Here is a 72,089-nt window from a genome sequence, read left to right as displayed (position 1 = left end):
TTGTTGTATTTTTTGACAATATAATATATTTTATTGTTTTTGATAAAGTTTTGTCAATAACATGTTATGCTCTTAGTACAGATTGTTTTTGCTATATTTGTGGCAAATAAATATTTAAAAATTTATGTGTGTACATATATATATATATATATATATATATATATATATATATATATATATATATATATATATATATATATATATATAAATATATATATATATATATATATATATATATATATATATATATATATATATATATATATATATATATATATATATATATATATATATACTACCTCCTCTACTTCAACTATATAAAGAATTCGGTCGCTAAGAGTTTCACAATTAAAAAAGTCTTCAAATGATTCATCAGCAGGTACAGCCATGCCTCAGTGTAATTGTTGAATCAGGAATTCATTTATGACTATCAGAATTAAAAATACGCAATGTATGGAAGCTTAAGTTAATACTAAGTACTTCGATTATATTACTTTATGCTAATTTTGTTTACAATTTTATGCTAATACGTTAGTTCTTATTTGTCTTTCTGTATTGCGTATTTAATTGCGTTGTTTCGTTTTGATAAAACCCATAACATTTACCTGAGTATTATTTATTACGGAATTTGTGATGCGACGCATGTTAATAATAATATTACGACGGGTCTCTAATAAAAGATGAGTCCTAGCATCGCAAAAACGAAGAAGTAATTTCAAAGCTCTCGGAAATGTTTGGACCGATTAAGATCTGAAAAATGAAGGAATTTTTTTTGGTAAAATATTTTTTTCATAATTTTATTGAGATAAAAAAGGTCTACTTAAAAAGCATACTAATTAAATTATCGAGATCCATGATGAGTCATTCAAAAACCTAAACAATATATAAAAACATTATAGTTTAACAATCTGTTCCGATTGTTTATTGGCAATTTTTCTTAATTATAAGCTCTTTCTTGGTCGGAATTTGAGCATTTTTTGTGAAAATTGATAGAAATGTTGTGTTTTGACAACTATATATAGTTAATAACGTCAAAACCGATTAGAACTAGGATCAATAGTAAATTAAGGAACTTTTTCAAAAGTTTTAAACTAAATTCATGTTAACTCCGATGAGCGGAATTGATCTAAAGACTCCAAATTGGTGTTCTTTAGATTCACTATTATGGGAAGTAAAAAGGTTTTGAAAATTATATAAAAAGAAGACAAGCCTCTTTAAATATTAAAAAAACCTGAAGCAAAAAAAATTATACGATCTAAAGCTCTTGTTTGGACAATACACTGATAAAACCATGCTAATTCCAAAAAAAGAATTCGAATAATTTGTAAATCGCCTTAACTACACCGAGTAGTAAACATTATTTCTAAAAGTAACTAAACAAATAATTTAAAATACCATTAAAAGAAACGTTTTGTAAACACTTTATAAACATTTTTTAAACATTTTATAAATGCTTTATAAAACATTTAAAAGTTTCTTAATGAACTAGAACGCAAAAGTCTAAGAAATAAATTTGGGGCGACTGATTAAATGCGAATTTCATTTCAACAAATCTGCATAAGTGCTATTGTCGTAAGTGTGAATAGGCATAAGTGCAAAGCAGTTGCAAAAATTAGCATAAGTGTGAATGAGCATAAGTGCGCCGAAAGAATTTACAAACATTAGCATTAGCCTCTCAATAAAATTTGCGCCGTTTAATAGCAAAAAAACCGTGTTTATATGCATGTTTTTCTCATAAAATTTAATGTCGCTAATCTATGAAGCATACTTAATACAAAATTTATATTCAGTTGTGAAAGACTACTAGTGAAGACAGATATGTAATTTAGATAACCCCCTTTAATAAGTTTGTCAAATAGTTTTGTGCGAAACGAATTTTATTGAAAACCGTACCCTAACCAAATCCTTACCCCGTCCCAAAGGTTTAGGGTCAGATTTTTAATAAAATAAACATTATAGTTAGGTTCAAGTAAGGGTATTTCTTGAAAAATACTTGTTTTTTTGTTGTTATTTTTTTTTTATTTATTTAGGTGCCCCAAGAAGTCCCTACGGTCTTATTATAGAGATGAGCATTTGATTGGAAGTTCACGCCTCCTTCCTAAACGATGTCGCTAAACTTTCCCAGAGGTAGGGTTTGAAGAACAGATCCTTTATTGTGAGGCAAGTGCGCTAACACAGCGCCACGGCTGCTCGTTTTGTGTAAAACGTAAGACTCGTTTTTACGGACCTTCTAAAGAGGGTGCCTGAAATTCCCGTCCACCGTACTTTATGTCAAGAGTAATACTGTCAAGATGTCAAGATACTGTCAATATGTCAAGAGTAATAGCTGGTGCATGGGGTTGTAGGAAGAAGGTGTTGATGTAAACGCTTTGCTGCATCTTTATAACAATTTTTAAAAGTTTTTTTTATTGCAGATATTATTAATAAACTTAACGATCTAAACCCGTACAAATGTTTTGGGCCTAACAGCTTGCACCCTCTAATAATTTTAGATATGTGCTAAAAGCTTACTAATTCCGCTTGCAAAAATCTTCTATGAATCGTTTAATTCTGGAATAGTACCAATTAGCAAATATTAGTAAAAATTAGCAAATATTAGTCCGGTCTTTAAAAAAAAGGGTGAAATATTTCACTAACCTCGGTTGCGTGCAAAACCTTGGAAAAAGTTGTAAATAATAAAATCTTGAAGAACATCAACGATAACAATCTGCTCTCAACAAATCAATATTAATTTATTTAAGATTTATTCATCATAAATCATCTTTAATTTATCTAATAGAGACTTTTGATATTATTTCATCTTCCCTAGCATCGCACCAGCTTATTGATGTAATCTACCTCAACTTTGTTAAACCTTTTGATTCCGTACCTCACAACAGACTTTAGGTAAAATTATTTGGAATAAACGGCAAACTACTACAATGAATTAATTCAATTTTAGTAGGCAGAAAGCAACGCGTTAGAATCAACAATACTAGCTCTGTCTGGGTTGATGTTGTCAGTGGTGTTCTACAATGTTCTGCTCTCAGCCCGCTGCTTTTATTCTTTTCACAAACGATCTTGCCCAACTTACTAAAACTTCTGAAATATTTGCCAAAAATATTTGCTAAACTTTTTTTCTGAAACTTTATCGCAGACTAATTTCGTTGATCTGCAGGATCGTCTCGCTTAGTATACAAGTGGTCAAAGGCTTGGTTACTTAAATTAAACATTTCAAAATGCTGTGTTATCCATTATGGTAAAACCAGTTATTTTTTGCATGTACAGTTACTTTTTGCAAAATAACTAAGGTATAAATTGAAAGCCTTTTGAAGAGATTTTATTTTTCAACTTTAATTTTGAGAAGGCTAATCAGTAGTACATTAATATTTTTCATTACATAACTCTAGTAGTCCTTTTTTTATACATATTTATTAAACCCCATGGATGATAAGATTATTACCTAAATGTGTTCCGTAATACACTAAAGTTTTTACTTAAGAAGTTATTACTGCAAAATAAAAAAACTAAACGAAAAGAAAAATATGACTGGTAAAGATTGCTAAATAATAAATGTCATTTGAAAAGATGCAATTTTGTTTGCCGTTTAAACGAGGACATGTTGTTTAAGTCTTTTATACTAGTATTTTTCATTTGACTCCATAATAATGGGTCTAGAGTCATTATAGAAAATTTTAGACTTTTAAAATTTTTTGAATCTGAATTCTTCATTATTTAGATTCGATAAAATTTTTAAAAGTCTAAAATTTAGAATTTTTGTAAATCAGAATAGTTAAATTCTACTGAAACAGCTGTTAAGAAATGCGCATTTGACCGCAACCATACTAGAGTTAATTTGTTAAATTTGTCTTCTGTAAAAATTCCCACCCACCCTTTTCTCAAGACCCCCTCTCCCCCGTTTATTATAATTTTAAATCTAGTCTAAAATACCCATTCATTCCCACACCCATTCGTTAAGCACGCGAGAATATGGAATACTGTTGTCACATTTGGGCTTGTACTTCTGATGATGCTCTTTTTCTTTTAGACAAGATTCAAAAACGCATTTAAATTACACGACTAATGTTTTATTTTGATCACGAAAACTATTTTGTAATGCTCATAATGTTATTTTCTTGATTTTGTTTTATGGTTACATTGCTTTTTTGCTACCGAGACTTGTTTGGTATCTTTACGTGAACTACAATTTTGCACATTATTACTAAATGTCATTCCAAACTCATTAAAAAAATTATTTAAAAATTGTTGTCTATCATAAAATATAGAATAGTTGATCCTACTTCAATAGTTAGAACAGTTCTTTCAGCATGTATATAGTTAAGATATCTTGTATAATTTGATTTAGCGATTTATTGGAACTATGTTTTTTTCAATATTAATATTTTTGCGGAAAGTTATCAGAAGAAATAACTATAAATATTGGTTTGATAGTGTACACAACAGCTAGAATAAAAAGTTCAACTATGTCATTTTTCCACCCAATTTTTTAAACTCGAATTTGTACCATAAACCTTTTGGTGCGACCTAAATAAGACGTCTTTTGAACGTTCTAAAGACGTCCAAAACGTTCAAAAGACGTTTAAAAGACGTCTTTTTTACGTCCTGTGCCCACTGGGCAACTTTTTTCCCAATTCACGAAATGTTTCCAATTCACGAAATCTTTTTCCAATTCACGAAATCTTTTTTTTCATCTGCGGCATGGTAAGAACAATGCGTGTTTATCAAAAAAATTTACAATATGGAAGTTACAATGATAAATATTGAAAAACTAATAACCACCATACTGGAAAAACAAAAAAAAAGTATTCTCAGTGAAACTATCAACCTTTTAAAAAAACAGGAAAAGATATTTAGCGATATCATAAGTGCTAATCTAAAAATAATAACAGATCGGCTCAACAAACTTGAAAACGAATTCAATAAAAGCAAATCGAAGGTTATAATAATTGAAAAAGACATCAATGAAATAAAGGAAAGTATCAACTTTCAGGAAGAAAACTTCTTAAAAAAAATTTCGGAAACTAACAGTTTGATGACCATGGAAATTAACAATTAAAAAAAAAAAAAATATTGACCTTGAAAATCGTTCACGCCGTAATAATCTAAGGATTGATGGTTTAACTGAGCTGCCCATGGAATCTTGAAATGACTGTGCAAAGAAAGTTCTATTTAGAAACAAACTGGGAATCTCTGAAGACGTAATCATTGAAAGAGCTCACCGCATTGGGAAAACTAATGAAGATAAATCTCCAAGAACTATAATTATTAAACTACTAGACTTTCAAAACAAAAATAAAATCTTAACGCTATCAAAAAAACTCAAAAGAACCGGAATATTCATTAATGAAGACTATGCGAACGAAACGATGGAAATAAGAAAAAAGCTTTGGGAAGATGTAAAAAGATTTCGAAAGGAAGGTAAATTTGCTATTATCAAATATTGTAAAATATTCGTCAGAGATTTTCGTAAATAATTTTAATTTTTAACTAAGTCGAGATATGTGAAATAGTTCTGTACGTTTTTTATTATGCTAGCACGTTTTAATTTACCGCACTTTACACAATAACTAACAAAAACAAAAACAAAACAAAACAAAACGAAAGCAAAAATAAAACAAAAGATTTTGAAACGCTGCGTTGCAACGTTTTCGAAACTGCTAATAATAATTTACTAAATGATTTTTACGACTCTGATGCGCAAATTTTTCACAGAAATAATTTTGATTCGAAATACTTTGAAATAGAAACTTTTAAAACTGAACTTTAAAAAATAATTTTACTGCAATACACATAAATATAAGAAGTATAAATAAAAATTTTGATAAACTAAAACACTTTCTAATAGATTGCAATTCAGTATGATTTGCATAACTGAAATGTGGTGTTCTGCTGAATTATTTCAAACGAACACAAATTTTCAAATTCCAAATTATAAACTAATATCTTTTGAAAGAAAAACAAACAAAAGGGGAGGAGCGATCGCAACGTATGTCCGAGATAATCAAGTGTTTAAAGTAAGACAGACTCCATCTCAGGCACTGATAGCGAAGTCTTTACTATTGAGATAACGGGTAATAAATCAAAAAATATTATAATTTCCACTTGCTATAGACCTCCAGAAGGTGATATAACTAAATTTTCAAATTTTTAAAATGAAATCTTTCTTAAAATGAATGACAAGAGAAAAAATATTTTCTTTATAGGAGATTTAAATATTAACAGTCTAAACTACAAAGAAAACGCGGTTACTAAACTCTTTTTTGATAATCTGTTTCAATTATGTATCCTTCCAATCATCAACAAACCTACTCGGATAACCCCAACCTCCGTCTCTGCAATAGACAATATATTAACAAATACATTTCTTGAAACTTCTTTAAAAGCAGTAATTATCAAACCGATTTATCCGACCATTTTCCTATTTATTTTTCATTATCTCAAGATTTAAGAACCTACAACAATCCTAAAACTAAAGTATATAAAAGAAAAATCAATCAGTTCTCTATTAAAAATTTTAAAGACTCGCTATCGGTAATAAATTGGGATAAAGTGTATCAAGAATGTAACCTTGGTCACACAAATTCCGCATACAATTTATTTATAAATATTTTTCTAGATCACTACAATAAACATTTCTCTGTTGAAGAGAAAGAAATAAAGCTAAAGTATCTAAACTGCCCATGGATAACTAAGGGGATTAGAAAATCATCAAAAACAAAGCAAAAACTCTATATCAAGTATTTAAAAAACAGAAACGAAACTAACTTAACTACATACAAGGAATACAAAAATCTATTTGAAAAAATTAGAAAAAATTCAAAAAAAGTATATTATTCAAAACAACTACAAAAAAGCAAAAGTGATATTAAAAAAACCTGGAACATATTGAAAGAAATAATAGGTAAAAACTATACTAAATCAAATAATTTACCCGATAAAATTATCGTTAACGAAACTGAATATATCGACAAAACTTCTATCGCTGAAAACTTCAATAACTTTTTTGCAAACATAGACCCTAATATGGCTTCAAAAATTCAATGCCCTGATATCTCCTTCGAAACCTATATCACAAATCAACATTTCTGTTTAAATATTTTCTCTGGACTAAACCATGAAGAACTAGAAATTGCAAAAAACTCGCTCAAGACGAATAAGGCCCCTGGAATAGACGAAATTTGTAGCTATATAGTTGTAAATGTGTTTTCGGAGATAAAACAATCAATCTATGAAATATTTAGATCTCCAATTATTACAGGATCCGTACCGAATAAATTAAAAATAGCTAAGGTAATACCAACATTAAAAACCGGTGATGCATTTACACTAAATAACTACAGACCTATCTCAGTGCTACCTGTATTTTCAAAACTTTTGGAGAGAGTAATATACAATAAACTGTATAAATATCTAACAAATAACAAAATCCTAAATGAAAAACAGTTTGGCTTCCAAAAGCAACATTCAACCGAACACGCAATTCTTGATCTTATAAATAATATAAATGACTCCTTTGAAAACAAAAAATACGTCCTTGGAGTCTTTGTCGATTTATCTAAGGCATTTGACTCGGTAGATCTAAGGCATTTGACTCGGTAGATCACGCCGTATTTTTCCATTTTCCTAATCTCAATTAGGAAAATGGAAAAATATGGGATAAAAGGTGTTGCACTAAACTGGTTCAAAAATTTTTTACTAGACAGAAAACAATGCGTTATTGTTCATGGAAAAAAAATTTCAAAATTACTCAAAATAAAATGCGGTGTCCCCCAAGGTTCCATTCTTGCACCTCTTTTGTTTTTAATATACATAAACGATCTTCCTAAAGCCTCAAGTAAATTAGATTTCATAATGTTCGCGGACGACACCAATTTATTTTATGCATCCTCATCAATTACAGAACTTTATGAAACTACAAATACTGAACTTGAAAAAATAAACAGTTGGTTAAAATCTAACAAATTATCGCTAAACACAGAAAAAACCAAATACATTTTTTTTCATTCTAACCTTAAAAAAATACCACCCGATTTACCTTCGCTAAATATAGATACTAAAGAAAGAGAGAGAACCCAAGCAACTAAATTTCTTGGGATACTTATTGATGAGAACATCTCATGGAAATCACATATAGATATATTAAATACAAAAATATCAAAAAACATTGGTATCCTCTACAAAGCTAGTTCTATACTGTCTCCTAATAATTTAAAGTTTCTATACTTATCGTTTATACAAAGCTAATACATATACGCTAATGTTGCATGGGCGAACGCTCATAGATCCAAACTAACCACACTATATCGAAAACAAAAACATGCTGCAAGAATAGTTTTTAATAAGGATAGACTCTCGCATGCTGAGCCACTTTTAAAAAATTTGAAAGCATTAAATGTATATCAAATCAATATATTCCAAAATTTGTTATTTATGCTCAAATATAAACTTGGACTTGTTCCTTCTTACTTTTCAAATAATTTTTTCCAAAATAGCAAAAATAGATACCATACCAGAGGAACAGGAAACTTCAACGTACCTTTTAAAAAGACAAATCTCTCGCACTTTTCCATTTCGTACCGTGGTCCTTATCTATATAACAAATTAATATCAAAAAATACTCAACTGGAAAAATCGAATAACTTAAATACTCTGAAAACGTTATTAAAAGATCTCATTTTAAACACTAACAACTTTATGAAATTTTATTAACCCAAAAACATTTAAAACTATGTATAAAACTAACTTTGTTCCGAAACTAATGTAAACTCTAATAACTCAAAAAACTCTAAATAACTCAAAAACAACAGCAATAACAAAAACACAAAAGCAAATAATAGGCTTGTTTATCAACACTCGAACGACTATATATTACCTATTTAGCAAATCGTGTACCTACTTATATTAATGTGTATTGAAATAAAATTAAAAACTTCTTTTTGTCTGCATTCTTTGTTTTTTGCATTTTGGATTTTTATTCTCATTCTGCCGAAAACCGATACCGTAAACCGGGGTAAGTTTGTACCAATTTTGATAAAGAAGATAACTTTTTGAAAAAAGGGAATATTTTCCCAAAACTATTTTGATGCTAAAAGTTGTGCATTACTAATATCATTTAATTAGTAAAATGGCGTATTCATTGTATTCATCAAATCCAAGATTTTATGGAAAAAATGAGGTGGTCAATGTTACCCGCCAATGGGGTAACTTTGTCATAGTAAATTGTTTTTTAGCACCAGATGTAAATTAAGTGTTATTAATCATATTTAATGTAATTTAAACTTACATTTAGCATTTATTTCAAAAAGGGGTACCTAAAATATGTCAAGAAATTAAAGAAGGAACAATAAAAATAAATATAAACAGTATTAAAGAAACATATTAGCTAAAATAATTTGATTTTTTTTTTTTTTTTTTTTATTAAATGTCAGAAAAAGCAAAAAATAAGAGAGTACTAAAGAATAAACAAACAATTTGTAACATAAACTCTGTTTAAAAAAAAATATATCAGACCTGGGGAACAACTTAACCTGGCGGTCATTCTGGTCCACAGTGTGTGGAATTTGAAGATTTTGTAAATTTACATTTTAATTCTTCTAAAAAAGTAATCCTAAAAACATTGGACTAAAAACTTGTTGCAATGGTTATTAATGAGAAACTGTTTATTTACTTATCTACTATTATTGCTAAAAAGAACTCTGATGCAAAACAAAATGATCTAGTTAAACATAAGTGTTTGACATAAACCACTTGACAAAAACCCTAATGTAGCATTTTTTTTTTTTTTTTTAATTCAATTTTTTTGTTCTTTAATCCTTACAAATTCGTAAAATATAATAGAATCTTTACAGAGTAAGTAAAATTAAAAAAAAAAATTACAAAGTTACGTTATACAAAAAAATATATAAAGTAAAACTGTAAAGTATTAGAAATTACTTCAAAGAACGCGAAAAACTTGCAGAAGACCGACGGTCTTGTCATCAAGAAACCGCTATGCGTTACTAATATTTTTTTTGTCATCAAGAAACCGCTATGCGTTACTGATGCTTTTATTTAAAGGCAGTGTCTACGCGTCCGGCGACCGGACAAATATCTTTTGCACTATTTGTCCGGCGATGTATCACGTGACTAAACGGACATATAGCAACGGATATATTCGTCCGGCGAGCTTACCACGTGACCAACCGGACAAACAGTGATAGGGATATACGTCCGGCGAGTATTTACGTTAGGTTACGTCTAGCTACACTTGCCGGATTACAAACTTGACAGCTATTCTTCTGGCGGATATAACACTGTCGGGCAGATGCTGATATTATCCTGAATAAAAAATCTACTGAATATAAAGCTCAGAATATAAAGAGTTAATAAAAAAGCATTATTAAAAAAAAAAACACCTCAAATCTGAAATTGATTTGCCTTTTTTTCTTATTTATTGATTGCGTAAAGATTATTACACAACATAGCTTAAAATTGAATAATTTGAGGGAAAAAATAGCTCTGGAATAATGTCTCATACAATACGTATGTCTTGTCCATAAAACTGTATGTAACTAAAGTCCTTGGACTATGATCAAACATTAGTTTTGGCCTTACCTTTACAGCCTCAGGCGAAATTTTAAAAACAAATACCATATATAGGTGAAAATGATAGCCGATAAAGACTTAATTTGGTTCAGTTACTTAAATTTTCAGTATTTCGTTACGGAAGTTTTTATAACGATATGCGAGCAGACTACCAATAAATGATAGTCGGAAATTCAAATTGGAAAGTTCTCAAATTTCTTTCAAAGATCTTACGGAAGGTAATTATTGCTAAGCTATCTTTCTCGAAAGACAAGGGTAAGGGAACCTTTTTATTACTTGATGAGAATTTTATTTTAAAAATATTGTTATATCTTGCAACATAATTTGAAAATGCAATAGGCGAAAAGTATAAACAAGCGGCATAGCGCATCAAAAGAACTTGCAAACACTGGCAAAATAGCAAACGTAAAAAATATAATACATTCAGCAACTGATATGTATACACTCGCAGAATGATGTTCACTAATAGGTTTAGGACAGTTATAAACGTTTAACGCACTCAAAAAATACTAAAATTGATTTCTTTAACGATTGTTATATTGTACCTTATTGCAAATTTGTAATCTTAACTTATTGAGAAAAAGGATTTATTTGATCAAAAAGTAAAATAAATCAGCATGTGCAGACTTTAGCATTAGCTGTAATGAGCATAGTTTACATCAACACAATTACACACATAAAAACCATAACAAAAGCAACCCTTAGGATGTGTGTGTTCACATTGCCTAATTAATGGATCATACGGAATTTACACAATATGCCGTTCACCATGCAACTATGTTACAAGGGCTCTTGTCATGTTGTAGAGGGTGATTAAAGATCCAAAAGGTGTCATATATGTTTTTATAATTAAATTAAATTTCTTTATATCGATTTTCTTGAAAACTGTTAAAATTTTTTTAAATACCTCTTTCATATCATAAAAACTTAGATTATTAAATATTACGTACCAAACAGCCTTAGGACTTGTTTTGAAAATTCTGCTCTTAAGAGCAGAATTTTCAAAACATTAAAATACAAATATAAAAATGTAAGCAAATATAAAAATTTAATGCTGCTGCAATTCTAACAAATTCTAAACTCATATTCTAATGGATTCTAAACACATATTCTAATGGATTCTAAACGCATATTCCAATGCATTCTAAACTCATATTCCAATGAATTCTAAACTCATATTCTAATGGATTCTAAACGCATATTCTAATGGATTCTAAACTCATACTCCAATGCATTCTAAACTCATATTCTAATGAATTCTAAACTCATATTCTAATGGATTCTAAACTCATTCTAATGGATTCTAAACGCATATTCTAATGGATTAGAATATTCTAATGCGTTTAGAATCCATTAGAATTCTAAACACATATTTTAATGAGTTCTACACTAATAATCTAATCTTAGATAAATAATATTCTTAAATAATATTCTAATTCTAATCTTATTCAAATTGCAATTAGTTATATGAATATAATCATTTTTACAACTGTTACATTTATTTTATTTATTATTGTAATCAATATTTTATAAAACTTCAAGAAAATAAAATGTTAAAACACAAGAAGAATTATTAGATAATCATGTCAAATACTACAAAATTATTAATAGCAACTACAAATTGTACATTACTAAACATTCTGGACATGACCATTCAAAAATCTCATTTTCGGAAACATTTTCTAGCAGGCCTTGACAAATACCATGAAACCAATCTTCACAGTTGTTACACTGTACTATATCCCTAAATCTATTAATATCAGTTTTCTATTATAATCATTATTTCATATTTAAAATCAATCATGATAAATTTTAATTTAATAACTATTATATAGTTAGTTGTTAATGAGACAGTAATTTTTAAAAAAACATTAAACCATACATGAGACTTAAATGACTGATTAAATAGACTTTAGATTAATTACCAACTGACTTACCTTTTTTTGTCAAATTTGCCTAAAGGCATCCATAACTGCCTACAAATACAATGTAAAGAAAACACTTTTTCTTTGCAAAACTTTACTGATTTTGTAGTCTTAGGAAAATCATTTAAATGATTTTCTGTAATGCTTTTAAGTAAATGCTTTTTCATCATATATGAATCAAATGCAACAAAAGAAGGATTTGAGCTAGTGTAAGCAATGTACTGCGCAAAAGCTAATGCAAATAAACCACAATCGACACCATTTATTTGCTGCTGCACTGGCAAAACACGTATTGTTAAAATATCTTTGGAACAGTTCACAATTGAACAAATTTGTCTGATAACATGCTTTTTTATGTTTTCATGAAACATACTATCTAAAACACATACCTCATCTTTAGCACATTCAAAAGTGCTGATTGTCAGCCAGTGTAAAGCACCATCATGCAAAACTTGTATAAATGATTCATTAACAACTTTAAATAAGTAATTTTGTCCTAGAACTGGATCTTGTAACCCACAAACATTTCTTATCATTTTTTGAACTGTGTGAATCACATTGTCTGATAACATCTGTTTGGTTGAAATATCTTGCAAATCAGCTGCAGAAAGCTTAGATGTTAACAAGATGTCACAATTTTGTGTACAAAATTGATCCTCATTATTAGATGAAAGTTCAGCTGGATAGATAGTGCTAGATAAAAGAAAAAACTTTAAAAACTTTGAAAATACAAAAATGTAACACCAAATTATGCATGTAACACTTGCAAATAAACATTTAATTTCAAAATAGGAAACTTGTTGAAAAACAAATATCTAACCGCACATCATTAAACAGTTTTTTTACATAAAACTTGATTACCTTTTATTGGATGTTAAATACATAGACTTATTATTTAAACAGCTTTTGCAAAACCACGATTTGCTCTTAGGAGCAGCCTTTAAACCGACACATTTTTTGTCAAACCAACTTAGACAATGATCACAACATATCACAAATGTGTCACAGAGTTCGTTGTCACAAGCTTGGCACAGCCAAAGGTTCCTTTGCTTGATTATTTCAAGCTTACTTGTCAGATATGACCAAGAAACCGAAGAAAAATACTTTCTTACTCTTTTTATTTCAACTGGCTCATATGTCACTTTTGTTGGAATTTTTAGCCAAGGTAGAATATAAACAATCTCAACAAGTTGCTCACCACTGAGGACTGATACCAAGATATTTGGCTTTATTAACCACCCAAGCAGCACTGAAACAGAATTAAAAAATTATAAAAGCAATATATAAATAAGTATAACATATTTAGTTTATACACAATATTGAAAAAACTTTAAGGATTACGATATTTATGTAATATAAATCTTTTTATTAATTAGGTAATGTAAATCTTATAAGATTATCATATATTTTTTATTAGTACTTGTATCCTTATCTGTTGGGGACATCTTTAAAAATGACAACAACTTAAAAGTGGCTTCTCTCTTCCTTTTGGGTAATCCAATAATTGTTGTTTCTGATCCTTTTGGTCGACCACGCCTGGGTATATGTGATGGCATCTTAATTAGGTTGGGATCTGGCAGAAAAAAAAATCAATTCTAAAAAAATGAACAATTATAAATTTTAATAACGTAATGAGGAAAAATACTAACCTAGAATAGACTCATCAAGTGATAGTGAGTTAGCTGTAGTGTTGTTATTCAATAACGGAGTTTGTAAATGTAAATGAGGAAGCACATTTACTTTTGACTCATTGGCTGATAGGCTGATTTTTTTGCTTTGACTCACAGATGGAGATTGTGTATGAGGTTGAACCAAAAAATTGGAAATCAACTTATCACTAGAAACTATTGGATTTTGAAAGTCATCAGCTTCACCAATATCTAACACCATATCATTTACTTCTTTATTTAGAAAAACCTGTAAAAAAATTTCAAATTCTAATAATTTTGATAGCAAATTATCAAATTGCTTTCCCTGTGCTTCACTAACCAATGCAGCAATTCTCTGAGATATCAAGAACGCTTTTCTATATTTTGCCTGTTGTGACAGAGGCTTTCTACAATCTTGCTGAATAGATGAAACACTAATGAAATTTGACTGCAAATACTCAGTGGACTCGGTTAAATTTTGGGTCATTTGAAAAAAATCTAATCTCCACCTTTTTAAAACAAGGCACTCTTTAAATAAGCTCTCTCCACTATTCAATCGGAATCTAAAAATGTGTTTGCATGGCAAGCCTATTGAAGTAGCAAAACCACAGTTGCATGAAATACTGGTTGTTTCCTGCTGAATTAAATCAGACTCCTCTGCAGCTAACAACTGTGCATTTATGTGAGTCATTGCGAAAGGTGTTACTAAAGTGGCATACTCTTCCTGTGAACTGGACATTAAACTAGTGGATGATTTATGAAAAACACATATGGCTCTATGTCTGCGCTCATTTTCTAATACTCTTATGATAACAATCAAATCCGAAAAAAATGTAACCATCCCAGAGTGTTTGGATATGACACTTTTTAACTTCTGGTTTACATTATCAACACGGTTTGTTGTGCTGGTCATTAGATTCAACTTTTTCTTTTTTAAACCTTCAACCCACTGCATTCTTATGCCATGCCAATTTACATTAAAATAGTCTATGACAGGCTCCAATTTAAGAGCCTTAAGGTCATCATAATGCATATCATAGGCAACCTCATTATCAGAGTGAACTAATTGTTGCAGAATTTCTAAGACAAGAAGTCTCTGCTCTGCCTTTATACCCATTTTTTCAACAGTTATTTCCCTGCGAAATGTGCGCAAGGTGTGAAAAAGACATAATTGAAGAGAAGCATTTGGAATTTTGTCACTAATCATATCTCTCTCAACCATATCTTTGTCTGTCACAACAACTTGAACACCACTGGTATTGTTATATTTTTTAAATATGTTTGTTAACTCTTCTATGATTACTCTCTCCTCATTAGCAACAATCCAGAGTGCAACAATTACTCCTTCACCATTTCCATCAACACACATTAAAACATAAAGTGGCATACGCAAGTTGTTAAGCTTGTATGTTGCATCAAGGAGAAGCAGTTCAGGATAATATGCAAATAACTTCATCATCTTGTTTTCCTGATAATACAATGCCTGAAGTTGATTGTCATCATTAATAACAACCTCTGTCACAGAATCCTTCTGTTTAAGCATTTCACTTAACAAAGTTGTCAAATTGTTATCATCCTGATTTTTAAAAGCTTGATTTATATTTTGAATATCCTTAAGTGTAATAACTTTCCCAGTAGATTTCATCATATGTTGTTGTATCAACTTTTTGTTAGCTTTTGCAGCAAGCATATGAGTCATTTCATTTTTTTCACTTACATCCAATTGACGCTGATGTGGGAGATGCATAAATGATTCCTGCAACAAATTTATTTAAAATCATTTTGTAATACATTATATCACTATTTTATAAAATTATTACAAGTAAATTACCTCTGTGATACAATGAGAGTGCTCTTCAATCATTTTAACAACTTGAAGTTTCTTCCCATTATCACTCAGTTGAAAGTTAATGCATGCTTTGCAATTTTGTCGGAATGTTCTGGAAAAGTAAATAGTTTTTATGTTTGTTTTGTTTTTATCTAAGAATGTACCGAATCCAAGATTTTGCCAGCTGAAGCTATATTTACCAATAGTAACAAGGCTGTATACACTGACGATATATATATGACACATATTCTGAAGCACAAACCATTTTAGAATCCCAAAGAAATGTTATAGGCTTTTAGGCTGTAGATAAGCCTTTTGACCAGACTTTTTTTTATTAAAATAAAAACAGTTGCAAAAGCAGTTGTAAAATTCATTTATATTTTTAACAACTTTAAACTTTTTTCCCACCCATTTAACCTTGACTTTTTATTTCAACTTTTTTCGACAACTTCACTTTTTATTAACTTTGATTGTTTTTTATTGGTTAATTTCCAAAAATGCTAAAGGATCAATATATATATATATATATATATATATATATATATATATATATATATATATATATATATATATATATATATAAAATATAAATAAAATTAACTTTTAACTTTGACTACTGAAACTGACTAACTCTTTAACTTCGACTACTGAAACTAATTCTCTAAATTATGATAACCAATATCTATATCTTTTCACTCTACTTGCCTAAACCACCTTAATCTTTCCTGATGCATCCTATCAGATACACTTACTATTCTCATCCTATCAGATACACTTACTATTTCCAATATTTTTTTAGATCATCACTTCTTTTCTTATCATTTAGATTCACACCATAAATTTGACCATTAGCTTTGTTTGTTCCAGATACTATACAACATCAACCCTCGCGACCAGTGATTCACTATCACTTATCTTAATACTCTGGATTCATGTAGTATATAGCTTTCCTTTACTCTGCAATAATGCACCTCATACTGTAAGAAACATAGATAGTTTTGTAAACTTAGCCCATACTCTTGTCATAGAAACCATTTCTCCACCGGCTGATCCAATTTCATCTTTAAGATTAAAAAAACTTTATCTTTCCTTTACTATTTTTTTTCAATCTATTTTCTAACTTTCACGTTATGTTAAAATCCATTATAAATTGATAATAATACTAGGAGCAGATTGTGTTCTTAATATTAGGAAACAAAAAAGCATTCTTTACCACTCTTTCTACACACTTCATATGGTCACTCTTTAGTATTTTTTACTTGCTTATTCTTCACTTTACAACACATAAATTTCTCTTATTTATCTAATCTAAACCCTTAGCTCTCATTCTATCTTTGCAATAATGTAATCCCAGTATTAATTCTAATTTGCCTCTGAAATCAAACATAAATCATTTATGAAAAAATTTCATAATAATTTAAAGAAAAAATTTTAATTTAAGCAATTTATGTTTATATAATTGAGTATAAAACAAACTTTAATCAATAACGAGCTTTACTGTAAATAATTTATTATATTTAAGTAAACTTAGGTAATATTAATGATAAAATTATCACTGATGAAATTGTAATTTAATACATAAAAGTAGATATAAAATTAATTAAGTTAAGTTAGTACAACTTAACTTATTTAATTTTATATAAACTATATTAGGTCGTATATAGAAAAGTTTTATCGCTTTTAGTTGTAGTATAATCAATTGACTTACCTTGATAATCTTGATTACTTTTTAGACATCTGTCTAATTTTTTAATATTACCTTCTAAAACTCTATAGCTTTAATTTTATATTTCCTAGTTCATGTTGCATAAAGGTTAACAGAACTTTTCTGTTAATCGCCATATGAGAAGTATACAACCCTGTTATGGGGTAGGTAGATGCAACAGAACCAATAACTTTTTCTTACAAATTAAAATGACAAGTACAAACTTTTTAACAAAAAATATTGTTTGTCTCTTTATTTTCTCTTTAACTTTAACATAATTTTGATTTTCACATAATGACCAATCTTCTTACATAATAACCAATCTTATCAAATAAAATAACGAATTTTCTTACATAATAACCAATCTTAACCGTATTAGAATAACATATAGAAAGTTCAAATTTATGACCTGCTATGTTACATTACTGATTTACCAGAGTTCAATATTAGATTGTATTTTGAAAAAAGTTTTATTGTTTTTAGTTGTGACATAATCAATTGACTCACCTTTATAATATTGATTTCTTTCTAGACGTCTGTTTGTCTTCTTATACTTTTTAAAATCCTATTGCTTTAATTCTATTTTTCCTATTTTTCATCTGAGGCTGACGAGTTCGTGTTGAATGAAGGTAAACAGACTTTTTCTATTCATCGTCATTTATGAATTTAATACATAAAAGTAGATATAAAATTAAATAAGTTAGGCATACCTTTGCTTTAGTCTTGTAACAGCGGTTGATTTAAACTTCTTCCCACCGTGGATGCAGTTGAGTCCTAATTCTCCATATATAAGGCAGTCAGGAATATCAAGATGTTTCTTTGATGGAAAATGTTTTTTGAAACCAGATATAGTTCTTGTATTTCTTTTATAATATTGGACATGATATTTTTTCATGTAATTTTCTAAAGTATCCTGGATTTCTTTAAGTGAAGTAAATTGGTCACCCAAATGAAATTCTGATGCCATCTTTAGAATTACTAACGCTACGTATAAATTACACAAATTGCACTTTTTACGGCGATCACGTGGTACGATCGCCGGACAAATAGTGCTAAAGATATTTGTCCGGTCGCCGGACGTCCAGACACTTCGTTATTTAAAATAAGTTTATTTTTTTTTTTTTTTTTAAAAACAACAAAAAAATGTTACCGTAAACCGGGGTAACTTTGGCCAGCGGGGTAACTTTGGCCATTTTTAAAATTTTTAATTAAACATCTATAACTTTTTAACAGTTAAGTAACGTTTTACTATTTTTGTTTTATTTGTAAATGCAATCTTTCTTGCTTAAATTTTGATATGAAGTTTGTTGCAAATGCTCTTTACTATAAGTGAAAAAGAATGAAAACTACATCTTGGTAAAACACAATCAAAAACTGTAAAACAGAATGTTGTCTGGGCGAAGATAAAAATGATAGCAAACAGCTCAGTTTTACTTCTGTTTTAAAGACAAAGGTTCAGATAAAATTAAGTGAAAAGTTTTTGGCTCAAGTAACAACATTCTGGTTTTTTTACAGGGTGGTCAAAGTTACCCCGTAGGTTTATACTCTTTTGGGGTAACTTTGGCCATGTAAATAATATTCGTTTTAAAGAAGTTTGATCATTATTTATTATAACTAGAGTACTTTTTTGAAGCATGTTATCCGAACAATTTATTTTGAAAAACAGTTTTTAGCATGAATGTATTTTAGGATTTTTAAAAAAGTATATTTTCTTGTTAAACTATTTGTTGTTGTTGTTGCTAAATCATAATTGTATTAACTTTATTACAAAATTAAAATTTATAGACTCTTATTTTTAAATTTAGTTGCAATTTAATAAAATTATATAATAGTTTAATAAATTACTACATTGCAGTTTGCTTGTGTTGTTTATATTTACTTTTGTTTAAAGCATAATGCCTCTTAAATTCTGAGTTAAGGGTTCATTTGCAACAACATAAAGACAACTAACAATTATCTATACCAATATGTTGTCGTCAGGATAAGTGCAAAAGTTCGTTTTCAGTTTTGTTTAATTTTATAAGACATTAAAATTCGTATCACCAAATAAATACAGTGAGAGTTAGTGAAGCAGCTGCGTTAATAAAAGAAACACCAGAAAGTTTATTTGTATTTGATAACTACTCTCCTTCTATTAATCATATACAAGATTCATCTCCTAATCTAGATATTGTTTCGTCTGTAAATAATTTAGATTTTTTGCAGGATGTTGAAGCTGAAGGAGCATCACTTGTAACACAACTTCGTGCGAATAGTAGCATACCTTATGGTATCATACCGACAATTGTCCAGTCATATAATAATATGGCTGGATCACTCTCATGTTATTTTAAAGAAGAATTTAATAAAAGTTTATTATTAGCTGGTATTGGTCGTGCAGTTATTGACCAAATTTTACAAAAAATGCAACTGAAATTGGAACTATGCAATAATCCTCTTGATTTTTTATCAACACGTTATCCGTTGATTTTTATTTTGCAGGGCAACCTCTTATGATTCAACCTGAAGGTATTTGTTATATGCCACGATTAGAGTCTCATTGTGGGCATAGCAAATTTGCATATGATCAGTTCCAATATGTTTCTATCAAAAAAACTTTATTTAATTTATTACAGAATGAGGCTTATGTAAAAGCAATTCTCGAGAAAAAGTGTAGACCTGGTGTATTAACAGACTTCTCAGACGGAAGTCATTTTAAAGAACATTACCTCTTTAGTGATGTCTCCAAAATTTCCCTAATGATCCAATTGTTTTATGATGGTTTAGGTATAACCAATCCGTTGAGAAGCCAAAGGTCTGTTCATAACATTGGTGTTTTTTATTATACTATAAAAAATCTTCCACACGCATTTAACTCTTGTTTTGGCAATGTGCACTTGTTAGCAATGGGTTACACTCATGATATTACAATTTATGGTCATGGACCAATTTTAAGCAAATTTGTTGATGAGATACAGAAGTTAAGCACTCTTGGATTACAAGGAGTATTTCCAGTTTTAGGTAGTTGGACAAATTATGCAAGTCTTTGCCAAGTTACTTGTGATAACTTGGCTCTTAATGGCTTGCTTGGATAGCTTAAGTCTTTCTCCGGCAGTCATTTTTGTACAATATGCTATGCAACAAAAACTGATGTTCAAAATAAATTTGAAGATGAACTGTTTCAGATGCGTACTGTGCATAGCTACAAAACAGATCTGATTAATTTAGTAGCAAGTAGGGCAAGCAATAAGAACAATTCTAAATTGAAAAATCACTACAGAGGTGTAAAGGCTGAATGCCCACTCAATAAAATAAAAGGTTATCATGTGACAGATAATTGGTGTATAGATATTATGCATACTCTCTTGGAAGGAGTTGTGCTTGCAGAATTAGGTTGTATACTTTATGGTTTGGTCATATTAGATAAGTGCCTAACTCTATCAGATATTAATAAAGCTATTTGTTTACTATGGGGAAAAATAACTATTGAAAAGACTCATAAACCTGCTGAAATTTTCAAAATACAAGAACCAGGGCATGTACTTGCACCCTCTATGAAAGCAGTACAATGGTGGGCTCTGCTCAAGTATTTACCAATGGCTGTTGGAAAAATTGTCCCTTTAAAGAATAAAAACTGGAAATTTCTGCTTCACTTGTCTCATTTAATTGATTTGATTTTTGCACCATGTTTTACACATGAAATGATTGTTTATATGAAGCATGTTATTAGTGATCATTTATTTATGTTTAACAAGTTATACTGCAACAATGAAGTAAGGTTACATCCAAAGCATCATTTTCTTGTCCATTTGCCCAAAATTATAACAAAGTCCGGTCCACTTGTTGGTATGAGTTGTATGCCATACAAATTAAAAAATTCATTTTTCAAAAGGATTTCTCATATTGTATGCAATTTTACCAATATTTGTCACACTCTAGCACATAGACATCAGCAGCAAGCTTTGGAGTCACAACTCTCTAACAAACACATTCGCAAAATTATTACAGTGGTAAAATATAGTATTGAATCTACAAATTTGCTTCCTTTTTATAATGCTATACATAATTCACTGTGTTTTAAGTCATGTGAAGAAATTGCTATTGCAAAAACATTACATGCAGGAAGTGTTGAATACAAGCAAGGACATTTCATTGCAATTAATATAGATAAGGAGACTGGCATGCCAAACTTTGGAAAAATTATATGTTTTATTTCAACCACAAATAATAATCAAATTAATATGAACAGAGGAGAGGAGTGGTATTTTGTCTTAGAAATTGTGAAGACAAACAATTTTACTTATCACCTTCATTCTTATGAAGTAATATTTCAACTACTGCAAAGAAACACTTTGTTCGATTGCCCTATCATGTTTTTTTTATTTGTAATATCTTGTGTAAATAGTATAAACTTAAGTTGCTTTATATAGATTATTAAATAGCAAGGTTTTATTATTTGGGTTTTAGTTTTTTTAATAATATAAAGGTTAAAGTTTCTTCAATGTTTTCCTTATAGCAAATCTAAAAAAAATTGTAGAAAATATATTTCTATATTAGTTTATATATTTTTAAACCATGAGTTTATGCAACACACTTGCCACTGTATTGGAGTTATCCATTCTTCCTGATGAAATTCAACATGCTTTATTGGGTATGAGTTTCTCTCTTTTAATATGTGTATCTTTTAAAAGATGTTTAGTTTGTCTTGAAATAAACACATCTAATATAAATGATTTAGTCTAATTAAACTCTAAACAAAAACTATTTTGTAAAGAAAAATTAGAAAATTAATCAAATTTGAATTAATCAATACACATATAAAGATATTTTTATTTATTATTTTGTTTTATTTTAGAATCTGGTTTTACGCTAAGGTCATTTTTATTAACAAAAGAAGCGGACCTTATTCAATTAGGATTTAGAATGGCAGAAAGAAGGTTACTGCAGGAATGGATTAGGGCTCAAACGCTTGGTAATGTTCCGGTTGCTAATGCTACTCCGCAGTGTTTGCCGAGTATCGGTGAGTCAGTTAATGCCTCCCCCAGAATCAATAGCTGCAACACAACTAGTGTAATCAGTTTCAAGGTTAGTTTTCAAACACTTAAGAGATGATTGCTGAAATGGCAAACATGGCATAAATTATATAGACATGTCACAATAAAAAATAATTATAATATTAATAATAGTAATAATGATGACATGGTATATTTTGTATTGTACTTATATTCTAAAATGAAATAATATGAAATTGTGTTAGTTACATGCTGATTCCATTAATTTTATCAGAATCTGTGAATCGATAATATTATATCAGAGCAGAGGCAGCAGCATGGACCTATTTGTGGTCAGCGGTTAACACAAAAGTTGAAGTCAGGAGTGCCAATTGAAAAATCAGAAATGTTATTTCTAACAAAAGTTTGTGGGCGATATCTGATGAATAACTGTGCTCAGTAAGTATAAATATAATGAAAAATTTGATAGGATTTTAATTAGTTAGAATAATGTTTCTATTTCTTTATTTCAGAAAAGATAGGCCAAATGTTACTGAGAAGCAGGACTTATCAAAGTCAATTATTGACTGTTTTCCTATCTTACACGATGGACAGCGAGTGGCTATGTGAGTAATATATTTATTAATTAACTGCTATTTTAAACTTTGTGTGTTATTTTTTGTGTTCTCTTTAGGGATACTTCTTTGATAGAAAAACGTTTAGTGGAAAGTTGGAATACTTTGTTTGTAGCAGGCGTTCTGATTGCAGAGATATAGCTATGCCCTTTGTTTCAAATTTAAATAATGTTTTTTACGGATAGTCATGCTACTAATAGAATAGGTCTCACAACAAGTGATGATATTGAAAGTGCCATTCGATTTCTACGCGAACAACGACCAAATGCTCAAAACAAAGAAGAGTTAAATAAACTCATGGAGATAACAAGAAACCATCGACGATCATGGATTAACACATCGTTCCCATCCATTACGAAAATCGTTAACCAGTACCCGCGACTACTAGACATGCCAGAATCAGTATATTTAAATTTATATAATAAAACTTATATATTGATATTTAAAGTACATGAATTATTTTGTATATAATAACAGTTAAATTAAAATGAAATTATAAACTATTTATAAATAATGAAATTATAATTAAAATTAATCTGTGTATATGTGTGTGTGTAAATGTATACTCTTATTAGATTCTTAAAGAATTCCAAAGTAGCAATTGTTTAGAAACACGATTGCATGTTGAGTGGCAGAAATACAAACCTAAAATTTTAGAATATGCCAAATCAAAGCCGTCATTGAATACTCTAATGTTTTCCGTAACAAATGAATTAGATGAAGGTAAATTATGAACTTTTACAAGTTAAAAATTGTTATAAAACTTAGTAGCAGAGTAAAAGGTTTCAGTTTGAACTTATTTTCTGAAAATCGTATAAATCAGTTAAAAATCAGTTAAAAATTGTAAGTTATTACAATTTTTAACTGATAATTTAACTTTTAAATTAAATTATGCTTTACTAATATATTCAAGTTTTTACTATTTTTAACAATATTTTAAATTATATTCTGCCTGAATAAAAATTATAAAAACCTTTTTGTGCTCATTTTTTTTTTTTAGTTGCAAATCTTGCAAATAAATATCATTCTAACTTCTTTTTACTTTTTTCTTATATAACGTTAGAGAAAAGTGAGCTTTCGGTCTTGTCTTGTTTGGCTTCTCCATACCCCACCACAAAAATCAGTTAAAAAGGCTCGTTTGCTACCAAATGTGGTCATGGAAAATCTTTTCTTCGACTTCAAGGTATTGTTTTCGTTAGCTAAAGTTTTTAAAGAACTAGTTTAGAGTCTTTTAGTTTATTTTCATTGCTAATATTATTATTATCTGTTACTCAAACGCGTAAAAAAATATATTTATATTGCAGGATGATACAATTGACTGTGCACTAAAAGCACTGGAAGATCGTGGAGTCAAACAACCGATGCTGTTGCGCATATCTAATGGATATTATATTAAAGCGGATAATACAGTTATACCATCCGACCGAATTAAGATGTTTTTATGGCTTTTTAGTAACTTAATATTACTGTAAAAAGTGCAACCGTTGCTGATTTGTTTACCAAAATAACTTTTCTTCAAAATGTATGATGAATTTAAATCCCAGATGGATTTAAAGACAAATTATTTGTTTTGTTTTTTATTTGATGAGATCTTTTATTGGTATATTTTATATTTGGAGATAACTATTTATATTTATTTTTTAATTTAATAATTAATTATAATTGTTTGCCTTTTTGATTTGCGGTTTTTAGATTTGTGTTATCATCTGTATGTATTAATTGTTTCAGTTCAATTGACAGTAATTTAATCTATGACTTTAAAATGTTAACCTATCTTTTAAATTCCGTAATACTAAAAAAAACTAAAATCAATAAATTACGATATATACTGTAGTAAAAAGTTTTAAATATTAAAAAATCTTCAAAATATTTAAAGAAACTTATAATGCATAAAAATCACAATAATGCGTAAAAAAAGACTTTAAAGAAACTTGCAAAAATCGACTATTTTTTGAACGAAATGCAAATCATTATTGTGTAAAAATCACAATAATACGTAAAAAAACGAAAAAACAGTAATGCTTAAAGAATAACTTTTGTCGAGCAAACCCACAAGCAGTTTAATAACCGTTCTCTTATAAAATAAAATTAATTCCACATTAGTGTGGATTAACAAAAAGTCCACAACTGTGTAAAATAAGTCTACATTTCTGTGTAGGAGTGAAGACTACACACTGATGTGGACGAAAGTGTGGAGGAAAACTCCACACTTTCCGCAAGAGTGTAGACATTTAAATAGTTAATGTAGACACATTCTACTGTAGACATTTAAGAATCATAACTATGTTCTAGTTAAAACAAAATCTCATAATAAACTTAAAATCTTCAATTGAAGGGCTTATTGTGAAACAATGATAAGCAACACTTTTTTCAAAAATGAGTTACTATTATTTTTATAATCAAAAATAGTATACGCAATTTTTATCTATTTTTCTTGTCCAATATATAATATCCATTAGTATTTTTATGATGTAAAAATTTAAGAGAATAATAGGTAAGCACTGATTTTATAGATTTAAATAAAATTTTAAAGTCATTTTTCTCAAATATTTGTTTTTGTAGCTTGCCATTGTTTCACAATAAGCTCTTCAATTATATTTTAAAGACCCTGTACAACTTCTTTGTTCGAAAACTTATTGTAGGAGGATGAGCCTGGAATATTTTCAATTGAAATTCATATGCGGTAGTGGTGTAGTGGTAAGAGCGCTCGCTTTGTAAGCGAGAGGTTCCGAGTTCGACTCCCACCACGTCCCTGGAAGTACCGCGCTCAACTTAGTTTCTCCGCGCAGCGGCCTTGCTCGGCAAGATTCGTGTTTCGGAGTTAAAGAGTTGAGAGAGGGTTGTACCACGAACACGGCCTACTTAATAACAGGCCTGAAAGACGCGCAAAAAAAAAAAAAAACTGTAGGCGGATGTTTGTCAAAACAAAAATGGAGAAAGTTTTGTGGTTTTTTTAGTTATATTTTTAGTGTTTATATATATATATATATATATATATATATATATATATATATATATATATATATATATATATATATATATATATATATATATATATATATATATATATATATATATATATATATATATTCAGTCATGTATATAGATATAATGCAGTAATGTATTTACATAATATGATATACTACACAATATATATTTAAAATCAATTGCTTATAATTATTTGATAGTCAATATTATTTTATTTGTATTTTATGTATTTAGTAATCTTTCAAAACAAAAATTACTATATCATGCCTTTTAAATGTTGTGTGACTGGTTGTAGAGGAAACTATGATAAAGAACATAAAGTTAAACTTTTTCGATTACCAAACAAAAACCGTAATCCTCAAGAAAGAGAAAGATGGATTAGATCTATTCCAAGAGAAAACATTCCAAATAGTCCAAATACATTCATTTGTGAAAATCATTGGCCAGTTAATTATGAAACTTGTCAAATTCATGGTAAAATTCGTCCCTTAAATCCACCAACTATTTTCATCTGTGTATTTCAAAGTCAAATTCCTACACCTCCACCAACAAAAAGAACAACAACAAAATCACTACCATCTACGCGTAACATGAAACCTGATGAAATTTCAGCTCACTTGGATTTGTATGAAATTAGTTGTTTTGATGATCTTTGCCTAAAAGTAAGCAAAGAAGTTATTCCATTTCCAGTAACATCTTTTACAGTGGATGATGGTTTAATAATCCAAAGTAAGGATTATATTGATACCTCTGCTATTCCACAGTTTCTTTTAAAAGTTAAAATTGATATGCGATTTGAAGGTTTTCATTTTGGATCTAGATGCTCTATTATACCACTGTGCAGTAATCGAATACATAAAATTACATCTTTCTTACAAATTTTAGAAGCTATTAGATATTTACATTCCGTTGAAATGGATCATAAAAAAAACATTATCCTACAACAAGTTGTTAGCATGCATGCATTAACATTTGTTGGTAATAAAAAATATTCTCCAGAAATTCTAAGTAGGGCTTTTGAGTATTTTTCAATTTCAAGATCTCTTTACAGTCGTATTAGAGATGACTATGAAATGCCAAGTATTGTAACACTTGGTAAACTTATATCTAAGGTTAGTAAGCTAGAGGATTTTGATTTCCTCAACAAATATTTTATGCAACTAGAAGATCCTCGTCAAAAAAATGTAATTATTATAATCGATGAAGTTTATGTAAAACCACAACTAACGTATCAAGGAGGTAACTTATTTGGAAAAGCAGTAAATAATCCAGAACATTTTGCAACCACTGTTTTGAGTTTTATGATTTGCTCATTATTAGGAGGAAAGAGGTTTTTGTACAAAGCACTGCCAGTGTATCGTTTAAGTGCTGATTTTCAATATGAACAAGTTGTAAATATGTTAAATTTGATTCGTTCATGTAATGGCATTACTGTTGCAATTTTATGTGATAATAATAAAGTAAATCAATCATTCTTTAAAAAATTCAATTTGATTTCTCCATGGCGCACAACTGAAAACATTTTTTTGCTCTATGATTATGTACATCTAATCAAATCTATCAGAAACAATTGGTTAACTGAAAAAATGCAAGAGTTAAAGTATTCTGACTGCGGCCTTGAAAAAACTGCAAAGTGGGTTGACTTGAAGAAGCTGGTTGAGTTAGAAAATAATTCTATTGTGAAACTATCAAAGCTTAATGAAATTTCTATCTGTCCAAAACCTATAGAACGACAGAATGTTGCTTTATGTCTTAAGATTTTTTGTGTTGAAACGTTAACTGCATTAAAAATTCATCCAGAAATTCAGGATTCAGGTGGAACTGTTGATTTTATAGAAAAAATTGTAGACTTTTTCAAAATCCTAAATGTAAAAAGTCAGTTCGAAGACGTTAAAACTAAAGACTTAAAAAGGGCTGTCTTTGATAACCCTAACGATCAACGATTAGATTTTTTACTTGATATAGCAAGTATGTTTGAAAAAATGGTTCCTAAAAAACAAGGACAAAGAGTAAAACAACTTACCAAAGATACTGCTCTTGCTCTTGCATACACGAGTAGAGGACTGGTTGAGTTAACTAAGCATCTCCTCAGCACTTCACACGAATATGTATGTCTAGGAAATTTTTCTAGTGATCCCATTGAAAAAATGTTCAGTAAGCTACGTCAAGGTTCTGGTGGAACATATTTTATTAATGTTCAACAAGTTTTACAAAAAGTAAACATTAAGAAAACAAAGCTTCTCCTTGATTTAAACACAGATTTTGATGGAATTCAAACATGTTGTGAACATGCTTGTTTGAAATGTGGATTTTTGCTAAATGATGACAATACCTTCAATGTGTTTCATAATCTTTCAAATATGGAGTTAGCCTTGTCTAAGTCTGTAAAAATGGCTTTAGTTTATATTGCAGGATACATCAGTAGAAATGATGTAGATGAATATGATACGCAGTTCTATTACAACGAATTTGGAGAATTTACTAAAGAAATCAACAGAGGAGGCTTGAAGATACCTGGAGACAATATGTGTCAATGGGTGATTTATTGCTATGTATTTTTTCATCACATCATGTCATCAGTTTGTAGGACAAGTTTTATAAATATAACAATGATGGTAGCAGAATTTTATGGATTTGAAAACATAGATAAGTTTCATGGAAAAATACTATCTAACATATTATTTAACAACTATAGCAAGCTTTACTCACCTCGATCGACAAAAGAACCAGCTTTAAAAGTACTTAAATTGTCACAAAAATGATCATTGCGGAGCAGAAATGTAAATGTATGTAAAATATGTTTTGTGAAGTTGTAGGGTTTGTGAAATTTGAAAAGATATTATTAAAGAAAAGTGTTGTTTTTTTTAGTAATCGATTAAAAAATGTTATCTTATTGTAAAAGGTTTTTAAAATAAACAGCTCTCAAAATTTGAAAACAAGCAATTTAGCAGCTAGTGTAGCGAATTTTAAATTTTAACTCAACTTATTTGTTTACAAAATTGTTTAAATCGACATATTTGTTTACAAAATATCCGCCTACAGTTTTTTTTTTTTTTTGCGCGTCTTTCAGGCCTGTTATTAAGTAGGCCGTGACCACGAATAACAACTAAAAAAAAAATAAATAAAAATAAAAAACACAAAAAAAAAATGAGTAGCCTCCTCGACTGTAGTGGCCCCCCTCGGGCCTTGGGGAGGTGAATAATCTAAAAAAAAAAAAAAAGTCGGAAAGTATAGCAGTGGTTTCTTTAAAAAGTGTAAACCCTTTTATCACTGTTTTCATGAAACTTTGATTTTTCATTTGGTAAAGCATTTTTGACGATACTTTCCTTTTTGATCTATCCATAGCAATTTTATTTAAACAAGATATTAAAAAAGCTAATATATAGACTCACAAATGACCTTAACAAGAACATAAAGTAGTACAAATAGCTGTCTTGTACGTAATGAACGCGCATAAACCAAGTCAATAAACAAGAAGCATTAGCTGAATAACAATACTCTATTTTCAACAACCAGTAAAGAGGTGTTTTTATTGCGTTTTGTGGTATAATTTATTTAATAAAAAATAATACTGAATCTTTTTAAACAAAGATTAAATGTAGATACCAATGTTTTTTTTGCAACCCAAGAAAAAAATTGGAATCTACTATGGTTTTATTGAGATAAAAATGAATTTTTGAAAAAAAATTTTTTTTCAATTTTAATTACTGTGCCTTAATATACCAGGTGATTTTTTGAAATATTTTAGATGTCAAAAAGAGTTACATCACAAAATGATAACTGTGCTTCAAATACAATCAGATTTAATTTGTCAAAAATGCTTTAAATTTTTAACAAAAAAGATTTAATTTTTTTTTAAATTAAATTTTTACTTGTTTTTTTTTTTCAGTTCTGTCTCACCTAGTCCCAGATTTTAGGAAAAGTGAGAAAAAGTAGTTGTTGTTACTTTGAAATGTATTAACGCACTAATGGAACAACCTATCACTACAAAACTTAAAGAGATCGTTTGAAACACAGTGATCTGCAAAACTTCCTGTTGTAAAACGTAATTCTTCTCAAGTTAATAACATTCTTCTAAAAATTTACTTGAAGTACTAAAGTCTTACTTCGCCCCAGGTTACCCTCCTAGGTATAGAGATTATTTGTAGTTTGTGGTCATCAATTTATACTCAAGTTGTTTCTCAAATTAGTTTCGATATTGTCTCTATGCTTTTTTTTTTATTAAGTTTTATTTACAAGTCAAAAGTTTAAACAAGTTTTTTTATAAAATATTAAGGTGAAAAAAAAAAAAAAAAATATATATATATATATATATATATATATACACATACATACACACAATTGTAATTAAAAACAAACAAAAAACATTCACGTTATAACTTGGATGAAAAACAAAATAAAAAAAAGTTCAACCAACACAATAATAATTTTTTGTTTACAACTAAACATTTTTACACCGATTAACTTGCTATTTGAAACAAATACAAAAGCTTTAAAGTGCGTTGTTTTAAAGTTATTTTTATCTTTAGAGCAACCCATTTAAATGCCCAAGGTTGAAAAATTTGTATGACTACTCCAAGCTTTAGGATTAACAAAAAAAAACACTGTTAAGGAATGGTTAGTCACAAAAAATATTAGAGCTAATAAAGTCAATTTAAACTTGTATGGATTTTTTATTTTTAATAGTTATTCTTTTTATTTTTTGTGTTCTATTTTACATAATGCAAAGTAAAAATGTAAAATTGCTCGAACAGTATACGATTAAACCAATTTAATCGTCATTTTTTAGAATAAAACGCTGAAACCATTTTGATTTGTCACACTAAAGATATTGCAGCACTTTTGCGATACAAGCCATTCGATTCAAACCTACCTCGCACGTTTATGTCAATAGAATTAATAGGTATTCTTGCAAAGTCAAAATCTTCAAAGCTCTAATAAAATAAAAAAAGTGTAACTAAATAAAAAGAAAGCTTTATATAAGAAATAAAAAGCCAAATTTTAAAACGATGTTTTAGTCTCCAATTAAGTGTGAAATACAAAAAACTTTGTGTGAAGTATGTTCAGATTCGTCATCGGTATGAAAAAACACATGCTGAAATTTTCTTTCACGCGTTAAAATTCACGCTTATACATGTTTAATGTTGTATACTGTATATTACTGTAAATCAAAGAGAACTCCAGGTCTTATGTTTTATGCACTTGAACTAAATTCTTATATTAGTATGCATTATCCGCATTGCTTCAGAAAAAAATACAAAACGCGTTGATATCATACCTTTTTAAATATTTTAATTTTTAGTGACTGTAGTAATCTTAATGCTAGTTATTAGATAGAATTTTAGGGTGGAATGCAAGAAGCGAACTTGAGTCAAGTTCGACTTGAACTTTACATTGTAACCAATAGGGGCAGAGTATTTTTTGAGGGGAAAACCCATACTCTGCCGCTATTGGTTACAATGTAAAGTTCAATTCGAACTTGACTCAAGTTCGCTTCTTGCATTCCACCCTTAGATTTGATTACCCCATATGGGCGCCCGCAGAATTTTTGATGTTTTATATTGACACTTTCAGGTATTGTGCAAACTCCAAACTTAAATATGCTCATGCCATTGCAGTGAAGGAAGCATAGAAACAAAAATACCCCAAAGCACCCCCCCCCCTCTTTTGCCAAAACATAAGGGCAGTGAGTTAGTAAAATCTTTAACTTTATTATTTTATACTCAGTTTTAATTCATCGACAGGTTTTAAATTTGATTCAAAAATCTTGTAAAGTTCAAAAGTTGAGAGGTTGTAAATTTTTTATGGTCATAACTTTTGAACGTTAAAAGATTTAAAAAGTATAAATAAAAATAGTAACAGATCAAAATCTTTGAAAAGTGTAAATAAAAACGCAGATGAACAAATCAACTGTTTATCTAACCAGGATATTCAATTTTAAACTAATGAGTTAGTTTGGTATACTTCTTCTGCACAAACATCAGTTGTTTGTACAGAAGAAATATTTATAGATTGTTGGTAACAAACTTAAAAAACTTGAACAATTTTCTAGTTTTTGATCACTTTCTAGGCGCTGTTTTCTTTTCTTCTTAATTTCAGTATCAAATAATTTTTTGTTGCAATTCATTATTGAATCTTAATGTTCACAACTTATCAACTATATTTTAACTATGATTTGGAAACAATATTATAGATCGATTGGGTATGTATATATATATATATATATATATATATATATATATATATATATATATATATATATATATATATATATATATACACACATATATAGTTCTATAGATTGTTGCATTTGGAAGTACGGAAGGAAAAAAATTAATAGTTTTTTAAAAAAACCTCAAAAACGCAAATTTAATTGACCTGAATGTTTTTAATAATATAAACAATGTTTTAATATTTATTTTTTTAATAAAATGTTTTTATTTTTATTCATTCTTACTTAAATCATGCACGGAGTGTTGCTACATCGACAATCTTATAGCCTGACTCGCAAGAGAGTGCTGCTACATCGACTGAGGGTTTGGTTGGGGCAAGCAGTTTATCAAGTAATAAAAAAAAACATTCCGGTCTTGCATTTTAATTTTTACTTTTTGTCAACAAAATACGGAAAAACTTTCTGACAACCAGTTAGGGGTTATATATATTTACACACACACACACACACACACACACACACACACACACACACACACACACACACACACACACACAAATATATGCAATATATAATATTTATATGCATATATTTTTAAACCAATTTAAGGGAGTAAGATGGGAGTAGTAAAAATGGCACAGATTGTTTTTATATACAAGACATTAAATAATGATGTATTAATTGACGAATTAAAGCAGTAGTATAGATAGAAAATATAATTTACTCAAGTAAAACTTTTAAGGGAAAATACATAAATTACTACACGCAATTTTTAACCCCTCCCCTCGTCACAACATTGTGACTCTATAGTAACAAGTCCCTTAAAAGTCCTCACAAAACTACTAACTCCTCCCTCTCTCCTTCCTTCCCTAGAGCATGACAAAATTTGTGGACAACCCCTGATACCTTTTTTTAATTAAAAAAGTTGACAAAACACAGCTTATTTAAAAAAAAGTTTTAAAAAACCCACGATTTTTTTTTTAAAACTCAGAAAATAACCCGTGAAAGACTTAATAAACTGCATCAATCCACGAAATTTGTTTATCTAAACCTGGATACTCTAGTTGAGCCAGTGGTTCCTCCAGCTGACTTTGTTTTGCCAACTTAGACTTTAGCTAAGGCTTTGCTTTGCTACTTAGAAATTTTTTGTTAGATCTAGCCAGGGTTTAAGGCCGTTTCCACAAGACGAAAAAATCGCGCGAAGGGAGTTTTTTCGTCATGACAAAACGCCGTTTTGATTTCCACATATTATTTTTTGCACTACTATTTTTGTTATCAATAATAATATGGCAGCTATACGCTGCCATATTTTCAAAAGCATACGCTGTATGCTTTTGAAAAAAAATATATATATATATATAAAATAGTATTTGATATAATATTTGTTTAAGAAAATAAATGCTAACTTCTTATAGAAACACTTTTGTGGAAAAACTGTTACTCCAAGAAGTAACAGATAGTTCAACTCTGAAAGAAGATAAACCTTCTTGTGAAGTGAAATTTCGGAATTGACAGCATTATTAAATTCATCTTTATTTGATAAATCTACTAATGCTTTCCAATTTTCAGCGTGAATTCTAAGTAAACCAATAAGAACACCAAGTTGAGCATTTTGTTTATCGTTGTTGTTATTCATTGTTGTTGCTATGTTAAAAAAACAACATGCTTTCGCATTTTTATTACTGTTGACTTCATGAGATATACAATTTAAATATGATTGGTTTTCGATTATAACAATCCACAAAAACTCGAAATGAATCCGACTTTTTTTCTCGCTGCAGCAAATTGATCAGCAAAATTAGCAGAAACGTTTTAGCTTCGCATGCTTATCGACGAAAAAATTCGCTTCGCACGAATATTTCGCCTTGTGCTAAACGGCCTTAAATGATTAAACAATTCAAAAAATGTCATGGAGCAAAAACCACAACTAAAGATTGGGTAACTTTGCTAAACAATGTGGAAAAAAACTTATGCAAAGTTATAACCAGCTTAAATAAGATTTAAAACACAAAAAGAGAAATCTATTCAAGGTAAAAGATTACTACTAGTAGATTTTGTGTTTGTATAGATATATATATATATATATATATATATATATATATATATATATATATATATATATATATATATATACACACACACACATACATACATGCGTTATGCATTCCAAAAAAAATAGGCGCATTAAAAGTTTTGTTGCTTAAAATTTAAGTAAATAATAAAATAGAAACGAAATTGAACTACTTTTTCATTTCTTTGCGACAGAAACGTTGTTGAACAAATCTTACACCTCAGCCTATAAAATTCACTATCAACCTCATCTGAGAGCCAAAAAAATCCTTATATGGAAGCACTATGTAGACCTTATGAGTATATTTAGGTGTTTTTAAAATCTTTTAATATAATCATAGGCAGATTTTTGAGTTTAAACAGGTGGATTTCAAATTTATTCAGATTCATGATGGCTAACTTCCAAGCATGGTGCAAACACAAAGCTTATTAAAATGTTCATGTTAATGTCAAATGAGGACGGTTTAGTAAAAATACCTCAATAGTTTAGCCCCCTTGACCTGCACCAAGGTAAATAATATTTAATAATCATGAAAAAAAATCATTATGTCATCTTAGAGTAGACCAAAGCTCTTTAATAAAATTTCATCAAAAAATCTCTTGGTGTTTAAAATCAGTGACAGAGGGCTTTACATGATCATTACTCTTAAACACACAAAGATTTTACGATTATTTTTTAAATGAATTTTGATATGCTTTAAAGTGGTGTAATTTTTTTTCTTTCTTTCTAAAATATTATCATCCTAAGCGGGGATCAAGAAGGCGAATTTAGGGCATTTTTGTAAAAATGGCGTTAAATGTTGTTGCAAAAATTTATGATTTAAAAAAAAATTTTAAAATAATTTAAAAATAATCAAAATATCAAGATAAGTACTCTTATGTGCATAATATACGGGAAGGGATGTTTATTAAATTTCGAAAATTTTTACCACCCACCCCATGCTTCATAAGCCCAAATTTATTATCAACAGTTTATTACTTTAGGTTATTAAGAGTTTATTACTTATTATCAACAAAAACATCTCAAAACTTAAAAAAAAAAAAAGAAAAAAAAAAAAAATCGGAAAAAGTATAATTCAGTCACTAATAAGAAATAAAAACTTTCAGTTTAAATTGTCGACCTTTAAAAAATCTTGTAAATTTCGATTTGTCAAAATTTAGGTTTTTATTCATTTCTCAATAACATAAAACTTTATGCTACCACATTTTGAATAGAAGATACACCTAATATTTTACAAAGTTTATTTTTTCAAGTTTCATGAAAAATGACAAGAGCAAGTAGAAGAGCAAAGAATGAAAAATGAATGAAAATGCTTCTAAAGAATGAAAAATGCTTCTAAAGAATGAAAATGCTTCTAAAGAATGAAAATGCTTCTAAAGAATGAAAATGCTTTTTAACTTTTATAATTAATTACAATAAAAAATATAATAAAATTATAAAAAAAAATATATCAAAATTTAAAAAAATAAATATATCAAAATAAAAAATAAAAAAATATATCAAAATTAAAAAATAAAAATATATCAAAATAAAAACAAATAATTAAATCAAAATAAAAAAATATATATTAAAATTAAAGAAACTTATTTAATTGTAAACTTATTTAATTGTAAACTGAAATAATTACATATAAATCTAATTAAAAATAAATCTTTTAAAAATAATCACAACAGCCACAAGTTTAATTTCAAGCACTCATCCACCCAGCTCTGAAGTTAAAAACCTAAATTGTAGTGCAGTGTTAGAGGTCACAAGAACCACACCACACCCTGTGTAGTACCATGTTTGTATGATAATAATAAAGATAATTTTAATTAGAACAAAGCTTACTTCAAAAATGTCGCGAGCATCAAAAGTAACTCTTTGCTTTTTACCACACTTGTTTGGCTTATCAAAATTAGAACAATTGTTAGTATCCTCAAAGCGAAATATAGTATTCATAAGAGTGGCGTGAAGTTTCACACTTTCCTTTTCTTTTCTCACACATGGAAATGATGATAAAGTTTTCACTAATTCATCGACAAAATTTTGAATTCTGGAAAAAAATTTTCTAATAACAACAAATCAATAAATTCATATTAATTAATAAATCAAGAAATTTCAGAAAAAACTTTTAAACATTAAAAATATGTTTTCTGAACTTATTTAACCAGCCTTTTTAAAAACTGATTAGAATATTTACTTTTAATTTCAAAAATAATGCATTGATTACAAAATAAGTTGTTAAAATGCTACCTCTTTGTACTATCTTCAACTTTAGCATATAAAACATCTACTTCACTAGGGTCATCATTCATATATTCAAGACCTTTTAAGTGGATACAAAGCTTTTCTTCATTGCAGAAGTGCTTGCTACAAAAAAGTTATTCAATATAATATTATTATTCAATATAGTAACCATTACAGCATCTCATTAAAATGTTTTAACTTGGTTATAAAATCAATAACATCTTCAAGTAAAGGACCAACCATCCTTTCATTTCCAAAAGATAATTTCAATATATTTTTAAAATGTAACTTTTGTAAATGAACTCATCAGTTTAAAAAAAGCAATCAAAAATACTTGATCTACTTATAATGATGCTAGTTTTGGCCTTGATGATTTTAATTGAAATATTTTTTCATCCTTAAGCTCAATAATACTGTAAAGCATATGTCAATGTTGTTGATATTGTCAAATTTAAAATCTGGGATGATACTGGACAACTCATTGACAAACAAAAAACTAAACTGTCTGTTAATCATCACTACAATTTTGGTTTGATCATTTGATATTGATCCTAAATTGTATCTGAATGCTTCATATTCTGGTTTTGTAATTTTGGCTTGTGGACTTATCTAATTATACAGCTTAGGATTTTTACCTGACTTTTTTACTTTTTTTTTTTTCAAATAATATACTGGCCAATAACGATTCATCTTTTATTTTATTACATATAACTTGATATTTGATTTCAATAATATATTTTCAGATGGACATTAGATTAGGACTTGAAAAAGCTGTCGGACATTGTCTGGTAAAAAACATCAACTATCAGTCATTTTCTGACCCATATCTTGTATGTATTTATTTTATAACTATTTTAGGTGTTCCAAAATTCTTAGTAAATTCAGTGCAGTATATAAACTTCATTCTTTGAACTCTTTTTTTTATACAAAACAGAAAATGAAGTTGAACACACAGTTACATTAATAAAGCACGTCATTTTTTTTGTTGAGCTAATTCATTTTTTAGAAGATATTAAAGTGTTAAATGTTTTTAGAATTAACCAGCCCGGTTATTTTAAAACACTGCAATTAATTATTAATTTAAATTTATATTTTAGTTTTATTAACTTTTTTTTAATGAATATTTTAGCTTTTAAAAAACTTGATAACGTAATAAATGTAAAATTTTTACAACTAATTGTTAACAGACTAACTAGCTTGTTTATTGAATTGTCAGTAGAAAAATGTAAATTATCAAAAAATTTATAAGATAAAGCTGGAAATAATTGGATCTGCATGTACTTTTTTTTTTACCATGGAGATATATTTAATATAAATAGGCTGTTCAATTTCACAAAAATAGAATAAAATTTTCACATCAAAAAAGAAGAGTTAAAGCAAACTAATGTTTTTGCTTTTAAATCAGTCTTTACTGTTTTTACTAAGTAGAAACTTTATCATTAAGGTCGCAAGCTTGATTTTATATTTGAAAATAATTTTATTTAACAAGTTGCAAGCTAGATATTATATTTGACAATCATTTTACTGTGAATACATTTTTACAAATCGTAAACACATCTCTGTAAAAAAAGAAATATTTAAATGTTATTTTTTTTTTTACCTGTATAAGTCTTTTGTTATTTGTGTTATCGATACCAAAATGTTAGACTAAAGAAGAAACTAAATTAGAAAAAAGGTAATGTGCAAATATAAATTTAAAAAAAAAAAAACATTAAGTAAATTAATTGAAGTCAATGATACTGACTAGTTCCAGATCATTTAGAAACTGTAACATGCAAAGTGTGAGATGTAATCGCTCAGGAAGCTGAAAGATACTATTTTCAATGCCTCTACTCTAAACTTTCAAAAATAAAAATCATTAAATTCAAAACATAACCACAAAAACAATATAAAAACTATAACTGAATAACATACTTAATAAAAATATTTTATTTAGTAATCCATAATGAGTGAAATATAAATCACATCATAAGCAAAATGATAAAAAATATCTTACATGAAGTTGGATAACTTTATTTTTAAATAAATTAAAAGATTCTTTGAGACCATCAGATACTAGATTTATAGACAAGAAATGAGTTGAAGGTTGATCCCTTCTGTTCAAATCAATTATATTAATTATTTTTGATTGTGCTGTCAGTATACCAGATTGATTATTTCCACTTATTTCTAGAAAAACACTTTGTTATAAACAGAATTAAGCATAACATTTTTATATATTCCTTATAATTTTTTTTCAAATTTAAAACTAGACTAAAAAATTAAAATTGAATCAACATAAAAACGTTTGCATAAAATTACCAATGTCTCCATCTTGACCCTTTTTTGGTAACTTTAACACTGTTTTTGTTTGATTTTCAATCATTTGCTTCTGTTCACCTCCTTTTCCCAATATAAACTTAAAATAATAGCTTGGTATGTCTTTTATATGCAAAATAAAACCAGTTTTTGCTTTTTCTATTGAATTAACATCATTTCTACAGGATTCAGGTTCATCATAGTAGTAAAAATCTATTGTAAGAAACTGTCATATAAGTATTAATAATTTGCAGTACTTGGAAAATAATCACATAACTGATTTTTAAACTAAAATCACCTTCTTCAATATATGGAGCAATACCAGTCTCTTTTTCAATATTAGTCTCTGTGTTAGATAAATTTACTTGAGTCAAATGCCTATACTGTCGGCCATCAACATTGATTAGTTTTGGCTTTAGGATGTTCATTTCTCTTTTCGAAGCATATAATCTAAACTCATAATTAAATTTTTTAATTGATATAATCTAAACTCATATTTAAATAGTTTAATTGATACAATTTAATCTCATAATTAAATATTTTAATTTATATAATCCATTAAATAACCATTTTTTATAACTCACAATTTGGAGGAAAAAAAATCAAAATGTTGATATTAAAACAAAGAGCAGAGAATAAGATGAAGACAAAAACTGATAATAAAATGGAGTGCAGACAATAGAATAAACCCTAAAACAAAAACAGTATAATCTTTAATTTATTTTTTATAAAAAATTGTATATACACTTAACTACTATTAAAAAACATGACATAAATGACACATTTCATGACAGAAACAGTGAAGTCAACTTTTTCTTTATCAAACATAAGAAAATAAATCAAATCTATTCAAGTCATCAAAATACGCATATCACTTTTAAAAACCAAAAACCATTAAATCAAAAAAAACCAAAAGCCATTCAATTAAAAAAAAAATTAATAAGGAAAAAAAAGGTATTGAAAAATAACAAAAGGAATGTGTTCATAACAATAAGTAAATAAAAATAAACATATAAATGCTGCTGCTATAAATACTTTAATTTTGAAAAAATGATATATTTATATTATTATAATGCATGTCTTTGTAAACACAGTATTTTTGTGTTTACACAATCTTTAGAAATAACATTAATCACAATGTGTCTCGAAAGTTTGTATTTGTGTCCTGAGAATTTAAGTTTTGAGGGTTTGAATTCAAGTCCTGAGAATATGTGTACCTCTCATTTTTGATGGCTACTAATAAACTTTGATTGCCCATTTCTTCTTTTTTATTACCATAAACGTTTTTAGACTTTAATGATTTATCTATTAAACTCTTTTCTTCATTATCTCCTAAGGACAAACTCTTCAATACAAACAATTCAGCTTCATTTTTATGACTCTCTGGTATATGTATACCGTCCTCTGTTAATGTTAGATTAGTTTCATCTTGTTCATCTATGCCATAATTTGAATCTTTTGATTTTTTATTTGATACAGATTTTTCAGAATCTTCTTCATCAAGAGACTTTTGGTCATCTTCACTGGGTTCATAATTAGTTTGAATTTGGATAAAATCATCGCTGACGTTTCTATTTTTCATATATTTATATACATCTGTTTCAACACCAAGATTTTCAGATAATGTAACATCAGAGCCGTAACCAATAAAAACATCAGGGGAGCTTGAGATTTTAGAAACTTTAGTTGACAAAACTTTTGATTGGTCTTCAGTATTGTGTTCACGCTTGAGATGTTTAAGCAAAACATAGCGACGCATAAATCCACGACCGCAACATGAGCAAAAATAGCAGAAATTGTTTGTATGTGTGCGCTCATGACGAATCATTACATCACGTCTTTTGAATATTTTCCCACATTGTGGACATTGATGAGACTTCTTGTCACAGATTAACTAAAAGCAAAAATTACCATTTAAAAATTTAAAGGTCAATGATAGAAAAAAAAAAATACATAGCTCAATCAAATTTTTGTCAAAAGTTTCATTTAACACCTAAGAATAAATCACCAACCTAAACAAATTTCATATTTGTATTTTTCTGATCAACCAACTTATTTTTAAATAATTATTTTATGGTGTGCAACATTTTCAGGTTTTACCATTTTTACCATGTCTTTGTTAAATCTATGTTATAAATTTTTAATATATTATAAGTTATTAAGAGTGAATGTTTCATATGATTTTATTTAAAAGCACTACATTTTCATTTCATTTGCACTACTGAGACCTTTATTTTGAGAATCAACAAATTAAGAAGTTATAATAAAAATATCACGCTATATGTAAATAGTATATCTTTTTAAAATCATTATTAGAGTGGTTCCAAAAGGTTAGGCAAGGAACTACTGTATATATATCAACTAATAGGTAATGAACTACATAAGAACCTACCTGAACCTAAAATAGATCTGTATCAATATAAATTTTTATTATCATTGTTTTTTTTAACTTTGTGTAAAAAAATCTTTAAAACACACAAGATCTTGTGGAAGATTTAAAAAGCGTTTCAAAATTATTAATTCAAATTTTGTTGCATAAAAACTATGGTTTTTTAATATAACTAACATAAATAACTTTTTCATGGTTTTTAAAAAAATATTTTTTCTTCAGAGATGGTTTTATAAAAAACAAATATAATTTTTAAAACTTTTTTATATAATTTCTCTTCTTTGGAAATCCAGGTTGATACCTAAAAAAATTTTTAAATTAGAAATTGATAATTGTGCCTCTCTACTTTGAAACTTGTGTTGTCGGCCATGGTGTGTGTATATATATACATATATACATATATGTATACATACATATATACATACATACATATATATATATATACACACACACACATTGCTGCGTACCGTGCATGAAACATGATTGATAAAGACATACTGAAATAGCGATCTGCAAAGGCTTCAGTATATACATCAACTAAGGGTTTAGGACTTTTATGAAAGCAACATATTTTTTCGTTTTTTTATTATAATTCCTTTTTTCTTCTTTTTCTCATCAGTTGTATATTTTACACTATTCTTAGTTATAACTATAAAACAGACTGTTAACTTATTTCTTCATGAGAGTGCTATTATTTTGCTTAAATAGCTATAAATGTTATAATATAAAGAAATAAATCAAAGCGCCAAATAACCATAAAATATTTTTTCATATTAAGTGATTTAAACATTCACAATTCATATTTAATATATTTTACCTCTATTTTTATTAAAAAATACAAAAAATATTGACTATGTAGTTGGATGATTATTGAAATGTAAAAAATATGTTAAAAAAACCACCATTCAAAATAAAAGTTAAAAGATAAATGTAAAAAAAAACAAAAAACATCTATACATTTTATGAACTTTGATATATAAATTTTCACCTATACTATAGTCACACAATCAACAAATAATTATAAAAAGCATAGTCTTAAAAAAACAACATGTATTACAGCAACATAAGTAAGATATTTTATAATTTATGAGTATTAAGTAAGTGTCTCCTAAGGTTTGATGTTTCTGTAAAAGTTTTCGGACACATAGAACATGTATGCAAAGTCTTTTGTTTGTTGTGAACAACACGTAAGTGACGATACATATTTGATTTATAATTAAACTGCTTTTGGCAAATTTTGCAACTTGAAAGACTTTTCCTTTTCCTAGAAGATTTTGACAAAGTAGAATTGTCTGTAGTTACCGAATTTATTTTTTGTCTATTATTATATTCAGACTTAATATTTTGAGATAAATCTGTTTCCAACTCATTTTCAGCTTCACTATTGTCTATTTCGTTGTTGTCATTTTTATCATTTTCACTATCCGAGTTAGCACATGTTGAATCAATATTTTCATTAAAAGAAAGACTTTCTTCAAAATTATTAGGAGAAACCAGCGTATTGTCTAACATTACCATGCTGTTTTCATATTTTGTTAATTTAGAAAAATTAGTATTGTTCGTTGGTGATATGGAAACTGAAGTAACATCATTGTTTTTGTGTATGGCTCTCATGTGACGAATCATGTTAGATTTATAGTTAAAAGCTTTAAAACATATCTTGCAATTAGTTGGAGTTCTTTTTTTCTTCGGAAAGATAGTACGAGCTCCCAGGTGAAGATTTGGGCTTTTCGGTTCTGGAGATTCAATGTTCCTTGCCTGATCCTCTTTGTTATTTAGTTTACTAACAATAAAGTCAAGTTTTTTACCATGATTGTTCGGATGTCCGGTTAAGTAAAGCATGGGCTGTCCAGATTCGTCCACTATTTCTTGATATGACTTTTCGTAATCGTTCACTGGAGGATGACCAAACTATAAAAAATCATACCAAGAAATTGTAGACAAATCATGTGAAAATATGCACAAATATGTCTAACAAAAATACAATAAAAAAATACATTTTAAGCATATTACTTACACCTATGCTTGTACCACTAACTACACCCAATACTCTTGAGCATCCAAAATTAGGGACAAAATCTATGATTCTCCCTCCCCTGGAATTTAAAACTGTGTTATGATTTTTAAAAGTCATGAAAATTTTGGCTTGTTTTGTACAAATAATGCTTTTAAATCTTAGACTTAAAGTGCGGTTGTAGACTAGTGGTAAAACACTTGACTCAAAATCAAGAGGTTTGAGGTTTAAATCCATCATATGCACCTGGAAATACCTTTCTCATGCCTCTGGAAGTACCTGCTTCTCTGTGCAGCATAATTTCACCTTTTTTTGCTTTGTGTTTTAGAGTTTAAGTTTGAGAGAAACAAAATAAAAAAATTGTCTCCTAGACTCTAGTAGCCCCCTTTGGAGCCTTTGGGAGGTAAGTAAAGACTGTTAATGCCTAGAGATATTTAAAAGTTTTCCATCTAAAAAATTCCTGCGGACACCCAAGCCATTACTCAAACTTCTTGCAAAAACAATTACACCTATGAACAACTTATTGCTGCTACATATAGTAATAAGTTATATCTATTTAGAACCCTGGAATTAAGGGTTGCTTACTATGGTTATACCCATAGTAAGAAACTGGGTTGATATTTGAAAGGGGCTGAGTATGATAAAAGATAACCAGGGCTGGGATTGTAACAGGGGCTGCATAAACATTGATACATCCTAAAAATACATTATTTTTATTTGATACTCGTGTGACATATTATCATCACCACCATCATCATCATCATCATCATCATCATCATCATCATCATCATCATCATCATCATCATCATCATCATCATCATCATCATCATCATCATCATCATCATCATCATCATCATCATCACCATCATCACTACTACTACTATTACTACTACTACTACTACTACTACTACTACTACTACTACTACTACTACTACTACTACTACTACTACTACTACTACTACTACTACTACTACTACCACCATCATCACTTTAGCATCCCCAATTTATTCTGTTTCTCTAATATAAACTCAAGCATCTTCCTTTCTTAACTAAACCTCGTGCATACTAAATGCAACTCTCTCCAAGTTTTCATACTCTTACCCCTACCTCTTTCTCTAAAGCTGATACCCCTCTAAATGCTGGTAACTAAATCATCTGTAAACCAACTCATTTGTTAGAGTAACACCACGCATCTATCTGATCATCATCTACTCTCTCAGCAAATATTACACTATAAATAGAGAAGAGTTTGCAAAATTGAAACAGCGCTTTAATTGGAACACTTAAATTGTTTTCCTTACTTAACCAGTGATAAAATCAAAGGGTTGAAGAAATAGTTTAGGTGCAATTTAAAAATAAAAAGTTACAACCATAAACCTCAAAATAATACTTTATTAAAAGATTTTAAATTTATAATATAGAAGAATTTAGTGATTTTCAATTAATTTTTTTGCAGGCAACTTTAGTCTTATTACAAGTTTTTAATAAATTGTTTAAATTGTCACTGTAAAGACAAAAATAACTTTAAATTGATTTCTGTTGATTTTTATGAGTATTTTTTTAAAAAGAAGCAATTCTGATTAAGAAATCAAAGTTTTCTAATTTTTTTTTTTTTAATGTTTTTAAATTCAAATCTAAATTAAAATTTTTTTTAAAATCACCTTCCCAAGGCCAAGAAGGCCACTACAGTCGGAGAGGCTACTTTAATTGTGGTTACAACTCTCTCTCAACTCAATAGTTATTCAATAAAACATATTTATATTGATCTTGAATTATGATATAAAATATCAATACAAAAAGTATTACTATTATTCTTATTAATTAATTTTTAAATTACCGCGCAAATTTTTTGGACATTTAGTAATTGATATATTTTTTTTAATTTTAATCCTTAAATTACCTGGTGTTTAAATAAACAATAATTTAAAATATGTAAGTTGACTGTTATTATTTTTGCAATAGTAAATTTGTTTTGTTTTTTCAATAATTTTTGCAATATAACAAATTGACAGTTTCATTGAAAGTGTTTACGGTTTTTAATAAACTAAGAATTTGATAACTTGAAATTTTCCAAATATCGAAATTTGTGATCACTTAATTCGAGCCTTGTTTCCAATAACAGTGCAATCAATTAAATCAAATTATGCTTAAAAGTTTAGTAGGGTTGTCTGATTGTATTATTCAAATAATAAATGTTTTATAGTTAAACCATGTTCTGTTAAAAAATATTTATTCTTAAGGTGTTCCAATTTCAGCAACTCTGCCCTACTAAAGTTTGTTACATAAGGATATTGTATGTAATTAATATAAATTAATAGCAATTATTTACGTTTATAACCATACATATCCATGTTATATGCCAGTACTTAATAAATAGTAAATATATGCATAAATTTGTAATAAATAATGTATCATGAATTTTTTCCCAGCTCCAGCTATCAACCTCTGCTAAATCTTATAATTTTGTTGGAGTCGAAGCCAGATTTGTAAAAAGTCTCATATTTAGCCAGGGTCCGGGATCCAGTCACATCCTATATATCCTTCCTCCTCCCCACTCCAGCAAAAAATAAATAAATAAATAAAATCTCTTTAAAGTTAAAAAAGTTATTTTATAATAAATTAGTTTACTTAAATGCACTGTTTAAGAGGTTGCATTTATGTTTTAAGGTTATTCCAAGAACAATGGTTAAAACATGATTTGACACTAGATTTAATACCAAACATCTGCATTAAAAAATTATTATTAAAATGTTTTAGTTAACTGGTTGTCAGAAAGTTTTTCTGTATTTTGCTGACAAAAAGTAAAAATTAAAATGCAAGACCGGAATTTTTTATTTATTACTTGATAGACTGCCTGCCCCAACCAAACCCTCAGTCGATGTAGTAGCACTCCTTTGCGAGTCAGGCAATAAGATAGCCGATGTAGCAAATCTCCGTTGCGAGTCAGGTTATTTGTCAGTTGATGTAGCATCACTCTGTTGCAAGTCAGGCTATTTGTCAGTCGATGCAGCACCACTTTGTTGTGAGTCAGGCTATAAGATAGTTGATGTAGCAACACTCTGTGCATAATTTACAGTAAAAAAATAAAAATAAAAACATTTTATTGAAAATAAATAAAATAAAAACATTTTATTAAAAAAAATAAAAATAAAACATTGTTTATATTATTAAAAACATTAAGAATGTTTTAAAAACATTCAGAATGTTTTTAAAAACATTCTGGTCAATTAAATTTGTGTTTTTGCGGTTTTTTTAAAAAACGATTAATTTGTAATTAAATTAATGGTTTTAACTCTCTGACAACACCCATATGTTGGACAAAAGTCAAAAGTAATTAAAAGTGACGTATTTGTTGGAAAAAGTACTTTAATATTAAATACTAACTAAAGCACTTTTTTTATCTAATAAATATCTTTTTATTACATATTCCCATTCAAGGTTGAGGGGGCAACTATAGTCAAGAAGATTACTTTCTTTTTTTGTCTTGTTTTTAAAAATGTTAATTGTAGTTATAATCTCCTATCTCAATTCTATAACTCCAAAATGTGAACTTTGGCAAACAAAGATGCTGAAGAGAGAAACAAGTTAAGTGCTATATTTCATGGATATAATGGGAATTCTGTACCTCTTGCTTATAAAGCAAGTACTCTACACCACTATACCACTACCGCAATTTATACAGCTACTTATATTACTATGTGTATCATATTAAATTAAAAATCTTACAAAGATATTACTAGCAAGTGTGTAATTAGCAAACAATATTACTATAATTATAACACTGAGATCTTTAAACTTTATGTAAACAACTATGTGGGTCATTCCATGCCAAGTGGTGCAAAGGTCCCTTATGGACCATCTCAGATTTTATTGAAATTTTTTGATTTTGTACATATATATGTTAAAAGCATGTTTTGAAAATTTTACATCAATATCTAATATGGTTCTTGAGAAAACGCTATTTAAGTAGTGGGCTATTTTGCATAAAATTTCACTCTACAAGAAAAAAGGGTTTTTTCATCATTTTTAACAGCCAATAACTTTTGAACAAGTTAGTTTTATACTTCAATTATTATAAGATAGCAAGTGTGCTGTGGATACTTTGAAAAAAGAAAAAAATATTATTTCTGGCATCTTAACTTTTTCCATAATGGCAGGCTAAAGTTGATTTTTTTGTTTTAAGAATAAGTTTTTTTGTGATTTTAAAGACCTTAATCTTAAAAACTAGTTACAAAGTTAATACAAGTCAAATTGCCTGCTGATCTACATGTGGTGGATAAACATTTTTAAAAAAATCAGTTGATTAAAGAGCTGCATTCAAAAGTTATAGGTCTCCAAAATGAGTCAGATCGAGATTTTCGTAAAATTGATCTATGATGCAAAGCATCTGTTACCTAAGATGGCACTTTTTTTTTTTATAAAATTTTTTATACGCATCAATTAAAGACTGTTAATTAATAAAAACCAAAAAAATTAATGGGCGCTTATTTATAACCCCCAAAAGGTAGTCTCTAAAAGTCAGGTAAATTTTCCATAAAAAATTATTACTTTTTAAAAGTTTAGTTATTGTTTCATTTAATTCTATATTACTAGTATGTCAATCTAAAAAGTACTAATAAAACCAAATAAATTGTTGTATTTTAGAACTAATTAATAATAAGTAATATGCCTGAGCTTTCTACTTGCTGTATTGGTAAAGCATTAAATGAACAGTGCTATCTATCTAATAAAAGTAAACGCTACCAAGAACTGTCTAAACTAAACTAAGAGCTTATTTCTTTGAGAAGCAAAATAAATCCCATAGATTTTATTTGTAGCTATCACGAGAAAGTTTACTTGTCGAGGTATGAGAATGAACATCGCAGGTATTGTTGTAATCTGTTGAACAAGCACGCAAAAAATGTGAAAAGTAAATTTCAATATTTAATATCTTAATTTAATAAAAATACCTTAATAACACTAAATAAATAAATAAAAAAATATTTAATAATTATTTCCGTTATTTTTTAGATTCTCTTAGAGTTATCAGTCTTTCATATGCCAAAGATTTTGGTTTAATACCTGGTCAAAAAATTTGCACTAGTTGCAGAAAAGTTCTGAATTGCAAACATAATACAAAAGAAAATGAACTCCAAGAAAAAGAAATTTATGTTGACAACCATACATTAAAAGAAGATCTTAATTCAAGTATTGCAAGTTTTGGATGCTCACCTCTAAAACTTGTTTCAAAAAAAGATAGAGTTGCATATGGAAAGCGTAAAATTGATAGCGTAAGAGCTCATACACAAAAGGCTGTTGCCAATGTGCTAGGTTTAGAAATAGCTGCACTTTGTGGAATTGAATCACCCTCAAAAAAATGTTTGAAAAAAACAAACACAGATTTAGACAATATTATGACTCAAATTAAATCAAAATTTGAAAAAACATTGTCAAATTCTGAAAAAATCACACTTCTTACACTCACTCCAGACAGTTGGTCAATAGAGAAAACTCAGAAGTTTTTTTTACTTCAAAAAGATCTGTAGTACAAGCCAGAAAATTAAGTAAAAAAAGTGGAATACTATCAAAACCTTCTCCAAAATCGGGTAGAAAACTAAGCGAAGATGTAATTACAGAGGTTGTTAATTTCTACGAATGCGATGAATATTCAAGGGTTTGTCCAGGAAAAAAAAGTGTTTGTTTTAGTTAAAGTAGATAGTAAAAAGCAACATATCCAAAAGCGCCTTCTACTAGTCAATATGAAAGAGCTACATATTGAGTTTAAAAAGAAATATAATTATCTTAAAGTTGGATTTTCAAAATTTTGTGAGCTAAGGCCCAAGTGGTGCATTCCTGTGGGTGGTACTTCTGGTCTGCATGCAGTTTGTGTTTGCCAGTACCATCAAAATGTAAAGCTCCTTGTACAGAAAATTCCTGGAATTTCTGATTACAAAATCTTATTAAAATTAATGGTTTGTAGCATTGAAAATAGAGATTGTATGCTGCATAGCTGCGATAAATGTCCTGCTAAAAAGGTTTTGTTAGACTACATTGACACTTTGTTTACAGAAAAAGAAATTAGTGAAGTTAACTTTTATCAATGGCAAAAATCAAATTACCAATGTACTTTAGTACCAGCAACTCTACCTTTAGATGAATTTATTGAAATGGTTTATGAACAGTTAGATAGTTTACGAGTGCATCATTTTATATCAAAAAGTCAAGCCACCTACTACCAACATTTGAAAACTAATTTAAAAGAAAATCAAGCTTTGGTTCTTCTTGACTTTGCAGAAAACTATAGTTTTCTAATACAAGATGCAATGCAAGGTTTTCACTGGAATAACAGCCAAGCAACTGTGCACCCCTTTGTTGCGTATTTTATAAAAGATGGAAAACTTGATAGTCAAAGTTATTGTGTTATATCAGATCATCTGAAACATGGAACAGATGCTGTTCATTGCTTTATCGGTAATGTTATTGATAAACTTAAACAATTACAAACATTTGAACACATTATCTATTTTAGTGATGGAGCTGCATCACAATATAAAAATTACAAAAATCTTATCAACTTATGCTACCATAAACACGATTTTGACATGACTGCAGAGTGGCACTTTTTTGCAACATCGCATGGTAAAAGCCCTTGTGATGGTGTTGGTGGAACAGTGAAACGTCTTGTTGCACGAGCCAGTCTACAATCACTAAACGATCCTATTGACACACCAAGCAAAATGTACAGCTGGTGTGTTCAACACGTCAAAGGAATATCTTTTTTTGTTGTTGACAAAGTTTCAATAGAAACACATACTACAAACTTCAATTTGGAAGAGAGATATCGTTCTTGTTCGACAATACCTGGGACACGAAACCACCACAGTTTTATCCCAATGTCACTTACCTCAATAAAAATAAGAAGAGTCTCATTTGATATTATTTGCACTAATGCGGATTTTTCTACTTGCAGAATTTATATTAATAAAATTTCCAGTTACTCACCAGGAGAATATGTGGCCTGCGTTTACGATGCGCAATGGTATTTAGGAAATATTCTTAGTATTTCAGAAGAGCATCAAGATCTTAATATGAAATTCATGAAAAAGTCTTTATGTAACAAGTTTACGTGGCCATGCAGAGATGATCTTTGTTGGGTACCTCTAATGCATATTTTATGCAAAGTGCAATCTCTTAAAGTCCAGTCAAACAGTGGAAGATTTTATAGTATTGACTTAAAAGAAATCAATGAGATTATTTTATTATTTGAGAAATTTAACTTTTTGTAAATTTTATTATTTTTGTTTATTTTCTTAAAAACATTTTGTTTGTTTTTCATTAAAAAAATTATTGCATTATAAAGAGGGGATGGGACAGAGGGGAGGGGACGATCTATTGGGATTTAAAAGTTCTTTATCTAAAGGGATTAAAAGGCTTTAAGCATTGATATTTTTTAATTGATATTTCATAATAAATAACATTATATAATTCAATGCATTTATTTATTATGTCAATTTCAGAATTTTATGGAAAATTTACCTGACTTTTAGAGACTACCTTTTGGGGGTTATAAATAAGCGCCCATTAATTTTTTTGGTTTTTAATAATTAACAGTCTTTAATTGATGCGTATAAAAAATTTTATAAAAAAAAAAGTGCCATCTTAGGTAACAGATGCTTTGCATCACAGATCAATTTTACGAAAATCTCGATCTGACTCATTTTGGAGACCTATAACTTTTGAATGCAGCTCTTTAATCAACTGATTTTTTTAAAAATGTTTATCCACCACATGTAGATCAGCAGGCAATTTGACTTGTATTAACTTTGTAACTAGTTTTTAAGATTAAGGTCTTTAAAATCACAAAAAAACTTATTCTTAAAACAAAAAAATCAACTTTAGCCCGCCATTATGGAAAAAGTTAAGATGCCAGAAATAATATTTTTTTCTTTTTTCAAAGTATCCACAGCACACTTGCTATCTTATAATAATTGAAGTATAAAACTAACTTGTTCAAAAGTTATTGGCTGTTAAAAATGATGAAAAAACCCTTTTTTCTTGTAGAGTGAAATTTTATGCAAAATAGCCCATTACTTAAATAGCGTTTTCTCAAGTAAAATTTTCAAAACATGCTTTTAACATATATATGTACAAAATCAAAAAATTTCAATAAAATCTGAGATGGTCCATGAGGGACCTCATTAAAATTTGCACCACTTGGCATGGAATGACCCATGTTGTAGTCATTCCATTTTCATGAGTATTTGCAACAAAATATAATAAATTATAAAAACACAAAGAAAGAAAAAAAAAGAAACAACACGATTACTTTTAAATTGTATCATTACACTATTTCACTATAAAAATTTGTTTTAATTTCATTAAAATTATCTTTATATACTTTTCAAACATAATATTCATATATACTTTTCAAACATTATTTTGTCACTTGCCATGACAGATAGTAAATCTAGATTGTTTGGTAAAGTAAAAAAAAAAAAATTTTCTATATATTTGATGTACACTATTTCATTCATACATTGGCAAACAAGAGAAAGCCATATTTAAGGAATTAAGTAGATGTCATGCGACACTTGAACTATAAAATTTGTTCTGATCTATATGCTGAAAAAAAAGAAAAGATTATCATTACATAACGCTATCAGATGCCTATGTGCTGAAAACCTTTTGGAAACAATTTTTAAGCTAAATGAAAAGCAAATCGATGGAGTATTTAAATGTGATTATTTTGAAATAATAATTCATATCTTATTTATCTTGCTGACATTATGGGTTGTTTTGAAAAACTCCTTTTGTAACTTGGATGAAAGAATCTGAAAAGCTCATATTGTTGGATGAAAAAATCTTGAAAAGCTCATATTGTATAAAACTGTCTAATAAAAATAGTTAATCAAATCTCAAATCAGAAATAATTTGTCGCAAAATTTAAATGTTAAGAACAAAAGAATAAGAACAGAAGGTTGGGAACAAAAAATTGAAAACAGAAGGCTGTAAGCAAGAGGCAGAAACAAGGAGGCTGTAAACAAGAGAACAGAAGGCAGTAAACAAAAGGTTGAGAACAGAAGGTTAGGAACAAAAGGTTGAGAACATAAGCTGATGTAGAACTTTAAATTATAAATTTTTAAAATTATTCTTTTTTAAAAAACTTTTATTAATTGTTTAATGAAAATGTTGTTTTTTTTTCTTTCAAATAATTAAAATAAATTCCAGTCATTTTGAGCCATTTTGTAAAGAAACACTTTTGCAGATATATAGGGATCCAAATGAGAAATTTTGGGAAAACTATTCGGAAAGAATTTTGTATAAAAAGATTAGTTAATCTTTTTATGCAAAAATACAATTAAAAAAATAAATTAAAAGTTAACATCCAATTATAAATCTATATACAACATACAATACAACATCTAATTATAAATCTATATACAACACACAATACAACATCTAATTATAAATCTATATACAACATACAATACAACATCTAATTATAAATCTATATACAACATACAAAACAACATCTAATTATAAATCTACAATACAACAGTAACGTGGATCTCAGGGTAAACTTATTTAAATTTATTTTGTTTAAATTAATTTAGATATGTTCAGGTTTGTAGAGCCAAACCAGATAACCTAGTTTTTGCACTAGAGATGAGAGCCAGCAACTTTCAAAAAAGATCCCCAAAAAAAATTATTAGCAATAATTTTGAATTTTTAAATTATTTTTTGAACAATCTGCAACAATTTAAGTAGTATTTTTGTAGTAGTGATATACATTTTTTTTTTCTTCATTTTTTTCATTTTCAGATAAATTTTGTTTGATAGAGAGACCTTATATGTTGGTTAATGTACATACTTTAGAAAAAAAAAAAGCTGAAATATAGATTTTATGTTTAAAGTTTTTAAACTAATTAAAAAAAAAAAAAAAAAAATAAACAAACAATTTATGCAATAAGCCTGGTAAATATCTTGTTTCTACTAGAGACAAACTCTTGAAGCTACTTGTAAAAACCCTCAGGTGTAAATGCATTATAATGTGTTGATATTATCATAATAATGGGGACTATGTTAAGAATAATGTAGTAATGTAGTGATAACTTTGTAGGCAAAATAAAAAGTTTTGAAACATTTTCAATGTGCTCTGCATTCAGTGTGGGTGTTTTAAAAAAACATGAAAACTATAAATGATTTAAAACAATTTTAAAAAATACATATATATTACAGGGATTAAATTTGACATTCAATATTAAAACTGACATTTTAATAAATTTATCATGTAGGTCAATTGCCAATACTAAAATTTAATATAACAAAACATAAAAATATTGCTTAGTATTGATAAACAAGTACATACCATATTTTTTTCATCTTTTCCTTGAATTAAATCTAAATTTAAATAATAGAATATATTTTTTGAACTTGATTTCAAATACTTTTCACAAAAATTTAAAAAAAATTTAGTTCTACTAAAAAGAAATAAAAACCTGTATTCATAGTGTTGAGATTGCTTCTACTATTGGTAGAGTTTCGTGAAGGAGAAAACTTTTCTGGCAGGCTCCCAACCATAGTTGGGCGATCGGGAGGGATTTCATTGTGTTCAGTTTTAATAAGTATTTGGGGAGTAGATTTTGAGAGATTTGATGTTCGCTGGGGATCCTGGGTAAAAAATCCATTTTCCACCTGATCATTGTGTTCATTATCCTAAATAAATTTAAACTAATGTAATTAGTTTAAATAATTAACAACTAATTGTTAAGTATATATACAAGAAGGCACTTATTTATGATGATATAAAATAAATTATTTTAAAAATAAAATAATTTACAGTTTAAAAACAACTATGCATTAGTTTTTAAATTTAACAAATTACAAAAATTTATTTAAGGACAATATTATAAATAATAAAATATAAACAATATATATATATATATATATATATATATATATATATATATATATATATACATATATATGTATATATATATATATATACATATATATGTATATATATATATATATATATATATATATGTATATGTATATATGTATATATGTATATATGTATATGTATATGTATATGTATATGTATATATATATATATATATATATATATATATATATATATATATATATATATATATATATATATATATGTATATATGTATGTATGTATATGTCAAGCCTTCCCAGGAAATGTGTGAGATTTTTTGTCTTGTATGTCCACGCATGAGTATTTTATTTTGGACAACTTGGTCACAGATCATTTGCAAGTTTTATTATATTAAGTGTTGCTGAAAAAAGTTTCAAAAACAAAGAAAGCAAAACTTACAAAATAGGAAATTAAAATAAACTTAAATAGAAATTTTTTTTTTTTTTAATTTAATAATTTAAATAATATGTGAACTGTTTTATTTTCGTTTCTTAAGAGTGGTTGTTATTTTCAGCAATGAAAAATAATTCGAAAAAAAAAGTCTAAGCAAAAAAAAAAAAAAAAATTAGAGTTTTAAGTTGACATTAAAAAAGAATGATTTTCCTATATTTTATTTGTTTTTTTTTTAAAGCGAAAATATAAATTGCCATCTGTTTGTAAAATATATTTGTATATCTTTAATGTCCAAGTATATATTATCCCTATAAAAAAACAGTGGTTCGATTCCTACAACTGTCCAATTTTTTTTCTTTTTCTTTTGAATATCCCTGGTCATATATTTGCTTTGCAACCATTTATCTTTTCTTATTTGTATATAAAAAATCTTTTTGTTGTATGTTTTTGAATGATACACATCTTATCACATTCAGATTTCTTATAACATTTAAACCTTTTGGTGTATTTTCTAAGTAAGATGCACACACATATATACATAGTTTTTAAGCTTTAGTTAGGCCATGCCATCTACACATAGCTTTATTTGTTTTATATTACTTTTCTTTTCCTGTACGTTTTTATCCGCAATTTTTTACTGGACACATGTTTCATTTTAACGTTCGGCTCTACGCGTGTGTAAAAAAACAAAAATTTAGGAAGAGGTGGAAGTCAAACCATGATCATTCCGTTTACAAAGTCAACCCCTTATCCAAATAAGCTAAACATGCGTATAGATTCAAAGAAATAAATATAACTATATAATACAAAAAGTATATGCTTGCATTATATAGACATTTTCATATAGGGACAATATATATTTGTTTCATTGAAATTATACAAATATATTTTACTAACACATTGCAACTTATATTTTTGTTTTTCTCTTTAAAAAAAAAATGAAAATAAAATATAGGATAATCATTCTTTTTAATGTAGACTTAAAGCTGGTTTTTTTTTTTTTTTTGCTTTGGCTTATTTAATTTTGTTGCTGAAAATAAGAACCACTCTAAAGAAACAAAAATAAAAACAGTACAAATTAAATTATTATTATTTTTTTCTATTTAATTTTTCTTTTTATTTCTTATTTTATTAGTTTTGCTTTTTTTTGTTTTTAAAACTTAGTTTTATCTGCAATGATAAATATAATAAAACTTGCAAACGACAATGACCTGGTCATACAAGACAAAAAAACCACACTTGTTTCCTGGAAAGACTTGTGTATATGTATACATATATATATATATACAGACTTGGCCAGGAAGGCGTGGGATTTCAAGTCATTATATGACCATGCAAATAATATTTTGTTTTTACGATTTAACCACGGGTTTCAAAAAGTGTGCTGAAAAATTGGTTTTTAATTACGTTGAAAATAAATAACTTCAACAAGTTTACTTTTACTAACGTATCATTGAAAAAAAAACTTAAATTATCATTGAAAGTTGCATGAACTTTTATTTATATTATTTAATCATATAAGATATTTTTTATAAGTAAATTAAAAAAAGTAAAAATATTAATAAAAAAAATTTAAATTTTATAAGCGACGACAGTGACCTTTTAAAAAACTTTATATAAGAATCATTAAAGTTAATTAACTCGAAAATTAGAAATATTTTTGAGAAGAAAAAAAAAAAGACAAACTGTTTGAATTAAATAACTTTGATCTTTACTTTTGATCTGTTTTAATATTATTGAAACGCATTTAAATAAAGTAACAAATCACTGCTAATAATTTTTTACAAAAATATTAATGAATAGAGGCATTCCACATCAAGTGGAGCCACTTTTTGGTCCAATTCAACATCACCGACTCGGATTTTGATGAAAATTGGCTCACATGTTGGGCATATGGACAGAAGAAAAACATGTAAATTTTTTTGACTTAGGTCAATTATTTCCTGAGATATAACCTTTCAAAGTTTTGACCTTTTCACTTGACCTTGGTTATTTAAAATGTCATAACTCTTTTTCTATTATACTTAGGAAGTTGATTTTGGTGGCAAATAGAAGCTCTTGCACAGACAAACAACTTTGTGTCTATACAAAAAAGTGATAAGTTCAATAGAAAAAAAGTTATTGGTCATTTGACCTTAGACCCTGGTCGATGGCAAAAGTCAAAGGTCATAATTTTTTTTTACACGTTGCTTTTTCTATTGTGGATGCCCCATAAAAAATCTTTTTAGGATTCCCATTAACAGCTTTATGATTAATACTAAAATATAAGTAGGTTCTAAAAATTAAATATTTTAATACCTTATAATTATACAGTATTTTAAGGTAATTTATTGAACATAGGCCCTAGGTTATATAATAGCTACCGTATACCAAATATACTATAATTTGGTAGCACTTGGCCTATATTTATATATATATATATATATATATATATATATATATATATATATATATATATATATATATATATATATATATATATATATTGTTGAAAAGTAACAAAAATGCCTTATTTAGCAGTTTTAACTACATGGCAGTACAGTACTGAATGCAGTATAAAATTTACACCATTTTCATTGCAATACATATTTGCTAATAATAAATTAAAAAAAGCTTTATAATAGTTAATGATGATGCAAGATTAGTGCTTTAGTTGCTCCTTCAGACTCCTAAGAAGTAATAAAGTATGACCAACCAGTTGTAGTTTTGGGTTCGACTGCTAGCAGAAGATCAAAAATGTCCGGAGGATCTCTGAAGGAGAAAAATTGACCTGCACCATGAGGGTGAAGGAAGTTCATGGTTACTTCTCTTTTTTCTGGATTGCTCTCCAACACACAACCTATCCATCAATGTTCATCATACTCTACAACCATGTAACCAGTAAATGAACTGAAGTTGAGCTGGCTAACATTCTGTGACATATTTTTTTCAATTCTTGACACAGAACTGGAACTATAATTTTGTTCTTGAAGTTCATTCGTAGATAATGGATTAAAGCAATGAAGTTTTTGGGTACCAGGAATCGTTTTAGCATTCGAAAATCTTTCCTTCAATATTGTGGACTCAATTTGCCAATCATTTGCAGTGAGATATTCAAAGGAAACTCTATGATAACTTACAGCAACTCAACTATTAAATTTACTTAATATACTAAAAGACTCGCAAAAATTAGCCATATAAATGTTTCTATTAGCCATATAAATGTTTCTATTAGCCATATAAATGTTTCTATTAGCCATATAAATGTCTTTACATGTTGTTAACACATAAGCTTCTAACTAAAAATATATATAAACAGGAAATCTCGAATAGAATATAAAAAAACATGATACCATTTTTTATATCTTGTTTAAAGCGATATCAAGATCAAACATTTTTTATAAATACGCAAGTTATTTTTAGAAATTTTATTTAAAAAGAAATCTATTTGAAAAAAAGAATTTCAGTCTTCTAAAATTCTCTTATTCAAATAATTGTGCGATTGAAATTTGAAATTGAAAAACTTGAGAGAATATATAATTTGATTTATTAAACCAAACTTTTTTTATTTCACTTTTTATCCATACAGTCGGAACCACGTGACTATATCGCGAAATCAAAAGTAATCATATTTAATTGGGGGAAAACAAACTATTCTTTCTTATACGCAATAATAAAAAAACATTATTTAACAATAACTTTATGTCCTACAATTACTTTAAAAGTTAATCAAAAGAAACAGCAAATAGATATCTGCAATATATAAGTCTTTTAGGTGATTTTACTTTAATTTTGCATACTTTTAGATCTCTGTCTAAATAAATTGACGCCTTACATTGCTGTCTACATATTATTTTGGTTATTTTAGGTCATAAAAAGTAATAATATTTATTTACCAGTACTAAATTAAGATGCAAATTAAAAGTAACAAACCATTAATAAAGTGTGACAAACAAACATAAACATTACAAGATTTTAAGAAAGCATTGCTTGCTACATGCACTACTATCTACAGCATGATTTATCATATTCAACCACTTTCTTTTAAGCACGTCATCTTTAGAAAGTCTCAAGTTTTTATTTTTATTTTTGTTAGTGCAACTGCACAACAAATTTTTAGGATTTAAAAAAATAAGTAACTCAACAAACCGCAACTGATTTTTTAGTTTGTTTTCCACCAATTCAAGATGGTTAATTCTAAAACAATGCCTTTAATACGGAGTGACACCATGCCGACTGGATGGATTACAAAACAATTTGAATGAAAAAAACTGAAGAAATTGAATGAAAAAAATTAATTGAATGAAACATCCACAAACCATTTGAATGAAAAACTCAATACTTAATTTTTAAATAGTACGCTATATCAAGAAACAATAAATTATAAAAATGTGATATCTAATGGTTTTTTGTTTTGATCTTACTCGTTTGGTCTATTGTAGACTCACATGGTCTAAAACATGTTTTTTTGCACAAATATGAAGTTTGAAGATTTTTATGACAATAACGTTTTAATTTGTTAATTAGAGCAATTCTATTTATTTATTTCGTTTTATTTTAAACTTGTTTTATATTATTAATGTAATAAACTGTTGTCACAAAGTGTCACAAAGTTGTTTTACATTAATTCAAGCTCTTTATGTTTTTATAACAACTTTGCAGTTTGTTTTATTGTTGTTTTACAATACCAATTAAATACTCTTAAAAAATAACACGTTTTATTGACAGCATGAACATAAATAGTTTTTTATGACTAATTCTGCGGCCGTTTTTCAAAACGCCTTAAAAATCATAAAAATATTATCAAATGAATATTTTTGAAGAAATTCAGAGAAAGAAATTCATAAAAGTTATTAGTTTCAAAAGATGTTTTACAAAGAGTTTCTACTAATAATTTTTTTTTAATTGCATTTTTATCGAAATACGTAATAAGCATCCTAAGGCATTTTAAAAACGGCTGTTTAAATATTGTAATATTTGCATTTTTACTCTTACTTTTTTAAGTATCATGTTAAGTAAAAAAAATTACTAAAAGTAATATCTTAATAGTATTAAATACATTACTTGCTCATTACCCTATACTACAACTAAAACTATCGTCACCATGACATTTATCTTCACCATGAATGTATTTAGTTTTCTATGACTAATTAAAGTGATTTAAATATTGTAATATTGTTCGCTTTTTACTCTTACGTTTTTACTTTTACTTTTTTAAGTATCATGTTAAGTAAAAACAATTACTAAAAGTAATATCTTAAGAGTTTAAATATGTTACTTGCTTGTTATAAATGCAACTTAAACTTTAAATTATTAAGCTGTAAATTATAACAGTAACTTACGCTATTTTAAACTCCAAACAAGATAATCAGCGCCGCCAAGAGCCGTCACACCGCCTGGCACAACAACCCTGATTGGCGCTCTTATTTATTAAAGTTTCCCTATATTATAGATGAAGGACTAGGATAATATGTTTAAAAAATAACAATTACGAACTCATACACAAAAGATACAATTTTATACTCATGCAACCCCCACCCCCATTACCGCAAGGTGGCATCAGGAATTTCCAAGTTGATATTGATGCAACTTTAAAAATAAAAACCGTTTTTACTAAAAAAATGCTAATTGATAAATATTTTAAAATATATTTAAAAGTATAACCTCTTTAAACCATTTAAATTAAAAACTTTTACTGTAAAAATTGAACAACTATTTTTCCAATTATTCTTCAATATGTTTTAAGATCAAATATATCAACCAATTCTGCTGTTTTAAAAGTATTAATTTTTAAAATCATTTTAACCTAGATAAAACATTAAATACAAAAAAATAACTCTTATATAAATGTTATATATAACACTTCAGGTTTAATGATATAGCCATTTAACCTCAGTTGCTATGATCATTTTTAAAAACAACCATAGCAACCACTAAGCAAACTATAGCAAAATCACTACCATGATTTTTAAGAAAGCATATAATATTTTTTAATCTCTAGACGAAGCTCCCTAACCGTGGTGTTTTTGATATCAGACTTTATCTTCTGCTTTGTAAAAAACTTATCTAGCAGAAGATAAAATCTGATATGTATGAATCTGATAAACTTTTAGTGTATGTAAGAAAGATAGCCTTCTTAACAGTGTGAACAAAAAAAAAATCACAACTGTAATCTATATCATAAAAACTTTAGAAATAATAAACAAATTATTAAAAGCAATAATACTTACTGAGTTTTCTAAGGAACTGTTTTTATATAGTGAAACAGTTTCACTTTCAATGTGTTCTCTTGTGTTTAACATAAACTTTGTACTAGCTGATTTAAAATGATTATTTACATCTGTGATAATAATTCGGGGCTAAAAATTAATTATTATATATACTACATTAAACCAATGACAGTATTTTTATATTGTATATACGTATATATGTATGTAACTTATGTATGTATGTGAAATTTTTAAAATAATTTAACATAGATTGATATATTTGAGGAGCCTATTTGCAAAACAAGCTATGTCAGAGTAAACTCATTTTGAGAAAACAACGAAAAACTAAACTACTTTTAGTTGCAGATCAACAGAAATCGATTTTTTTTTTGTCTTTTTTTAGGACCTAAAATTTTTAAATTGGTCTAATATTTAAATAGACGATATAAATGGAATCAACTCAAAATTTTTATTTTTGTGACTTAAGATTTTCAATACAGTATTTTAAAGGTGAAAAAATTATAAAAATCGATTATTTCTACAAAAACCTATGACATTTTAAGTACAATATTTTTGATATATGGGTTTGTTGAAGAAACTGTGAGCAAACTTTGAGTTTTTCTCTTAAAATGTCATAACATAAAATGTCATAAACTTTTATCAAAACCAATTTTTATCAAAATGCATACAATCAAAGTCAATTTTTATCAAAATGCATACAACTTGGTATCAAAAGAAAGATTTTATAAAGGACTATAAATGTATGTAAAATGTGTATAATGTATAATAAAATGTTTATAAAATGTATATAAAATGTGTAAACCCTTCAAGAGCATCTACAACACCCTTTAAAACATTAAAAAAAAATTTATTAAAAATTTTTTTTTATTAAAATTTTAGATTTTTATTTGCATATTTTATACATTAAATACATCCAACATCAAATATGATTAAGTTGGATGGCTAAAAAAACTAAATACTAACAAATACTAAATAATACCCTCCCCTACCTGGGTGTATAGCTATGTTAAAGAAGACAATGTGTAGCTATTTTGGATAAGTTAGTAAGGTATCTGGGCGAACTTTTTTTCTAATGAAATTTGACAAAAAAAGGTTTTTAAAGATGAGAGAATAGGTAAGAAAAATGGCATTTTAAATAAACTTGATGCAGTAAGTACGACAAAGATGTCAATATCAATAAAATCAAAAGAAATGTGCATTAAAATTAAAAAGAAATCATGCAAAATTAAAGTTAAACTCTTCTAGTTTTTAAAAAATATCTTTGTTGATACATATTTCTGTAAAATAACATAGCAAAACATGTTCATACAATGCAACTCTTAAAAAATTGTGGTTCAGAATTTTATTGATTTCTGTTAAATTATTCTAAAACTTAAATAGATTTAATGCCAATTCAAGTCTGATTTTTCACTGAGAGCCTAAGTGCGATTGGTCATTAAAGTTTAAATTTTGCAACAAAACCTTAAACGCCAAAAAAAATTTTCAATAATAAAAAATTAATTATTAAAAGAATGAAAACTTATTTTAAAAGGACAAAAACTCTTTAATAATAAAACTAAAAAATTTTTAAAAAGTATGCACCACTTTTAAGATTAAAATAAAATAAAACCTTTTTTCTTTGGGGTTGATTAAGAAGATTCTGGTCAGATTTTACACGATTAACAAAATCCCAAAATTGGTCAAGAAACACCTGATAATCTAATAAGTTATCTTCAGGTTCCCAAGATGACTCCCATTTAACTTTATAATATCTCTTACCATTCTAAAAAAAAAATTTAACCTAAATCAAACAATTTAAAAAAATATATTATAAAAACATCTTTGACTGCTTCAGGTTTATGGCACTCCATATCAAGTATACCTACATTACTAAGCAGTATAAAAAAATAATCAAAAACCAAAAGGGTAGCTAATTTTATTGACAGCAAACATTAAGAAATAAACTTGATTAAATATTTAAATAAAATGATATTAAATAAATTTCAAATATAAACAAATAAAAATATACTAACATCTAGCCTGAAATCAACAACTTTCTTTATATCGTGGCCTCCAGGTCGCATAATGAACAATTTATTTCCTTGATGATCAGTTTCATACATAACTAAATTTGTCGATAAAGGTTTTCTTATTTCGCTGTATTTGGCGTTAAGGAAGATTCGAGTCACTCCATCAATGATAGTGATTCCGATTAAGAGTCGAATTATACGAAAAAATACTTCCCAGACAATAGAACTAATAAATTTATAACTAGTTAAAAACTAAGCGAGCCAAAATGGTGCCGACTTTAGCAGGCTTTAGCGCACGTATAAGAATATTTTACGCCCTCATTCGCGGAGGATATCGCCTAGTTTTCTTGATAAAAATAGATTTCATCTTGATTTAAAAATTTGTTATGATTACGCTGCAACGGTACAATACTTTATTTGCACAAAATAATATATTTGCGTTACCATCAAGTTATCGGATAGAGGAATATAAAATAGATTAAAATTAGAATTTAAGCACAATATTTGTAGAATCTCACTAAAAGAACTCCAATTAAAATCCTCTTCAAACTTTAAATAACTCAATATATTTCTTTACCAAGAGTAAGTTACAGATTACAAATAACAAAAAACGATTGAAAATCGCTCCCTATCTTTTTAGATTACAAGGGTAAACCCAATATGATTTTATAACAGAGGTGGATCCAGACCATCTAGTAAAGGAGGGGGGTTTGGGACAAGGGGAATTTTGATGTTTTTTTGATTTGGTGGATTCAGAGCATTTGCCCAGTGGGCACGGTACGTTATTAAAACGTTTTTTAGACGTTTTTATAAGGTTTAAACCAAATAAAAACGTCCAAAGAACGTTTTAAAAACGTACTGTGCCCACTGGGTGGTAAGAGAGGTGATATTTAAATTAAAACTTCATTATTAGTAAAAATTTATTTGAATATCAGTTTTATATCATTTTACTATGAAATGATATAATTGTATTGTTGTATTGTTATCCCAGCAGTCTGATTTAAAACTAGCATCTTATATCAATTTTAATTTATTCACAATCAATAAAATTTAAGAATTATTTATGAAGAGCGGCATGCTAGATTGCTTTGTGATGAAAAGAGAGCCTTTAGATTTCAAATTGCAGTTAAGTTATTATAGTAAAGATGGTTCGTGCTCGTCATTCGGTTAGCGTTGTCAGGTTATGTCTTGATAGTCGCTGAGTGTAGGGCAATTGCTTTATGGCAATGATGTGTTTCGAGGCTTGTATTGAACTTGCTCGAGTTTGACTGTATCTTGAGCTAGATATGGTGACCAAGCTTGTACTTGCTTTCAAGCTCTTAATGAGGACAAACGTATAAAGTATAAAATGCTAAAGTACAAGACTACTGCCTTGAAAAGCACTCTTGAACATGCCAAGCTTACGGTTAAATCATTAATCGCTACAAGGCTTAGATCTCGTTTAGATATTGTGCACGATAAATAGTGCAGTAGATCAACGGTGTCGTTTATTGTGTAGATTGCAGTTGATTTTTTCGTTGTTGTGTGATTGGCATGCATAAATTTGCATTTATTGACATTAAAAGACATGAACCATGTGTGCGACTACTTCAATGCTTCCTTGATATCGGCTTGCAGTTTTATGGTATCTCCGCTTTATAATTTTATTAAATTTTCTTATCATTTTTACACTGTAAAAATTACTTCCTTCTTATTAAAAAACATGCCATGTTAAATATATAAAAATACAGAAAGAAAAAAAAAAAAGAAAAGAAAGAAATAAGCGCCTATCCCTTATTGATAGGCACTTATTTTCTTCATCGTTTTGTAAACCGCCGCATAATGTGTCGTTTTAACAATCTAGGAGGAAAAAATTATTAATGCAAAAATAAACTATTAATTAGCTTATTTATAATATAATTATAAGCATAATAATCATAAAATGCCAAATGATTAAAATAAAACGAGTAAATTAAGAATACACTTACTTTATTTGAAAAAAAAAAAAAAAAATAGGCAAAATTTTTTTGTTGATAGTTTTTTTTTTACATTTAAATAAGAAAATACAATTTTAATAACATAAAATAAATTACATAATTAGTCGGTATTACTGGTAATGACATATTCAACAGTTGAGTCCTCAGTTGTGTCCTTAGGATCTTCACTTCCTAAAACTCACTTGGTTGCTTTCTAATAAATTAAACAATTCTGGTTTCGTTTAATATTCTTAAATCGTTTTCGGGCATGCCCGAAAACTGACGCCAGATCTGAAGTAATTAAAGATTTGAAAGTGTTAAATAAATCCATATTTTTGTCTATTTGTGATGTTTTCATAATTGTAGTTTCCTTTACTGCGTGTTGTTTTTTATTTCGAACCTCTTGGGCCTCTTCTAAATTTTTTTCGGTAGAAAGAATGTAAAATTCTATGATTTTTCTACCATGAAACAAAACTTTATAAATGGTAACCATAGGATACCAATGGTATTGTTTAAAAAAAGGTCTCAAGTCTCTCTTGCGTAGATTTCAAATTTATCTAAATTGATATTATAGCATGAGTTTATCATTCACATAAGTAACAGTATTTGTGCGGAAGAACATGATGACAGCGCATTGCAAACTTTTCCGTCTGCCATACAAACTATCATGGTTGATTTTTGTTTATCAAGATCTTCTACACATATTTTGGTGGGTGAAAGCATTTTAATTTAATGTCATAAATCATTGACTTCTTTAATATTAAATCTATAGATTTAAAAAACTAGTTTGATAGACCGACAATACCGAGTAGATGATGTGGCAGGGTTTTTCCAAATTATGGCTTTAGTATCATATTGCTCTATACCACAAAAAATTTGTATCGACACCATAGAAATGCTAAAAAAACTAAATTCTTTTTCGTAATTCTCTGCTTGTATTCGTTCTGTTCTGACCAGTCGCATCCTTATTTAATGACAATGCCCCACTTATTATCGTTTTATTAACATAGTTTCTCCCTCACTTTAGTGCAGGTGCTGAAGATGATATCTGGCTTTAAAGAGCTTATCTCTCTTTAGCTTTTCTATTTTTTGTAAAATCAATCATACAAAAGTAATAGTTATTGTGTTGAAACGGTAAAAGGCATTGCTTTTCTTTTACTTTGTTTTACTTTATTACCATTCTGCTGAAATAGTTCGGAAAGTTCTACATGAGGAGCGTTTGGTATCGTGAAGCAAAAAATTGCACAAACTTCGACATTCTCTAGTAGCCATTTTAAGAAAAACAAAACTTACCAAACCGGTACAAATACGTATATAATGCGTATTAGAAATGTATTTAAAATAGCTTAAGATTCGTAAAAAATATTGCTTTGATCTTGAGCGCAAACTTTAAATGCGTATTTGATGACATGCAACGTTTTTTAAGCATTGTATGAAAGAATTTACGACGCTGAAACGGAAAGCCGTGTACTTAAAATTTTCAATAATGACGTATTTTTTCATCTAGAATATACGTATTCTTATCTGTCTTGTAACCCACTACTTTTCTTTCCTCATCTAATCATTAGCAAGAAAAGCACACCAACAACCTCGCATAAAATGTTTTGTGAGACACTGACGATGTAAGGGCGTTGAGTTGCCGGGTGGCGCTAAAAACGTTATAACCTTTAAACGGTCAATAATATAGAAAAACATTTACATTTTTAGAATTAACAGAGAAAATTAAATAATAAAAAAATTTACAGTGGACAAAAAGTTTGTAAAAATTTATAACATTGTGTATTTGTGCAATTCAATAACATTTTTCTAGTTTTCATATAATGCAATATTGTTTTTTTATAATATAATATTGTTTCTTATAATATAATATTGTTTATCACAGACAATTTATAAAAAATAAAAAAAATTTATTGTCTCTTCGAAAGAAAAAGGTATCACACCCACAGCGTCTTTGACATTTTTAAATGAGCACTTGAGTCTACTATCAAATACACATAAACTGATAAGCGTAAACACGAATTTGGTAAGCGTAAATCCCTGCTTTTTGAAGAGGTTTTAGTTGAAGTTGATTTTCTTTAGGTTTTTTAAATCATTTTTTGAAAACGAATTAAAAACAGCTTAATTTTGTTTTTTGACCCTTTTTTAAAACTATAAACGATTAAAAAAAAAAAAATAAGGGGGGGGGGGGGATTTAAAACATATAAATGACCGTATTTTCTGAACACCAAAAATATTTTGATGAAATTTGAAAATTATTAATAAATAATAAAATAAACTATTTAAGGTAAAAATGTATTTTTTTCCAAAAAAATTTACTTTAGCCAGTGAACCAGTGGCTAAGAGTGAACCAGATGCGGCCTACTGAGTTTTTTGAAGGTATTTTTGTTGTTTTTTCTCTATGCGCTGTGATTATTTGTAAAATATTATCAATTTTAGCACTGTTAAAGTTGTAATTTTCTTAAGGCAAGACAAAAACCACTTTGTAATGATAAAAAATATTCCATCTCCATTAACACACACAAGACATGCATAAACCTTAAATTATAAATTCAGACAAATGAAATGTGACAAATATTTTTTTAAATATTATACTATGTAACAAAAATGATGCTGTACTCTTTCTATATAAATATATCTATGCAAGGATTATTGGCATGATGTTGCAAGGATTACTGGCACTTTCATGGTGTTGCATCTGTATATGAGGTTTACTATTAAATTGACACTTTTCAAACTCATCATCTAATGAATTAAAATTCATCAGCTATTGATCGGAAATTCAATAGTAGGAAAGGTTTGTGTACCTAGGGCCTCCTTATACCAAGGGAACCACTTTATTTGAAAACTATAAAATTTTAAGTAATGCTTCTCGCCTGGTGATTAGTTATAAATCTTTTAATTTTTTAATCTTATTTTGATTCTTAGAGAGGATTGCTACGACGAGATCGGAAAATACTTTTTGATAGTCTAAATTTTTTTCACTAGTATTTTAGATTGTTTTACTACCCTAGAAGAAATTGTCTATGTTAATGCTTTTCTATAAGTTCTTGTATATTATATTGTTTTTTATTGAAGTACTAAATTCAGTGTTCAGTAATCTTTTCAATCGGCATTCGCTAATAGATGACACTTTTCATGAGGCTATTATTTCTTGTACCTAGGGCCATATAGTTTGCTTGTACCTAGGGCCAAATGTGCATAAAGAATTTGATAACGAGGTAGATTGTTCAATTTTGATTGGTGAAGAATTATTTTTTCTCACGCAGACTTATTTGGTACACGAACTTCCCCTAATAGCGTATTTTAATTATTTTTAATCATGCTTTTTTTTAAAAAAAATTTAGGTATTGCTTGTTTAATATTTACGTTGCATTTTAAGTTAAGATAAGGTGCGTACAGATAATAATCAAGGATGATGATGATAAGTTTAAGGTCAAAGAATAAGATAAAATTCAATTGATTTAATTGAGTTTAAGAAATTAGAAAATTTTTTTCACTTTTTTAATTTCTTAAACTCAATGAATTGAATTGTGATGATTCAAAAATTCTATATTTTGTAGTATTCCAAGTATCATACTTAGAATACTACAAAATATAGAATATGATCATACTTCTTGTTCCTTGGTTGAAAAACTTATTTTGATGTGTGAAAAACGTTTGAATAATAGTATTAAAAAAAAAAATTTTCTTTTTATCATTGTTTTAACCGATTGAATATATTGATAACATATTAATTTTGTTCTGCACTAAATATATTTTTTACTCCAATTTTTAACCTGTAATAACTTATGTAGTGAAAAATAACATGTTAAATGTTTATGTATAAATGTTAAAAACCGATTTTTGTTCGAAAATCTCCCGATCGCCAGTCTGAGCGTGTTTTCACACTTACAGTCATAGTAAGTGGAAACCATGTAAAAATAACAGTAATAACAGTAAATAACCAATATCAAAAGTTTTTGCGAGTGGTTTCTATCGGTACAGACGTTTTGCGCTAAACTTGAATTTTATTTATAAGAAAACAATGTTTATGTACCTCATCCTACTATTTTTTTAATTATATCTTGAGATTATACTTTCACATTGATAACATAATATGAAATTGATATTTGCAAAAAAAATATTACAAAAATTGGACACTCCAATTATAATTGTACTTCTGAATAAAAATTAATTATTAAAAAACTAAAAATCTATATTTAAAATAATTTTTTAAACTTAAAATTTTGTAAAACACCAAAATTAAACATCTCCAAAAATAATTTAAAGAAATTATGAAATATAAGTAATCTAATTAGTAAATAAAATAAAGGGAAAATTCTTCTTAGAAAATGCTGCAATAAAAATTATTTTAAATTGGTTTGTAGTTTAAGGTTCTTTTGATTTTGTTGCAGGTAAGTAAGTCGTCAAGTACAGCCTGCCAATACCTATAAAAAAAAAATTGCATAGCTTGTCGAACAGCCTAGCTTTAGATATGTTTTGGATTAAATAGATAACCTTAACTTAATCTTAAACCAATAGAATAACTTAACTTTAAACCAATAAAACTATTATATACATCTACATCTTAATTTATTAAAAAAAAAAGCATAACATTAAGAAAGGTGTCATCTTATTAATATCTTTATAACAGGTAATATTTATAATAACTAATATAAATAAATTATTTTCATATTTTGAATACCTTATCTTTTTTATGAAAGTTATATGAAAATATCTTGAAATGATATAAATAAAATCCAAGTTTAAAAAAAAAAATTAAATAATTTAAACAAATATAATTTCTGAAATCGAGATATAATCAAAATGCAAAAAGATTTTCAGAAATAAAATGAAACCAAAAAATTTGTTACTTGTACATTCTTTTTGATGTTTGCCAGCAAAAAATTTTTAATAAAAAGCCATAAAATTGAGCAGCCTTGCAAGTCGTTACATCTGTGATACCTATTTTGAAACTCACAATACTTAAAGTAGTCTTTTTGTGATATACAAATCCGAAGTCCTTTAAGGACTCCACATCGCTGCTTGGATCATGGCTTTACTTAGATAACCTTAACACAAACATCAAGGTTTTTAATAATCTGATACCTTTTATTAGATTACTATAACCTCATACAAAGTATATCTGATACCTTGTATCAGATGTTTATCAACTTTGAAAAACAAACTACAAATTGTTTTTGTTTTTGAACATGCAACATATAAATGGATATTAATGAATATAAACGTGTGCGTATAAAATAACTATTTCGAGATATAGACTTTGTATAATATTTAAGAATAGAAAATTTTAGAAAATTTAAGCAATAACTTATAGTAAAAAATTAAAGAGAGACAATGTATGACGCCACGCTGTAAAAGAATGGGATGGGCAATTTTAAAGCTCATTTTTCGTTGGATTGCCATTGTTTTGACCCTTTCGCAATACGATATTCTGAAAGGCGACAAAAAATGCTACTAGATGGTACTAGAACAATTTTTCAGGCAAATTTGGAATCTCATTGTTTTTCCCCGGGAGCCTTCATTTGATTTTAAAAGTCGCGCGAACAATTCGCGCTAAAAGATTTTTGGTCAAAAGTTAACGCCGTGTAGTAGTAAAAAAGGCGCAAAAACTACAGTTTACGCAAGTTTTGCAACTGTGCTACCCTTAAACATTTTTAATTGTCCTAAAGGTCAAGTTAGGAAGGATTTCCCGGTCTGTTCAGGTTCAGGATTATTACGATCACCCTATAATCATGTTGACAACCCTCACACGTTTTTCTCATCTATTTCCAGGAGAAAAAGTTCTATAAAATTTCTATAATCTTTTGAAACATACGACCTTCAAAAATTCTATAGAATTGTGTAAATTTCTATAGAATCTTTTTTAATTTCTATAGAAATTCCTATAGAACTTTTTTTCAATATATTTATTTAGAAAAAAAAGTTTTATAGCAATTTCTATAAAAATTAATAGTCATTCAAAAGAAAGTCTATTGAATTTCTATAGAATTTCTATAGGCCATATATATCAAAAGTTTATAGAAATTCAATAGAACTTTTTTTACCTGGGTTAGGCTGGCCTAAAAGTAAGTCTGTGTTACATTTTTTCCTGCCTTGGATGGCGAATACTACTTTTTTTTTAAACTCAACTCATATTTTTTTACATGAAAACTCTTCCTGTTATATCCTAATGAGGGTACAGCTCTAAAACTCAGTTTAAAAATTTTGAGGCCAACTTGTTGTAAGGTTTCCCGTACTCTGTGGTAGATCTCAGAGAAGCTGATTCCATTAACAGCTGTAAAATATCAGAGTATTAGCAGTGCCATGCTGTGCATAGATAGTATCTCTGTTAGTGCTTTTGGTGTGCATTTTTGGTGTCGAGGCCACAAAAGGAGCCTTAACTTACAACTTTAGGTTAATTAGCAGTTAAATAGCACAAAAGGAGCCTTAACTTACAACTTTAGGTTAATTAGCTCATTGCTTGAGATGCTATGCTCTATCTATAAATGAGTCAAGTTCTTTCTAATTTAAACCATGACCAAAGTAACTAAAAATGTTAAACATAAAAATTATCACCACCACCTAACTCTTTCAATATATCGCTTACAAATATTTATGGTCTTTAAAGAAACTTTCCATCAGTCGAGTCTTACCTTTTGCCTTTTGCTTTTTTTAAGAATAACTTAAATTTGGCTGTTTCTTCTTCGGATTTCAGTATTAATGGCTCCTATCCTTTAATTGGCCTATTCATCAAGAAATCTGGTTTGAATCCTCTGGCCATTTTCTTATGTGCTTTCTCTTGGCACATCTTTACTCAATTACCTTTATATTTAATCTTTATTGTTCTCCTTCTTCTCAAGAGTGCACTTTTTTAGATGTAGTTTCTGATCAAATTAACAAAACCCTTTCTCTTTATCCCTCTTCTAATACTGTTGTTATTAGTGACTTTAATGCTTATCACACTGAATAGCTTGGCTCTAACATCACTGAGCCCAACTGAGCCTCCTACGTAACCTTCTTTGTTCAGGCAGATATAGAAGTATTTATTCCTTTTCTTCGGTTTCAAGTCAAGCCTCATTCTACTTCATGGTTTTCACTTTCTTGTGCAGCTACCAAATCTAATCGTAATCATTTTTTCATCTTTTTCAAAAGTACAACTC

General features: G+C 27.9%; 4 protein-coding genes across 7 annotated transcripts in view; 1 reads left to right on the top strand and 3 right to left on the bottom strand.

Moving 5' to 3' along the window:
- The window catches only part of LOC105848048 (uncharacterized), a 39,139-nt gene extending 38,486 nt beyond the window's left edge, over nucleotides 1-653 (bottom strand). The window contains exon 1 of the mRNA XM_065788476.1: nucleotides 300-653. Within this exon, the coding sequence (XP_065644548.1) occupies nucleotides 300-389 (90 nt within the window). The 5' untranslated portion in view covers nucleotides 390-653. The remainder of the gene's footprint in view (nucleotides 1-299) is intronic.
- Nucleotides 654-18,867: 18,214 nt separating this feature from the next.
- Nucleotides 18,868-24,740, top strand: LOC136075407 (uncharacterized). Of its 4 annotated transcripts, XM_065788473.1 has the most exons (6): nucleotides 22,980-23,120; nucleotides 23,195-23,287; nucleotides 23,356-23,698; nucleotides 23,872-24,019; nucleotides 24,360-24,479; nucleotides 24,601-24,740. In XM_065788473.1, exons 3-5 carry the CDS (start codon nucleotides 23,465-23,467, stop codon nucleotides 24,422-24,424), a joined length of 447 nt encoding a protein of 148 aa, XP_065644545.1. In that variant the 5' UTR covers nucleotides 22,980-23,120; nucleotides 23,195-23,287; nucleotides 23,356-23,464; the 3' UTR covers nucleotides 24,425-24,479; nucleotides 24,601-24,740. The 4 variants fall into 4 exon arrangements, with proteins under 4 accessions (XP_065644547.1, XP_065644544.1, XP_065644546.1 ...); XM_065788475.1 differs by lacking the exons at nucleotides 23,872-24,019; nucleotides 24,360-24,479; nucleotides 24,601-24,740 and adding exons at nucleotides 18,868-22,321; nucleotides 22,526-22,755 and having other exon boundaries at nucleotides 22,957-23,120; nucleotides 23,356-23,589; XM_065788472.1 differs by lacking the exons at nucleotides 23,195-23,287; nucleotides 23,356-23,698; nucleotides 23,872-24,019; nucleotides 24,360-24,479; nucleotides 24,601-24,740 and adding exons at nucleotides 18,868-22,321; nucleotides 22,526-22,755 and having other exon boundaries at nucleotides 22,957-23,120.
- A 5,951-nt stretch (nucleotides 24,741-30,691) lies between these two features.
- LOC101235332 (activating signal cointegrator 1 complex subunit 1) lies at nucleotides 30,692-39,554 on the bottom strand. Its single transcript, XM_065788471.1, has 8 exons — nucleotides 39,353-39,554; nucleotides 39,058-39,267; nucleotides 38,753-38,925; nucleotides 38,501-38,590; nucleotides 38,357-38,403; nucleotides 36,763-36,879; nucleotides 36,358-36,562; nucleotides 30,692-31,218 (listed from the first exon to the last, which is right to left on the bottom strand). The coding sequence occupies exons 1-8, from the start codon at nucleotides 39,480-39,482 to the stop codon at nucleotides 31,102-31,104; spliced, it is 1,089 nt and encodes a 362-aa protein (XP_065644543.1). The 5' UTR covers nucleotides 39,483-39,554; the 3' UTR covers nucleotides 30,692-31,101.
- Nucleotides 39,555-39,994: 440 nt separating this feature from the next.
- On the bottom strand, nucleotides 39,995-63,230 carry LOC100204364 (zinc finger protein 567). Its single transcript, XM_065788470.1, has 6 exons — nucleotides 62,996-63,230; nucleotides 62,593-62,745; nucleotides 60,984-61,112; nucleotides 53,936-54,152; nucleotides 53,806-53,837; nucleotides 39,995-40,948 (listed from the first exon to the last, which is right to left on the bottom strand). The coding sequence occupies exons 1-6, from the start codon at nucleotides 63,083-63,085 to the stop codon at nucleotides 40,187-40,189; spliced, it is 1,383 nt and encodes a 460-aa protein (XP_065644542.1). The 5' UTR covers nucleotides 63,086-63,230; the 3' UTR covers nucleotides 39,995-40,186.
- Nucleotides 63,231-72,089: the final 8,859 nt, after the last annotated feature.

This window comes from Hydra vulgaris, chromosome 01 (assembly GCF_038396675.1).
Source record: "Hydra vulgaris chromosome 01, alternate assembly HydraT2T_AEP".
In the NCBI taxonomy this organism is placed as follows: domain Eukaryota; kingdom Metazoa; phylum Cnidaria; class Hydrozoa; order Anthoathecata; family Hydridae; genus Hydra; species Hydra vulgaris.
Note: the sequence above shows the minus strand (reverse complement) of the source record. Positions and strands in the feature narration are given on the sequence as shown.

What these genes read in the sequence shown, in the direction of transcription:
- LOC136075407 (XM_065788472.1), top strand. Translation starts at nt 20,856, where the DNA reads ATGCGTACTGTGCATAGCTACAAAACAGATCTGATTAATTTAGTAGCA.
- LOC101235332 (XM_065788471.1), bottom strand. Translation starts at nt 39,482, where the DNA reads ATGAACATCCTAAAGCCAAAACTAATCAATGTTGATGGCCGACAGTAT. An exon ending in TTCTAAATGATCTGGAACTA is followed by an intron (nt 38,404 to 38,500) that starts GTCAGTATCATT and finishes TTTCTTCTTTAG; the next exon opens with TCTAACATTTTGGTATCGAT. An exon ending in ATAACAAAAGACTTATACAG is followed by an intron (nt 36,880 to 38,356) that starts GTAAAAAAAAAA and finishes ACTTTTTTGTAG; the next exon opens with CAAGCACTTCTGCAATGAAG.
- LOC100204364 (XM_065788470.1), bottom strand. Translation starts at nt 63,085, where the DNA reads ATGTATGAAACTGATCATCAAGGAAATAAATTGTTCATTATGCGACCT. An exon ending in TTGTTGATTTCAGGCTAGAT is followed by an intron (nt 62,746 to 62,995) that starts GTTAGTATATTT and finishes TTTTTTTTTTAG; the next exon opens with AATGGTAAGAGATATTATAA. An exon ending in ACAGTTCCTTAGAAAACTCA is followed by an intron (nt 54,153 to 60,983) that starts GTAAGTATTATT and finishes AAATTTATTTAG; the next exon opens with GATAATGAACACAATGATCA.